The 72,089-nt window shown below is 35.3% G+C and overlaps 1 long non-coding RNA gene across 1 annotated transcript; it reads left to right on the forward strand.

The window, feature by feature from the left end:
• The first annotated feature begins 19,631 nt into the window (after positions 1-19,631).
• LOC145673810 (uncharacterized) lies at positions 19,632-54,410 on the forward strand. Its single transcript, XR_014128820.1, has 3 exons — positions 19,632-19,730; positions 47,828-47,871; positions 54,173-54,410. It is a non-coding gene; the product is annotated as an uncharacterized LOC145673810 (long non-coding RNA).
• Positions 54,411-72,089: the final 17,679 nt, after the last annotated feature.

Genomic DNA, 72,089 nt, shown 5'->3' on the forward strand with positions numbered 1-72,089 from the left:
ATTTCGTTCTGTCATGCCATTAGTAAAACAAGGAGCTAAAACAGTAGGAAAGGAATTATTAAAATCTGGAGCAAACGTTATTACTGATGTCATCATCGACAATCAACCTATTAACGAATCCTTTCATCAACGAATGGGTGAAGCGAGATCCGTCTTGCAAGACAAAGCAAAAAATAAACTGAAATCTATGCTAGGATCTGGATATCAACGAAGGAAAAGAAGAATTACACATCATTCCATCTTTAACCCTTCACCATTACACATCATCAAGCGCAAGAAGAAGAAGAAGGGCAAGAGGAAACGTACACAGAAAACAAAGAAAAATCAGTCTTATAAGAAGAGGAAGTTATCACACGATATCTTTGATTAAATCATTACCATTATGGCTTTCTTACATCATCAATCCTGCGAGTGTGTAAAAAGTGAACTAGATATTTTTTCTACAAAACCAACGCAAACCAGTATATTGGATAATCATGTTGTTACATACAAACCAATCAGTTCACTAGCTGATAATGCTCCTATAGAGTTTGTCATCCCAGGAACAAGTGATGAATACATAGATCTACCACATACTCTTCTTTACATCGAAGCTCAAATCGTTAAGCCTGATGGATCAGCATTTGGTGAAAGTGATAAAGCTGTGGCTCCTATTAATGACTTTTTAAATTCTATGTTCAGTGAAGTGGAAGTGTATTTAAATAACAAACTGATTTCATTTCCATCTCATAATCATCCATATCGATCATACATTGAAAAACTGTTAAATTATGATGATTCTGCTAAAAATACTCATCTTCAATGTGCATTCTGGTTTCAAGATACTGCTGGACATATGGATGCAACATCTAGTGGTAATAAAGGATTTCAACAACGTTATGAATTAACAAAAAAAAGTGCAAAATTCGACATGCTTGGACATCTTCATTGTGATATTTTTAATCAAGATAAATTTTTAATCCAAGGAGTAGAATTACGTCTCAAGTTAATTCCTGCAAAGCCAAACTTTTGTCTCATCGCTAGTGATGCGTCTGTTGAGGCTAAAGTGAACATTTTAGACGTTGCTTTACATATTAAAAAGATTAATGTTAGTCCTACTATAAAACTAGCACATAACAAGCTTCTACAATCAACAACAGCCAAATATCCTCTCACAAGAGTGCAAATGAAGTCATTCGTCATTCCAAAGGATCTTCAATCAAAAACAATTGATAATTTATTTATGGGAGTATTACCAACTCGAGTGATTGTGGCGTTTACACAAAATGATGCCTATACAGGAACAATAACTTCAAATCCATTTCATTTCAAACATTTTGACATCAATTTCTTCTCTCTATACATTGATGGAAAACCTGTACCTTCAAAACCATTACAACCAATTTTCGAAAACAACCTCTATGTTTCCTCATATCATACCTTATTCTGTGGATCAGGCATTCACTTTTCCAATCATGGCAACAATATTCCTCGCCTTGACTTTCCTCAAGGATACACTATCTTTGTTTTCGACATTACTCAAGATGGAGAAGCCAGCGCTGTGCAGCATTGGAATCTTATACGTCATGGCTGTGTTCGTCTGGAAGTTCATTTTACGAAGCCTCTACCAGCACCTATCTCCTGCATTGTGTATGGAGAATTCCAATCTCTCTTAGAAGTGGATCATCAGAGGAACATCATCATGGATTTTTAAAGGTACGTTATTTAAATATCATATCATATATGTACATGTCTGCATTTTTATACATGATGTCCTCTACACTAGATTTATTGAATGCTTTGCAAACAAATTCTTTATTTCACAATCATTTCGTTGGCGTATATGCAGCCAATGAATTACCAGCACATGTTCCACTACCTGCAGCTATCATCATAAATACAGATCCCTCGAACAAACTTGGCACACACTGGATTTCCGTATATATTCATACTGATGGCCGTGCCCACTACTTCGATACATTTGGATTTCCTCCATATGTAATGCAACATATTCAATTTCTACGTAGAAATTCCACTTCTTATACATTTAATAATAAACAAATTCAAAGTGTGAAATCATCCCTATGTGGACATTATTCATATCTTTTCCTATGCTTCAAAGCTAAAGGAAAGTCCTTAAATGAATTTCATTACACTTTCTCATCAGCTCCAGAAAAAAATGATCGTCGTTTGCTGTATTTACTTCTACAGGTAATCATGTCTTCATTCTTCTTCTTCGTTTGTTTTGATTACTTTCTTTTCATATTATTGCAGATAGCCATTTCTTCTTCTTCTTCTTCTTTATTATAATGTGTTTGTATGTATTATTATATGTTCATGATTATAGATAAAATAAATTTTAAGTTTGTTTTTCAATTTTTTTCATTTCAGAGAGTAAAAGATCGTCATCGTGTGTATGGACATCATCTTCAATGTAAAGATTGACTTCTATCTACGTTTCATCATCAACATCAACAGCAGTAGTATCATCAGTGAACAGTATATGGCAGTTATGAAGTTATCAACACGTGAACAATGGAAACAAAATCTAACGTTCTTTTTAAAATGTACCATACTTACCGTCGTTTTAATTGTGTAAATAGTTTCATCAACAATAAACACTTTGTATTATTTTTTCTCTTTGAAAACAAATGTTTTATTTCTTATTTTCTCCGTTTCCTAATAAATAAATATGTTTTATGATCAGTTATGTAATTAAATACACATATCATAAAACATATTTTTAAGTCATTGAATTAAAGAATTTAAAAAAAAGATTCTAAAACTGATTTTTAATTCAATGATGTAATCATATAGCTACATAATAATAATAATGAATTCAAATACTTAATCAGTTATTCTTTCGTAAATTAAATCAAGTATGTGAATTCAATATTATTATTATTATGATAGGACTTTTGTTTTTTAAAATTTTAATATTAATTATTTTAGTTCCTTTTTTAAAAATTAAAAAAAAAGTCCTATCATACTTAAGACAATGTTGTATAATAATAATAATTTCAAATACTAATTTTTATTTTAACATTCATTTCAAGAATTTGAATTCATTATGATTATTATTATTATTATTATACGTATCACTTATAATATACGAGGAAAAAAATATGTTAGGATTTTTTTCTTATAAAAAACTTTAAAATCCTATCATATTGAGGTGTATGAAACGAACACAAAACACACACACAAATAAAACATTTCACTTTTCACTATATATATTTTTATTACATTTGATATTATGTTGTTTAGCATACATGAAAAAACAAATTAATTTCTCCTTCTTTATGAAGAGTCGTTCACTTCATTGATACCCTCCGAAGGCTGAGTTTCGGTTTCCCCCCACCATGGCTGTGTCGATACACTATCAAATAAATCAGCCATTATTGAGTCTATAAGTTTTTGTTTGCAAAATACTTTCATTTCCAATTTTAATCGTTCACCATCAATGTTCACATCACTGTTCTTATCAAGAGAGACACTTGGAAAACTAATGTTCATACCATTAATAATACTCTGTTCATCTACACAGGTATGGATTCCGGCAAGTCCTCTGCATGTAAGACACTGCAATTGTACATGATTACGAATAGTATCTGTACACAAGTCAAAATATTCACGTAGCACAACACTACAAACTTTACTGTTTTTCACAGCATGTTCAATACACGGTAATATTTCCAAGAAATAAAGCCAATCACTTGAAGATAAGTACACAGTGTTTCGAGGAGCATGAAGTGTTCCTTTCTTCTCTAACATCACTAATTTTTCACCCATTAGTTTTCGTACCACCAGTTCGTTTTTTCGACCAAGAGATTTTATAAATGTAATTTCCACTTGAGAATTTAAATAGTCCGTAACAAATGGGGTTAAATGTACAAGTTTCTCCCACTCTGCCAAATTTAACTCCACTCCAAACACAAGTCCTTTGCCAACACGAATCACTGGTTCAAATGTATCACTATCCAGTCCGATACAAATTAATTTGGTTTTCATTGAATTAAGTCCATATTCAACATTTAACAAGTACTCTTTCTTGGTATCCATAGTTGACGCACAAGCACTCAAAGACATGTTACTCCAGTCGCTGGTCAGCACAGAATAACGACACTATGCCTACAGATGACTGCGCATGCACGAAGAGGAGGGGCGAAGAGGAAAATTCATGTTTCATCTTGTTTGTACATGGTATCATACACTTACGATGAGTAAACCAGTTCAGTAAATTCAAGATCGTGCATGTTACGTCCAGATACATTAATCTTCATTCCTTTATATATTAAACAGACATTCCCACTTTGTAAATACGTTAATAATGCACCATTATCTGCTTCCAATTTTTCAGTACAACGTCCAGGTAAAATCACTTTTTCACCTCCTTCAAATGTCACACAGGCCTTCCTACCATATACCGTTGTAATTATCTCACAGTTTACAATACGAAATGGTACTCCAATCTCCAAATCTCGCATTTTTGTAAAGGGTACCATTGATGGCTTATTAAGCTTATCTAATAAACTCATTGACGATGACATCTTTAAATTTTTGACGTTTCTTCCTTTGCAACAGCTGCTAACAGAATGATCTACACAAGCACATACGTTCCGCTTACGCTCTTCGCAGGAGGGGTGAGGGGTTTGGGGATTCAAATTATTAACCAATAAACGACAAGAACACGAAAATTCATGTTTTATCTTGTTTTCTACATCTGGTAGGCGGCCAAGACTATGAGCATAGCAACAGCAAAACAACATTTTTCCACGGGCTTCTGTGATAACCGTAAAAGGATATGTACATAGCAACTAAAGAGGAGTAGGGGGTAACGGGGGTTCAAATAAACCAAAATTTTTCCACGCGCTTCTGTACTACACATAAAAGGCTATGAACATAGCAACCAAAGGCTTGTCGAAACTTGACTCCGACATATTCGGCTTTCCAGGAGGAGCAGGGGTGGCGGGGGGTCAAATAACTAAACAATATAAGATGAGGAGACGAAAAAAGACATGTTTTATCTTGTTTTTTACATCTGGTAGGCGTCCAAGAGTATACTTCCTTATTCTAGCATAGCAACAACGTCCTGGGAACGTTCCCGTGGGAAAATTTTTGAAAATTTTCCCACGCCCGACCCAAGTGTATTATTCACTACTCACAACAGCTCTCTGCGTCCAAACAAATACAAGAGGTGAGCAGAAAGCGAAACCTCAATGCATTGTAAACTATAATGTAGGGAAGTCTTCAGTGAATCTATGTAATCGAATGATTTCGTACAGTACTGCTCTGCGGCGCTGTAGCAAGCAACATAGAATAAGCATTATTGAAATAGTGAGAAGAATAAGATCAGTCATATTTCTTTCTAATAACGTATTATACTTGTAATAAAAGTATAATATAAACTACACTACACATGAAAACTATATTGTACATTGTATCCTGCTAAATTGTGCCACTGGAACAGAAGAACAAAATGAAATGAAAACGTAGAATAACAATGAACGAAATTAGAATGTTATTTGTGCATACTAGAGTATACGCAACTAGAGTATACACAACTTAAAACAAAATGAAACATCAGAAGTAGCACTGAAATCATAACAAACCACTAAACGGGTATTAAAATCAACAAAATACAAAAAATAAATAAAAAAACAGAAATAAAAAATAATAATTTGAAGCGAAACCACACAGAATCCAAAATTACGCTTGACAGCCAACGTTTAAAATAATAAAATAACAGTAGCAAGAACAGTTCGTCTCCAAAGACATAGAGTTAATCCATTTATACTGACTGGAAATGCATACCTACCAGCGAGTAACACTTTTTATTGCATACGTAGAGAACACGATTTCTTCCCTAGACGAAAGATTTTAGCTCTTCAGGACATCATGTCATATCTCCAGTATTTGACGTGCCATTTCATAACGTTTCACTTGCATTCTTATTCCACAGATTAGATTGATTCGTTCTTACGATGAAGTATTGCGGGGAGAATGGAAATTATAGAGACAAAAAAGTAAGTGAGTACCAAGATAAACCCGCAAGTGATCTCCCCAATCTTGACAAATGCTAAGAAAGCGCTTTCTCAATTGTAAAAGTATTTCTTAAGATACTCAATTTCCCGTCTCTAGAGCTTTGGCACCGAAATGAATAAAATAGTGTGTAAGAAATACAAGCTAACATAAACTAAAATAATTTACTTTACTCTGTATTCGTAGATACTTGGCTTTAGACATTATTAAGGATCAAGTCATTCACCATTTTATTTTAGAACACGAAGTGCATAAGACTCGTGTGAAATCTAGTAAAACAATACGAATACTTTCTTCATAACAGTAACATTTTGTTTACAGTTGTATTTCTAGAACTCCATTAGAACTAAACATTATAAACATTTCGTAAATTTTGTTGGTTCGTATTGTATAAATAAATAGATTAAGAGTGAAAAAGAAAGACTATGCTGTACAGTCTTGTAAAAAAAAAGAACACCTGGCCACCCTTAATCTTTGGAAAGCCCTGCACTCTTGTCAGCAGCCAGAATTAAATCAAACAAGCCTCTATATTTTTTTAACAATCAAGATCTTTATATAGCCTTTTCAAACAAGATTCATGGCCAAAATGTTTTGAACAAGACTTTGCATTGTATTAAAGTAGGTAAAACTTGTTAACTTCAACACTAAAGTAAAATCATAGAGCTTTTAAGTGTAATTATATTCTTACTTTGTAAAACAATGTTCGAAAAAAGTACAAAATTACTTTTTGTGAAATATATCGATGTGTCTTGGAAAGTTATCTTATCATAATGGACGTAATCAGTAGAATCATTTCAGATTTTATTGGATGAGGATAAGAGTTTCCAAGAAACATATTTTTATGCTTTTCATTATCATGTTATTGCAGTATTGGTTAAGACGTGTACGTACCTGAATCTCAAAGCAAAATTGATCTCCTGAAGACCCAAGTGATACCATTGGCAAAAAAATCAAAATATAGGTCTACGAAACATTTTCTTGTTGGGAAGAAAATTATTAGCCAGATGAAAGTACAATGAAACCTGTCTATGTTGGCCACCATCGGTTCCATTGAAAAGTGGACAACTTAGACAGATGGCCAGCTTACAAAAAATAAGTGTGATTGATGTATTTTTAGAATTGCCTTATTTGATTGTAAAATTTTGATAAGCAATGGTAGGACAGCTACTTTTAAAGAGTAAACATAACAATGTACGTAGTTAACTACCACTTGTTAATGAGCTACAATTGTTTCCCTTGGGGCAAAAGATGGTTTGCGAAAATCTTAAGGGAATTCTTATTTCAAAACCTCCGCTACCTTTCGACAAGAAGTCAGGTGTCAATAGTTGACAATTGAGATGGTTAGCATTAACGTTAAGAATTTTTCAGAATTACTAAAGCTCCGCGCTGATGAAAGGAGCCAATATAGGTTTCACCAAAACGGACAGGGTAAATAAGTACGTACGACCATTTCCTGAGTTCCTGTACGTGCTTTTTCTTATTCACATGTTCCTTCACCACCCCTTTATCGGGGTAATGTTCTGGCTATTGGCCTCCAAGAATAAATCGTGGGAATCCATACTTTTTTTGGCTTCAGTCACAAATATAGATAATCTGCCTCTCATATGGAAATACGAAAATGTTAAGAAAAATAACAAAAGGTATTTTGCGTGATCAAGATATGCAGGTAAATTGATCATCATCATAAGGTAAATATTGCTTCAATGTGGCCAACTTCCAAGATAAAATGGTGGTCAACTTACAGAGGGAAAATGCAGGTTCAAGACGAACCAGGCCAAGATGACCAGATGGTCAACTTACAGAGGTGGCCAAGTTGGCAGGTTTTATTGTATATTTTTAAAGTGCGTTACGATGAAATAGTTTGCTGAAATTCAACTTAGTATACATTATACACTTTTCGATTCCAACACCTCTTTTAAATAATGGGTACACCAATGAATACACACATTTTGAGCAGTTTTTGTTAAGGTTGGTGATAGAGATTAGACCACAGCAATAATACGAAATTGTGCTTTGAAGGAAAGGGTATATTTTGCTTATGCTTAACACTGAGAAGACATAGTTTACTGCAGAGTTAATATAAAATTAAACTGTTTCAGAAAGCACTTGTGGAAGAGAGCAAAATATACTGCACATATATGCTCCCTATAAATCCAACTCTGATTACTAAACTCTCCTCCATCTAGCTCTCACTCAGTTCTTTGTTTTATCCTTTCACCGTTACATATTGCAAAGTACACTGGCATAAGTGGCTGAGAATCAAGTTATTTTTCAGAAAGTTCACATTATTTTGGGAAACATATATTGTTTTAATTATTTTGTTTAATTTTCCGTCTTGGACATTTGCTATTAACAAACCAACCCTTCTTCTATCTCTTATGGTTTCCAATTCTGAAACATCACAATGCTACTATCAAATGACTTCGCATTATAACGCAGGAATTAGTGACAATGATTTCTTGTGACAGGTGAAAGTACTAGAATTTAAGAAAACTTCGCGGGAAATTAAACTTAAATAGGTTTCGTTTCTTAATATTCTCGTCTTTAGTTTTTTCTTAAATAATTATCCACAAAGATAGCCCATAATGTGCGCAATATATGAAACTCATTGAGTTTGAATCAAACATGACACGGGGCTAAATCTTTACAAGCTTAATAAGTGTGTGGAATATTAGAGTATCAATGCATTTGGTTTAGGTCTTTAGATGTTTTCACGTATTAAATTTCGAAAACTATCTTTAGTCAAGTCTTACTAAATGAATTCTTCAATTGTTATTTTAAACAACAGAGGACATAATGAAGCAATGAAAAAGTAACACTAAATGGCCGATAACCAGGATAAGTCAAGAAGTAGCTTGCATATAGAGAAACGATATTTCAATGGATGAAACTAAAAGATTCCTGTCGCCACGGAATGCAGACTAATGAGGCCAACAACCTCATCCTGTAAAAAAAAAAAAAAAAAAAAAAAACTTGTTCAGAAACGTTCACAGAAGCCTCGGAGCAGGACTGATAACTTGGCATGACCTCAGCAAAAGAAAACGGACATGCGATTTTGAACATGGAATATTAGATGTCTGTATGTCTGTACACGACAGGCGCGTTCAAATCAGTAAGAAATGAGTTAGAGAAATGCAAGATGGACCTAGTATGGGTTCAGGAAGTTAGGTGGGAAGGAAATAGAACTGTGAAATCCGGAAATGTTTCGTTCTTTTACGGGGAAAAAAATAAAAATTACCAACTAGGAATAAGGCTTTTGGTTCACAAAACGAATAATTTCAGCAACTAGCATATATTACCCGTTTTGCTGGGTGGAAATGAATATTTAAGTGCACAACTCCATATCTAATGTGTTTATTACCCATGGAATATGCTCTTTTCGTTTGTGATGGCGTCGATTTAAACAGCTCCGGAAGATCATTGTCATCTCGGAGACCCTGAAAACCATGGATTCGACACTAATATTGGTCATTTTCGATCATATATATATATATATATATATACCCCTCCCTCATGTTGCAACCCATGGCATTGAAAGTGTCACCATTCATCTCAGCGACCACCAAAAAATGTGGATCAGCACTAATATCGGTCATTCTCGATCATCTTTAAATATCTCTTCCTCTCCTTCTCCAATTTGCGGCGTTGAATTTGAATTTAAACGGGTTCGAAAGTATCACTGTTCATTTAAGCGATCCAGAAAACTATAAATTCGATACTGATAGTGGAAATTTTCGATCATTTTTATATATCACTTTCTCTCCCTCCTCCAAGTGGCGGGGATGATTTTGGATTTAAACCGGATCGGAAATGTCACTGTTCATCTCAATGATCCCGAAAACTTTGGATTAGACACCAATATTGGTCATTTTCGATTATTATTATATATACCGTGCTGCGGCACACGGCATCAGGATTGTCACTGTTAATCTCAGTTACTCCTAAAACTATGGATTCAACACTAATATTAGTCATTCTCGATCATTTGTAAATGTTATCCTCGTTCCCTACGCCGTACCTTCCCCTCCCAACCCAAATATCAGGGCTGGATTTGGATTGAAACTTCATTAGAAGTGTCACTGTTTCTTTTATCGACCCCGAAAACTATGAATTCAACACTAGTATCGGTGATTTTTGATCATTTTAATTTGTCTCCCCCTCCCCCAACCCTACGGTATATATAGCTCCCCTTCCTTTGTGCTGCGGCACACGGCATCAGAATTGTCACTGTTAATCTGAGCTGCTCCTAAAACTATGGATTCGACACTAATATTTGTCATTTTCGATCATTTTGAAATGTTTATCCTCCTCCCCTACGTTGTACCTCCCTCTCCTCTCCCCGACTATTAGGGCTGGATTTGAATTGAAACGGCATTAGAAGTGTCACTGTTTCTTTCATCGACCGCGAAAACTATAAATTCAACACCAATATCGGCCATTTTTGATCATTTTAAATTTCTCTACCCCTCCGCCCCTTTGTTGCATCGTAAAAGTGAATAGCTTACTGTAATTCCTGTCCCTGTACTCATGCATGTTGAAAATTTGATTGAGATCGGTCGGATGGTTCAAAAGTGATGAAATCACAAAGCAGTCATTTTATTTTTTTTAGTTTTACATATATATCTCCTCCTTCCACTCCCCTAGGTTGGCTCGTCAAAGTGAAACGATAAAAAACAAACAACTCATATATGTTGAAAATTTGATCGAGATTGGTTGGGTGGTTCAAAAGTTATTAGGTTTTATTAGTTTGTATTTATACGCCCCCTCCCCAACCCTAGGATCTACCGTTAAAGTGAAATTACAAAAATGTTTCCAGATCCGAACGTCATGTATCTTGAAAATTTGATTGAGATCGGTTGGATAGTTCAAGAGTAATTAAGTTATATTTATTTTAATACCCCTCCCCTTCAACCATCAGTTCTACCAACAAAGTGAACAGCCTAAAAACAGCCCAGCCTCGAACCTAACACATGTTACAAATTTGATCGAGATCGGTCGGACGGTTTAGGAGATTTCGAGTCACAAACCTAGTGATTTTCAATTTTATATAGATTAAGCGGGTTGAATTTGTTAATTTTAGACTTTCTTTTATTACTCTTAAGGGTTAGTAGTGTGATATTATTGTTTTAAATATACATGCCCCAACTGAAGATAAAGATGACGAAAGAAAGACAGTTTTTACGAAGAAGTGGAACGGATATTTGACCAACTCCCGCGATACCATATGAAAATTCTATTAGGGGATTTCAATGCGAAGATAGGACAAGAGGATATTTTCAAATCGATTATAGGGAATGGAAGTCTGCGTAAGGAAAGGAATTACAACGGTGTTAGACTCGTGAACGTTGCAACATCCAAAAACCTTATCATGAAGAATACAAAATTTCCACATGACGACGTTCATAAATATACTTGGACCTCACCAGAGGGGAAAACACATAATCAAATCGATCACGTTTTAGTAGATAGAATAAGACAATCTAGCATAATTGATGTTCGGTCGCTTAGAGGAGCTGATTGTGACACTGATCACTACCTGGTAGCAGAGATAATAAGAGAGAGATTATCGTTGAATAAAGGAAACATTCAATGTCCGAAAACGGAAAGATTTAATTTAAAGAAATTAGAAGAGAGCCAGGTAAGAAAAGAATACCAAATTGAAGTTTCGAATATATTCTCGGTTTTAGAAGATTCGGAGTACACTAGTGTCGAGGATACTTAGATTGAGATTAGATATAGCATTAAAATTTCAGCAAAAGAAAAATTAGGACACGCGGAAATAAGTAGGAACAAACCATGGTTCGACCAAGAAAGCATCCAACTAGCGGAGAAGAGAAAACAGACAAAAATTGCGTTGGCAACAAAATCCTAATGAAATAACTACACACAATTTTGTAGACACCAGGCGGGAAACTTTCGAAACTTTTAGAACAAAGAAACGCGATATTTTGAAAACTAAAATTAAGGAACTTGAAGATAATAGTAAAAATAAAAACACCCGGGACAAGTATAAGATGATTAACGAATTTAAGAAATGATATCAACCTTGTGCCTATATATTAACGAAAGCTAACGGAACAGTTCACACTGTCACAGATAGCATCTTAAATAGATAGAAATATTTATTTCACAAATTTTTTAACACGCAGCCAAAAACTAATGTGCGTGGAGAAAGGGAAATACACAACGCAGAACCGTATATCCCTGAACCTATCCGAATAGAAGTAGAAATCGCTATAAAGAAATTAAAGAAACACAAATCTCCGGGTTTAGACGAAATTCCGGTTTAGTTAATTTTAGCTGGAGGCGAAAAACTGTGGAACAAGATATACAAACTCATTCTCCTTAAGAGCTCCTCCGTGGCTAAACGGTTAGCGTACGCGCCTTTGGCGTGGGAGTCCCGGGTTCGATTCCCGGCGGGAGCTCATGTGGTTCGGATTCCCCGTTAATCAGTAGGTCCACGTCTCATATAGCCTCGCTGCTGAAAGGGACGCTAAACTAAAATCAAATCAAAAAATCATTCTCCTTAACAAGGAAGAATTACTACAAGAGTCGAAAGAATTAATCATTGTTCCAATTCACAAGAAGGGTGACAAAACTGACTCTAATAATTGTCGAGGCATTTCTCTTCTGTCAACGTTATATAAAATCCTCTCAAACACTCTATTAGCAAGATTGACCCCCCCCCCATATGCAGATGAAATTATTGGAGACTATCAGTGCGGATTTAGACGAAATCGATCAACTATCGACCACATATTTACCATTCGACAAATACTCGAAAAGAAGTGCGAATACAATACCCCAGTACATCAACTATTTATTAATTTTAGAAAGGCTTACGACTCGGTTAGGAGAGAATCATTGTACAACTTTTGGAATACCGAAAAAGCTAATTAGATTAATTAAGATATGTTTAAATGAATCCCAAAGTAAAGTGCTCGTAGGAAATTTTTTGTCCACGAGATTTCACGTCGAGAATGGCTTGAAACAACGAGATGCGTTGTCGCCATTATTATTCAACTTTGTTCTGGAATACGCTATATGTTAAACCAAAGATAGCAATCAGGGCCTAGACCTGAATGGGGTTAACCAGGTTATGGCATAGGTTGATGATGCAAATTTAATAAGGAATGATAGAACAATAGAAAGGAATACAGAGGTCTCATTAAACGCTTGCATGGACATGGGTTTAAAAGTAAATGACGAGAAAACTAAATACATGTAAGTTCGTCACGATCGTAAAACGGCAAATTCTGGATGCGTTAAAATGTCGAATAATATTTTTGATAAAGTGGATACTTTCAAATATATAAGATTAATATTAACAGACGAAAAGCATATTCACAAAGAAATTAAATGTCGACTAAAAGCATGGAATTCGTGTTATTATTCAGTTCAAAATCTCTTGTCGTCGCGAATTCTGTCGATGAATTTGATGCTTAAACTATATAAAACGATAATCGTGCGTGTTGTTCAGTTTGGTTTCGAAACATGGTCGCTTACTCGGAAGGAAGAACATAGATTGAAAATATTTGAGAAAAAGATCCTGACACGAATATTCGGACCCAAGAGAAAAGGGAATGAGGAATCGTGGAAACTTCATAACGGGGAACTACATAATTTATACGGTTTCCCTAACGTTGTTAGGACCATCAAATTTAGGAGGCTCAGGTGGGCAGGTCATGTAGCCAGGATGGAATAAATTACTTAGGCTTTCGAAATATTAACTGGAAGACCAACCAAAAATCGACCATTAGGAAGACCTAGTCGCAGATGGAAGGACAATATTAAAAAGGATCTCGCATAAACAGGAATACAAAGTAAAAACTGGATCCAATTGGCTAAGGATAGAAGTCAGTGGAAAGCTCTTCTGAACGCGGCGTTGAACCTCTAGGTTCCATAGGCCAAAGCGTTAGTTCGGTAGTTAGAAACTAAAAATTTGTTTCAGCAACAAAAGGCTTCATGCAAAGATTAAAAGACCAGGTACAAATACAACACACTACATGAAACACTTCCTGGTAAGCATTGCAATACAAGATAACAAATGCAAAAGATGTGAAATACGTTAAGAAACACTACAAGGTATCACAAGTGGATGCTTAATAATAACACAAACCGAATGCAGAGAAGGGCACGATAAGGAGGCAAATATCATAGATCAAGAAATAGCAATGAGAGAGAAAATGATAACAGAAGAAATATCGTATTATAAATACCAACCGGAAGCCATATTAGAAAAAAAGGGTCACAAATAATACTATCTGATAAATAAGTGCATCACAAGGAACCAAACATCACAGTAATACGCAAAGAGAAAGGAGAGATATGTCCAATAGACATCACAATATCAAACAAAAGAAATCTGCAGAAAGCACAGAGAAAAAATATTTAAAAAAATAGAAACAGCTGAACGAAAACATAAATGAATAATGGAAGATCAAAAATGTGAGAATAACGTCACTGCTAATATCATAGTGGTTTGTAAGACGTCGGAAATGCACTTGAGACAAATCAAATTAAGTAAAAAAATAAATTAAAGAAAGAAAGAAAGTACAGAAGAGTGCAATCCTAAGAAACTTCATGGAAAGCCCAGAGTAACGGAAAAAACAGAGGAAAATCAATATGCTTGAAAGATCCGTATATATCTGTATCGCCTGCTGAGATAAGGAGTGGAGAGAATGCGTAATAATAATAATAATAATAATAATAATAATAATAATAATAATAATAATAATAATAATAATAATAATAATAATAATAATAATAATAATAATAATAAATCAGTTCATCGTCCCTTAGGGTACTCCAGAACATTACAATAACCAATTATAGAAAATAACGAATAATAATGAAATGAAATGACATTTTTCAATTTAACGTCCCACGTTTGTCCTTTAGAGTGACGTTGATTATGTTAACCTCTACGGTCCCCCAGTGCTCATTTGAGTACATTCATTTTAACATTACGTAAATATATGTCGTTTCATTTCAATTGCACCCATACACGTTTTGCTACTCAAGCACTCATTCGAGAATACATTTAGTGCATTCTGGGTCCATCAGATGACAGCATTGAGCATACAGTGTAAGATTCAGAAGTATGGCTGCAGCAGGAGAGGAAAGGATTAAAGGCCCTGACAAAAAACGTGAGTATATTGTTTTATTTAACTTCGGCGTGGTGTAAAAAAATATTTTCTTGTAGACTAATAGCAACTTGTTGATACAAAAACATTACTTGTGGTTGGAACGTGCTGTAAATATCAAAACTTTGTAAAAATTATAATGTACTCGGATGAGTATTTTGGGACTTATGTATGCATATTACTCACCTGTACTCATTTGAGTACTTTTCATGTTGCTAGATATTTTTTATCTTTAGAAAACTATTTTAAGTTTTGCTTTGTTTTAGTCGCATATAGAAATAAATATGTATTAGATGCTGGATTGAGAAGACGTGCAAAAAGCAGTTGAGATATAAATAATGTAATCAAATAGACTTGTAGTGTAATAGTCTCTTTAGAAATATAATAGTATTATATCCATTTATGCTACGGGTGAAGGTCGTAGTTGCCACCGACCATAACATCGATTGTATTATTTCTCTATTTATGCTTTTAACTTGTTTTCCGATGAAGTAGTGCTAGTAAAGTTTTAACTGGTGGAATATCATGAGATTACGTCTAATATAATTTCTAAATATTTCACAATTAAATGCGCATTCTTTGCTTTAATTTTAAAAAAACGTTTTCCCTGCTTATGACTAAAAAAATGAAATGAAATCTTTAAGTTTTACGTCCCACCGTTATGCCCGTTAGGGTAAAGGAGACGGTGATAATGAGAGATAAGTGAATGGTGGAGTGAAGGAAGTGGGAGAACCCCGAGAAAAACCACGAGCACGGTGTTTGTCCACCACAAAGTCCACACGGCGCGAGCTGGGATCGAGCCAGGGACCCCAAGCACCGGAGGTGATCGCTCTACCACTGAGCCACCGCGCCCCCATGCTTATGACTAAATTCAAGTAACTTTCTTTATGGATTCATATTCAGCATTTGTACTTAAATCCTAGGAAATTATTCTTAATTTATTCCAGGACCTTATAGAAGAAAGGTACTGCATGATCCTGATCACATTCTACAAATTTTGGATGATAGTGACATTTCAATATCAGACGATAATGAGGCCAGGGATAGCGACTTTACATTGAGTGAATCCAGTACCAGTATTGTATCAGATGATGATGCTCAACAGACTAACGTAGAATTGGATTCCGTTCCTTGTGGTTCAAATGAAGTACCAAAAAGAGCCATGATATGGAAACACAGCAGGTATGAATTAGATCAATGTGTATGTTAAAATACTGTAGTAATACAGTAATTAGATGTAGGTTATAAGGAGTCAGGTTTTGGACTGTAAAATATCATAAATATTTTTCTTTCTTTTCTTTAGTTTTCCATCAATCAATGATGACTTGGAATATGAATTACCAGGCAGTTCTTTTAATTCAGTTGAGGAGCCTATAAAATACTTCAATCAGTATTATCGTGATGAATTCTGAAAAAAATGTGGCCACACAAAGTAATTTATATTCAGTTCAACAAAGAGGAGGCCGCTCAGTTAAAACTACAGCAAGTGAGATGAAAGTTTTAGCTGGTATTCATATAACGATGGGTTGTATTAGATATCCTAGAGTGAGAATGTACTGGAGAAATGGTCTAAATATTAGTCAAATAACTTCTAAAATGAGCAGGAACAGATTCCATGAACTAAGAAACCACCTCCATTTTGTAGATAACTTATCTCATGATCCCGAATCACCAGACAAAATTTGGAAAGTGAAGCCAATAGTTGATGAGATACAACATGGTTGTAGCCTGCTGACACACACAAAGTCTGTTGCTATCGACGAACAAATTATACCTTTTTCAGGACAGAAAATAACTCCAGGTTTGAAGCAGTATGTTCCTTCTAAGCCCAACCCTTGGGGATTAAAAAATTTTGCTCTTGCAGCGTGTGATGGTTTGGTTTTAAATTTTTTGATATATCAAGGTAAAAATACATTTCCTGAAGAGTTAGTGAAAGTGTATGGAGTAGGTGGAGCTGTTGTAAAAACATTGGTTGAACCAATGAATTCTGTAAAATTTGTTTACACTGACAGGTTCTTTACTAGTGTATCCATTGCTGAAAAAATGTTGGGGCAAAATGTATATTGTACTGGTACAGTAATGCCAAATAGGACAGGAGGAACACTTAAAAAAACTGAAGGCTGATAATGTAATGTGAAGAGGCGAAAGTGATGCAGTATGTAGAAGTGATGGTAAAATAGTTATAGTTAAATGGAAGGACAATAAGAGTGTTCTCTTGTTATCTACTGCTTTTGGTAGATTACCACAAGATCAAGTCCTAAGATACAGCAAAGAACGTAAGTGCCATATTTATGTTCCTAGGCCTTCTGTACTAAAACTTTATAATGAGAATATGGGGGGTGTAGATTTGCAAGATAGATTAATTTCCTACTACAGAATATCCACTAAAACTAAGAAATGGACTGTAAGGGTATATACTCATTTCTTGGATTTTGCTGTTGTGAATAGTTGGATTTTGTATAAAAGAGATTGTAAGCTTGCAGGTACACCAAAAAAAAAAGATGTTCTTGATTTGTTAGAGTTTAGATCAGACATTGCTAATTCTCTATTAGCGTCTGACCCAGAAAGCCTGACACCTAGTCCCAAAGTTGGCAGGCCAAGTAACAGTAAGAGTAAGGTGTTTCCTGTGAAAAAAAAATGTTATGCCTATGCCTCAATATCATGTAAGGTATGATTCAGTAAATCACTGGCCAGAGCATGCTCCTGGTAAATCACAATATCGATGTAGGTTTGAAAAATGCAAAGGAAGAACAAGAATTAGATGCATAAAGTGAAAAGTTTTTCTTTGTTTGCAAAATAGAAATTGTTTTCTTGCTTCCCACAGCAAGTAAATCTATTCACCGGGTTTGCAAGGTTATATGTTACGCAAACATATCAGTGCATGTTAGATAATATTACAGATGGCAAATGTAAAGTTATTTTCGAGATTTGAATGTATGATTTTTCTAATGAAACATTGAAAGTACATGATCATGCTAGCAGCTTATCTTGTAAGGTACTGAAGGTAAAAATATACAAATAATTAATTTTTCTTGATTTCTTATTTTGTTAAGATACATCACAAAATTATAGCCTACTTTGTTGTAAACACTACAACAATATTTTGCCATTAACTTTTGGTTTTTCATTTAACAATTGCAAAAAGTTATGCAGTGCATTCAGGTATTATGGTATGCAGTGAATTCAACTAAATTCCCATAAGTAATTATACTCATACTGAATGTATCATGAATTATGTTAAAATAAACAATTTTGCTTCAAAAGAAAAACAAAATATTTATTTATAGCTAGCTTCGTTCCTAGAAAAAAAAAACATCCTTTATTTCTGTATTTAGGATAAATATATGTAGTACGCCCCAAGAGTACTCAAATGAGCACATGCCCTCCCTGTGCCCCTATGACATTTTTTTAATAAGAAATTGTTTTAAATACACTGAAATACATATAACTAACTAGAAAATATTCAGAAATAATTTTTTCGTGCAGTAAAAAAAATCGGGTCTGTAGAGGTTAAGGGCTTGATGACGGAAGAGTTGGTAGAATGAGAAAGTGGGAGAAAACTGAATTCACCTGAGAAAATCCAGAACATGATGTTGTGCAACTCATACTTACTTGGGCGGGAATTATACCAAGGATCTAATGCAATAGAGATAAACTTTCTACTACTGAGCCGCTTTGCTCCCCATGCATAATATTGAATATCTAACGTATTTTAAATAGTATCGTTTACATGTTTTAAACTCTTTTAAACATTCATTTTTTATTTCTCTCATTCCTTTACCCTCTATAACAATGTAACCATACGTTCACAGAATCATTTCATGCTTGAGATTACTAGCCCGGTGAAGTAGTTTTTATATTACAAGGTTATTTACTTACAAACCACATAGAACCACTTAAATTGCATTTTATTTTTTTTTTCCAAATCCCTTCACAATGTAGTTGTTTCAGACTGAAAAGATGCTGGAAAATAATAATCGTAGTCATCTTCTAACATCAAAAGTTTCCGTGAGCTTTTTAATAGTACTCACACTGCGAGGCATAAAGAGAAAATAAAACGTGATGAAACAAAATATCAACGCAAAGCTTAAATGCAAGAGAAAGGTGTAAGAAGAAAAATAAAGCAGTGGCGTCGGCTAGGATCATTTTGTTGTGTCGAGGCCAATATTAGCGGCATTGCAACAAAATGTTATTTTTTTTTTTCACTTTGTTAGACATTCGTTTACAAACTTGATCAGGTAGACTGATAGATGTCAATAATGTTGTTAGTCAGTCGATACGTTTCTTGTTTTCAATATGCAGGACTTACAGTAGAAGGAAATTATTAACTTTTTTAAAGCTTTCTGAACCAAAGATGGCGCTATGCGTCGATGCAAAATTAAGAGCAAGGCGTTATGTTGACACTTAGTCATGTCTGGGAGTAGTAGGCGTTTCCTGTTGATGGTTGCGACGCATTTCTCATTACTTGGCGTAAGGAGAAACTATTCGTCCTAAGGAGTGAAGAGCAGCCCACATTATTGTTAGTTATTAAGTAGTGATTCCCTGTGATTTGAGCTCTGAGTCGTAAGTTTTTGCATTTAATGTACAGTAGATATATTGGCAGTATTTATACATTTTTAGTTTTGTATAATTAATTTTGATTTAGCCATAAGTTGAACTTAATCTAAAGGTAATGATGAAACTTTTAAATACAATTAGTAACGATATGTTGTCCGTTTCAATTGTATGTTTCATCCACTTAATTCACAAACGATTGATGAAGTAACAAAGCACTACGTGTTAAAATTTGCTTATTTAAACAACTCAGACTTAATTATAAAATATAACTAAAACTATGTGTGTCCGAGTTATTTCAAAAAGTGCAAATTTCATGGCAGTGTTCCCTTGATATGTCAGAAAATATGCAACCAATTATATAATGACTATTTTAGAATTACAGTTCGAAATCAAAATTATTCGTTTTCTATTTATCCCTTGTAACATAAAATGGCGGTCATATTTATGTCGTGTAAGTCGCCGTAAGCCTCTACGGAAAGGAAAATATCTCCGACTGGGATTATGTATAAGGATGTAAGATAATATGGTACAAAAGTAAATTTAAATATTAACACTACAATCAGGGGTGTAGCCAGCAGGTTTATATAGGAGGGGCCCACCGTTTTTGAAGGGGGACCAGCTACAATGTACAAAACAAAAAAAAGTCTTGCAACTAGTGCTTTTGGGGCCTGAAAAACCGAAAAAATTTTGGTTTTCTTCCGGACAACTAAAAATACTGTTTTCCTTAGCTTATTATTATTATTATTATTATTATTATTATTATTATTATTATTATTATTATTATTATTATTATTATTATTATTGCTTTTTCTCCATAAATTATATTCCAGGTAGTTTTTATTATGTTTCACCCAGAACTACTGCCCCCGACCAAACACTATACCTTTGTGCATAACTAATTCAATTTAAGCCCTTGTACACAGAACCTATCTACATAGATAACCAAGAAAGTTCTCACCCACCACTTCCAACATCGATATGTCACCTGGGACTAAGACGTACCTGGAAGGTCAAATATAGTCCCCATCAGCATCGACGACTTTCTGTCAACGTTCTGAAGGCCATGGATTCCATCGCGGTAGAATTTTATGGGAATGAAGCGAAGAATGTAAGGTATCAAGTGCATTTTGCACCCCTACTGGGGAATTGAACTGTCGTCCTCTAAGGTGATTGTCCAAGGAATGGAACAAGTGATAATAAGACGGTGCAATGTCCGAGAAGTATGGCGGATGCAATAGTGTTCCCATCCAAGGCGTAAAATTTTGTCCCGGGTGATCCGTTGCAATGTGGGGCTTAGCGTTGTCCTGTAACAGGCGGACCCTTTACGACTCAGAAGTGCTGGCTCCAGAGTTTTGAGTTTTTCTTGAACATTGTTTAACTGTTCACAGTGCACAGTTTCATTGATGCTCTGACCAGCTGATAGCAGTTCCCGATGCACGATGCCACAAGCAGTCCACCAAACACACAGGAGGACCTTCTTCTGGTGCAGTGCTGGTTTCGGCTGTTTTGGAACCGGTTCGTGGGGTGCTAACCAATGATGACGGCGCCGTGAGCTCCGTGCAAGACCCACTTCTCATCACATGTCAACACCCTGTCCAGAAATGGCTCCTTTCTCATACGAGACAGCAAAGAAACACATGTGTCAAATCGCATTGCCTTCTGGCTCGGTCATGTGGAACCAATCGACCTAACTTGTAGTGTTTACCCAGTTGTTGCAGGTGCTGCCGAATGGTTTCTAGACTCACACTGAATTGTAGTCCCAGTTCCTCTCATGTCTGGCCACTGTTCCCCTCAATATGCTGCCTGAAGATCTTCATTTTGTACATGTGTTGGTCTTCCGGCACGTGGTGCGACTTCCAGTGTTTCGTCACCGTCCATAAACTTGTTAAACCACGGCTGCACTGTCCGCGTAGTCATGACACCCTCTCCAAAGGCCTGGCATATCTTCCTCCCCGTTACAGCGGTTTTTGACCCCAGTTGGAACTCGTACAGCATAGACGCCCTTATGACGCTCTGTGGAGGCCCCACGTTCACTCTTCCTTACGCAAGTTCACGGCGTAACTGAACTGCCAGAACCAGGTGGTATGTTGGATATACTCACACCAACAACTCAGATTCTCCATTCGCATTCAACTCACGGTGTGAGGGCCAATGGAACACAGACCTCCACAAAAAGAGACAGAACATTCTTGGTGACCTTTTTACATAAGACTAAATTTTTAAAATTGCACTAAATTTCTTTAAGATTTCCTGACAAAAATCTATATATTAATTGCGGTGTCTGTGAACAAAAAACTTCAGATCCAAATTGAAAGTGACTATGTTTTTGTTTCTTAATCTCTTGAACCACCCACCGATCTAAATCAAATTTTCAACATAAATGACATTCGGGCCTCGGATAATTATCATGCCGTGTTAAAACATCCTAGTTTTTTTTTTTTAGTTTTGTTTTACACCTGTCTCACCGTTTCAGACTAATAGGAATGGACATGCATTTTTCAATAACACTTATGTTGACATTTTGATCCACCGCTATTTTGGACAGGTTTATCATCAAGAGTCGAGACTTCTTCTACCCTTCATTTCACATCAGCTTTCATACGATACTCAACTTGAACCCCCTTCTCATTTCAACATTTTGAGTGGGACCCCGTCTGGGAACCTGCGAGGGAACCTGGAACATTATTTTACACTTTGAATCATTGTAAGTTTGAAATAATAACATATCCGTGTTTTTGTTTTCACAGCTATCCTACCGTTTCAGATTCATACAAGTAGCCATAGACTTTGCAATGAAGATTGTGTTGATATTTTGACTCTGTTATTTTACACAGGCTTATCGTAGAATCAAGTCTTGATTTATCTTCTTTCATTCAATACTTTCATACGATATGGAAGTTGACTCCCCTTTCCATTTTAAAATGTTGAGTTAGACCCCGTCTGGGACCCTGCGGGGGATCCTGCGACCATTTATTTTACTTTGATACGTTGCACTTTTGAAATGATGAAAGACGTTTTTCTGTTTTCATACCTATCTCACCGTTTCTGATTTTTCGGGATAGCACTGGGCTATAAGGACACGCTTAAAGATTTTAATAAAAATAAGAAAAGTGCTGCCTTCAAGCGGAATGCATGAGACCTCCCCAATTTTGGTAACCGGTTTTGATCTTACCTTGACCAAGCTTTCAGGATATACATACATCAGCCCCACATTGTGGGTTCAGGTTCAAGTACATCCCGGGTTAGATCCGAGGACGTCTTACATTTGAGTAATTATCGAGAAATTCTTAATTAAATATATTATTAACGTGTTATTTAAACTACTTTGCTAGCCATAAATATTTTAAATTTTGTATCATACTCAATCATTCAGACAACAATAGTGTCCTCCGCTTGCGCAGGGTGTGCGGGCTTGCTAGTATTTATTTATTATTCATGACTAAAAACAATTATTTTATTAACAGTTATATCTCACTCCCTATTTTACACCAAGTACCATTAAAAAGAGCGAATGAAATCCAAATAAAAACGTTAATTTTCACCAAATTTTCCATCTGATAAAAAATGTTGTTTTTAAACACTAGTTACTAGTGTTATAAATAGAAAAAAAAACGTTCGTATTTTTTCAGAAATGTACGTTTTTTAAAAAAAAAACATTGCCCCTCGTTTTTTTTTCTAAATTTCGTTTTTTTTTTCAAATAGTCATTTGTAACGCATCTTACGTCTATTTAAGTATGAAATATTTTTAGGTAGGTATAATTACCGTAAAATGCAACATAAATTAAACGCTAGATACCGATACGTTACAAATATTTTACAATTTACATGAATACCGTACCTACTAACAATTCGGGTTTCAGCAGTTTTCATCAATATCAACTAAGAAATAAAAGTAGAAATGAAATTTTGTTTTTCCGTGAAAGCAGGTCTTTAATAAGTACGAAAACATTGTCACGAACAGCATAAAATTCAAATAACTTGTCTAACGGTAAAAACTAATACTAATTTGCCTAATAGTATTTTTCTAAATATCATATATAAGTAATTTGTCGACTAGATATATATGATATGCAGAGCCGGCTCTACCATATATGCAACACGTGCATTTGCATGGAGCGGCAAGTTTGGAGGGTCCGGCAAAATCTGTCATAAGTATATTATTTAAATGAATTTTTTATTTTTTTGTTGGAAACAGACTTCATGATGATGGTAGTTACATTTACTAAGCTGACCTATTTGAATACTACATTCATAAATTATGTTTAAGCCGCATTGGTTTAAGGTCACATGGACAATGCTAAAGCAAATGGTCAAATAAATACGAGCACAAATTGCTTGATTGTTGTCAAATGCAAGAATTCAATTCTCGAACAGTAGCAAATATCTGTTCCATTTAGTTAGTTATCACAGTTTTGATATAACAACTAGTCTTGTTTTTGTTAGAAACAAGTTCCTTATCACTGAAGATAGAAACCAGTTTATTTAAAAAAAAATGTTAACAGATGTAGAAGAAAAATCAAGAAATAAAGATAAAAGAGCTAGTTGCACTGGAATTGCAAACTGATACATTGAGATTGAAGCTCGATATTGAATTATATTAAAAGGATTACCATCTTTCCTCTGCAGATATGTTTGCTTTATCTTTCACTATCATAATAGATTAATATTTAAAGGAAAAAAAAACAGACACAAATTATTGTATTTTTAGAAAGTACTTAAGCCTTTCTGAGTGCGACTGCATTTACCCTCCCCTTCGTTGTTCATGGAGTAGCATACTTAAAATCATGACTTCTAAGATTTGTTCTTTCTGGAGAAAGGGGGAGGCGGCAAATTATGCCGTTGCACGGGGCGACAAATTGCCTGATGTCGGCCCTGATGATATGTATATACAAGACATGAATATAGGACGACACAATTTGAAGTAATGCATGGTATTTCAAAATTAATATTAGGGTTTTGAAAGTTTGTAGTATCTATTACAATTAATTTATAATTATAAATATTATATGAAATAAAGCAACTCAAACAGTTTTGTAAGCACGCTTGCAGATGCATTGTTTCTTCTGTCTGCCGTTAGAAAGAGCAAGTAGCCAAGATGGAGACTAGAGAGCAGAAAGCTTTTTTGTGTTTTAATAAAGACTGAATCTGCAGTTACAGTGCAACCGTCTGTGTGAAGAATATTAAGGAGACGTTTGCAGTTGCTACAGATCTAAAGCCTACAGACTACGGTTTACGTGCCAATTTCGCAAGTGAAATATTGCTGCATAACAATGAAGATTTTCTGGATCGTGTCGTCTTCAGTGATAAATCGACATTTCACCTAAGAGCTAATGTGAACACTCATAATGTTGGCATCTGGCCGTCAGTAAATCCTCAGGAGATATTACAGTTGAAACGAGACTCCCCTAAATTGAATGTGTTTTGTGCCATATCGTGGCCTTTCTCGCCTATCGACTAGATGTGTGCCGTATGACGAATGAAACTCACATCGAACACTTGTAACAAAGACTGTTTGAGGTGCTCTTTTACTTGATGTATTGTTTATAATTGTACGTAAAATGTAATAAGTACTACGAAGACTTAAAACCCCGATATTCATTTTGAAACACCTTGCATTTCTCACCAACAGTGTTGGAACTAAGATGTAAAAAGGAGAGAAAATCTTCCTATAAAGTTATTGTTTACAACAACGATATTATTATTAGTCGAGACTATAACTACAACAACACGGGTTAGTAGTCAAAAAAATGTAATCAAATGTACACTCGTAACCCTTTCGGACCCAGGTGGCCGAAGTAGCACACACGGGTGTGTCACTTTTTTAATCTGTTCCTGTGTGGACACTAATTAAGATATCGGGATATTTATTTTTGCCAAATGTGGTTGGACCATACTTTATCATATTAATTTATTTTTCTTGTGGTGTCGAATTCCCTTCTCAAATTTCACCCCAGTCAAAAATTCGAGAATTTTCGAATTTCCTTTACTACTTTTTTCCCTGTAGCTTCCTTCGTTGTAGAGAGACCTCCTTAAGACTTGTCAGGTAGATACCTCGGATGAATACCTAACTGTTGACATCAATTAGACGGGCCTGCGCGCAGTGTTACTAATCAGGGAAATTAAAATTTCCCTAAATTTGGGCAAAAAATTCGAAATTTTTGTTTATAAATCCGTACATATACGTCCGAGTGCAAGTCAGCTTACGCCAATCGAACATTTGTTCTTACTGAACAAACGCGGGTACAGATCATTACAATGGGGTAATTAGGGGACGCCCGAAAAATTGTATTTAAGTTCTAACCCTAGATTTTTCTAGTTTTTTCCTACTTTTCTGTTTACCGTAATATATTGTTGGTAATTAGAAGCTTTGTTCATTAAATATCGCCATAATACTTGTAGGATACATTAGTGGTGTACCAATGTTTAATTTAAAATAGTTTGCGTTTGTCTGGTAGCAATGTTGCCAGCTACAGAAAATTTTAATTCCAGATTTAACGGGAAATTTCGGCAAAATTATCTGTTTTGTCTATTATTTCCCTCTTGTTGGTTACATTAGAACAAACGTACAAGTGTCTAAAAGCCTAATCCTTATCCTACACAGCGCACTATGAAAATTATCACTAGAATAATTAGGGGAAGTACAGTTGACGTTTATAATAAACCATGTTCTGTAAATGGTAAGAAAATGGTGAATTTCTGAGGTAGAATGAGGTATTTTTTTATTTTATGCTTACTTTGTTAGATATCGCCATGATACTTGTAGGATATATTCTTAGGGTACTAAGGTTTATTTTGAGATAATTTTTGTCTGTCTGATGGCAGTGTTTCCAGCTAAAACAATTAATTCTCGATTTTAGTTGAAAAATTCGGAAAATTTCCCTTCCCCCTTTATTATTACCCTCTTGTTGGTTACATTGAAATAAAAGTACCACTATCTGAAAGCTTCCTCTTTGCCCTACAGAACGCACCATAAAAAGTTTCAATAGGATAATTAGAGAAGCAGTAGCCTCGTTATATCTGTTGATTTTTGCTTCTGAGGCGTAAAAAGTGTCAAAATTTCATATGTATGATGACAGAGATTTTTTTCTTTACTTCTTTGAATTGAAGCCAGAGACTTCAGGATTTCATTGTACCTTGTCAACATACCAAAGAATTTTTTAGGTGACTTGAACCCATATGGCAGCAGTGCTGCTAGATACAAAAAATTTTGAAATACGGTTAGGGATTTTTTTTGTAAATATTCACCCCTACATTTCCCTCAACAATTTCCCACCCGTTGGCAGCACTGAAATACAACCTACACCAAAAAATAGCCACATCCATTTTCTAAAAAACAAGGTCTTAACCATATCAATCGAATAAATGGTTTTTGAGCAATAAGTCACTAACTGAAAATGTAGGAAAACACCCAAAATGACTTGGGTCCGAAAGAAATAATTACACAATTTTGCTCTTATAGGTACAAAGAAACAAACGATTTATAAATTACGACTGCTTCGACTCAAGTTCTATTGATTATTTCAATAATCTGCAACATAAATCAATAAATAATAGTTGCCAGAAAAAAAACAGACTTTTGAAAAAAACATGAAAAAGAACGATGTTTTTATTGAAAAAAAACTTCACAGAAAAAAAACGTTTTTTTTTACAACACTATACTACTAGTTACAGCATATAGAAAATATAATGTACTTACTAATTAGTTTAGTAGCGTTTTTTTTTATGGTCCATACTATTTTACCGTAAATTATTAATGACATATAAACTTTAAAACTGTTCGTTTGGGGGGTAGGAAATCATTTGGGGGGCCTGACCCCGAGTTCCCCCCTTCCCGTGGCTACACCCCTGACTACAATTAAGGCAAGAAGCTTTAAGCAGCTTGATGTGTCTGTACACAAAAACCAGCATTTAGATAAATTCTCTTTTTTTAGATTGTAATGGCAAAATCGACCTTTTATATGCATTTCTTCTCTCAAGAACTATCCCTAAGATAGTGTAAAGAAAGTGCATTCAGTAAGACACGCGATTCGAAGGTGACACAAGCAGTAACGCCGAATAGAATGCGTCAGTAAATGTGGTACTATATCGTTCAATCATGCCTGGAAGTATGTGTTTCTATAACTACAACACATGGCGTTGAGGCATGTGGCACTACATCATTTAATCATGCCAGAAAGTACATGATTGCGAAATATTTGCGTATAATATTGTTTTTTCCTTTTTATAAATGTGAAATCCACCATTGTTCTTGACCATGAGAGACTATCTGAAACGTAAATATTGGTTATTTGATCACGTTTCTAGGTTTGGAGCGTTCTGTTGAATAATTTTACGATGTATTTCGTAACTATTTTAAATAATTTCCTCCTGTATATGCAATACCACTGCATTACGGATTTTAGACATTTAGTTATTTTCTTCTTTCATTTAATTATTCTACATTATATATGTAATCATCTCCTCCATAGGCGGAGCTATGAGCAGGCATGGAGGACATTGCCCCCAAATTTTGACAAAACATAAAAATGTCAACTAAAAGGTCGCTATCTGCCAAGACTGTCAAAATTTGCGAGACTGTACGCTTGTTTTGACAGAAATTTCGGTTCTGAGAAACATAACACACCGAAAATGAATTTTCGTCTAGGAAGTATTCCACAGGTCCCAAACGAACCAAAAGGAAACAATTCCTAACTTCGACCATGATCTCTTCATTGAATCTATCGCTTTGCTGAATTTTTCGTGTGTTTGAACACTGTTTTCTTTTTGTTACTTTAAAATGAAACAGTTTATAGTAGTTTCTAGTATACTTTGTTTAAAATCTAAAATTTAAAAAATCTGAATTTCGAGTTCCATAATTTTCTCCATTATACAGTGTCACAAAAAGATCGGTACGGTGGAATATCTCGAGAAATACACGTTGTATCATGAAATGCAAAAAACACGTGGGAAATATATTTTTAAATTCTATTTCAGGGTGCAACATTAAATTCACCCGGGTGCCCCCTAAGGGTGGAAGAGGGGCAACTTGAAAAGTTTAAATGAAACCCCCCCGTTTTTAGTGTAGATTCAGATGTTATATACAGAAATACGTAACTTTTACTGGAAACATTTTTGTGTATTCTTGACAGATAGCACTGTAATCGCGAAAAATCTGTTTTAGTGAGTAACGCAGCAGGAAGATCGGGACAGGAAAATATCTCGAGAAATGCACGTCCGAGCACGAAAAAACAAAACACGTGTCAAATATTTGTTCGATTTCTATTTAACTGTATGCAAATCAATGCTCCTTAGCGCCCCTAAGGGGGCAGAAGGGGGCAAGTTGAAAAGTTTAAATGGGATTCCCCAGTTGTTAGTGCAGATTCAGAAGCTGCATACAAAAATATGTAACTTTTATTTGCAACATATTTGTTTGCTCGATAGATGGCACTGTAATCACAAAATCTCTGTTTTATCGAGCAACGCAACAGAAATGTCGGGACAGTGTAATATCTCGAGAAATACGCACCTGGGCATGAAATTAAACACAAATATATGGGTCTAATATGTTTGATGCCTAAAGTGTGTGTCTGAAAATGAATGAACTTGGTCAACCCCTAGAGAGGATGGGTGGAGGGGGCACTTGAAAATGTGACGTGTCGCCACGTTTGGCCTAATCCTCGTTTCGCCTAACAAATTATACCACACGTTTATTACAGATACATGATAAGATTTGTGTCCGCCATTTTAGGCGAAAAAGGATCCTCGTTTGGCATATTCCTCGTTACGCCTAAAATGGAGGACAATAAGAAAAAATCATGGAAATTCAACTAGAGGGAAATTATATAAGAGAAAATTCCCTAGTATATAAAGAATTTAAAAATGCAAAATATATAGATTAATATTATATTAACTATTTTTGAGGAGTTAGGATTACCAAAACTTCTTTATGTATTCACTAGGACCATGGATATATACGAATATATATAAGTAGGTGAATAGCAAAACTCGTTAAGTTCACATTTTAAAATTTGTGACAAATCGAGAAAAACTGTTTAAACACGTCATAATTGTAAAATAACATTAGAAACTAGAGAACATTAAAAAATTAAGAATAATGTGAGTGTTGGTCTGTCGAAAGCTGTATAATCACACTAATCTGTGAATTGCGTTATTGAAGAAAATAGTTTGGATTTAACAGGTTTTGCCTATGTAAATGGAAATAACAGGTTTTGGATCTGGACGAGCGGCCATTTTTGTTGAGGCTCAAGATACAAAACCTATCAAAAAGAAAGGGAGTCAGAGTCAGAAATCAGTATTATGCCTACTAAAATATTGGGGGGGATGTATTATCAACTATACATTGCACAAGATTGGCACAAATGAATATGGATACATAAATGCTACATTAATTTTGTTCTAAATTGAAAACAATGGATTCAAATGTGCAAAAAATTGAATTATGTAACCTCCTCTCCAGCATCATCTACTAAATGAAAATCCATATCGTCGTCGTCCTCTGGTGCATCACCATTTTCTCGGTTTTCTATTCCTCAAAAACCTCTTTGTAAAACGTGAGCTTTGAGCTGCTTTCAATCGTCAAACCCTTCGTAACTACAAGCGGAGTTAATTATACCTATCCGTATACATTTCTAAACTGAATGATTATATTTTGGAAGAGTTTGTAACCTTTTATGGATTAACATAGGGTGAATATTAATTTGCCAATTATCCTAATATATGAATTTGAAATATAGCAAAACAAAATGTGCAAATGTTGAGTTTGAGCAACACAGTGGCAGAAAGAGAATCAGAAACGGTAAATAAGCGGCAAAATGTTTTAACATGTTGTACGAGAAGCATGTTATAATTTTCAATGATAATTGACACGAGACATTTTAAGAAAGAGGTTCTGCTGAAGCTGAAGAGACCGTTTAGAAAAGAACCTAATCCAACAATGTTCTGTTCAAAGTAAAGAGTTGCCTTGAAAAACAAAACAAACGACTTTTAACCATAGATAGTCCACTCACCTTGTCTTTTGGGCTACATTTCGTTTCCAGTTTTTCATGTATCTTGTACGTTTTCTAGACAATTTTGGTGTTGTCTGATAACAAAATTATGATCATCGCTGCTTAGAGTATCGTTTTCTTTCGACTTTGCGTGAATTTGTCTAGTAATTATTAAAGAAAAGCAAATAAGCACAGAAAAGTTTCACGAACAGTTAGGTTAAGACGTATAGTGTTTCCATTTTCAGTCTAGGGTGCACGGTGGCTCAGTAGTAGAGCGTTCACCTCCGGTGCTTGGGGTACGTGGTTCTATCCCTGCTCGCTCCATTTGGACTTCGTGGTAGAAAAAACACCCTGCTCGTGGGTTTCCTCGGAGTTCTCCCGTTTCCTCCCACTTTCTTCATTCCAGCATTTCATTCATTTCTCATCATGACCGTCTCCTTTAGTCTAACCGGCATAAGCGTGGGACGTAAAACTAAAGATTACATTTTCTTTTTTTTCAATTTTCAGTCCAAAAAAAAATTATGAAAGCCCACACTTCAAATTCTGCCAAATAAAATTTCGAATGATTTACGAAGAGCTGCAATAAATATTCAGGTTACTAAACTAATCCTATACAGTACGAAACCTCAAATTGTTTGAAATATGGAATTAACCGGGTTTGATTCTGTTTTCCTCATTAGGTTATTTGCAGGTTTGGGATTTAACATTTTATGAAACTGAATATGGAAGAGGGATTTAACTGTTTTTGCATCTGTATTTCTGTTCTTCACATAGTAGGAAATATTTTATTTTTCGAAAAATTTCCCTCCAGTTTTATCTCCACGATTTTTTTATAGTCCACCATTTTAGGCAAAACGAGGATTAGGCCAAACGAGTATTCTTATTTCGCCTAAAATGGCGGACATAAAGCTGATCTTTTATATGTCATAAAAGTGTCAGATAATTGGTGGGGCGAAACGAGGATTAGGCCAAACGATGCAAGATCAAAATGTGACATGGGAACCTCCAATTCTTACTGTACACAATGCTGTACACAAAATCGACGTAACTTTTATCGGAAAAGTTGTTTTGTGTTCTTAGCAGATGAGAATGTAATATCAAAAAGCTGCTTTTATCGAGTAACGCAGGAAATGTACTTTCGAGCAAGAGATATAAATACTGTATACCTGCCGAACGTTTATTTGAATTGTTTTATTGCAATTGCCGTTACTGCAAGCTGTAATCATGTAATTATGAGCGTTGACAAATAGGGAATTATGGGGCATTTACTCCCTCTGGAGTTTAAATTGCCCCTGATTTTGTTAAATTATCCCTACATGTGAGGACTCATTGTGCGTAATTACATCTTTAATGAAAGTTTCGCCCCCCTGACCCAGTCTTCTGAAACATCGTGCTTCCCTCTCCTCGGAAAAAGCCTGCGGCGCCCATAACTGTAATCGCAACAACTAAATATTTCTTTCAAAGTGCACAGAATTGTTGGAGTTTAAAACGCACGCAATATTTCAAATTGAACGTTGTGCCTTCAAGAATGATCACAACATTAGGCTAAAATAGTTCTCCACGAAACAGAGGCAATAAAATGAAAGCAAACAAGCATAAAACTACCCTAATTGCCAAAAGAGTTGTTTTTATATCGAAGCAACGTTGGTCATCGATGTGTATGTCAAATAAGTCATCGAAATAGAGCTGGTAATTGTGTTTGTAGTTGGTGTTTAGTTCCTTACGGAGTAGCCTCGGCATACCTGCTTCGAGTTATTTTTGCACGGAAGACACTGCACAAAAGTTTCCATCAGTGCAAAATAAGTGATTTACTCTGTAGTCGCCTGTTACGACTTAGAGACAGTAGCGAGTGAGAATCGAAATCCTGCCAGAGACTTCCTTATCACGAAGTCTTATTGTGAATCTAATTCGATTTGTTCATTGTGAGTGAATGTCTTGTAAATTAAGAGCACTTCAATGGCGAAGATAAAGTCAAATTGTGGTGATCTCGAAGTGGTGGACAGATAGTAACTACTTGACGACATGGCCACTCTTTCTGAGCACGACAGAATAATTATTTTGATGATTAGCAGATGGGGTGTTCGCCAAAGATCGTATGCTGAAGTTAGGGCGCTTCATAACCAAACATTTTGCGGTCCAAACGATCCCATTTCAAAGTCGACTCTCGAGCGCACCGTGCGGCGCTTCGAAGAAAAGGGGAAGTGCAAAGGATCGTCGAATTCCTGGGCGACCAAAGTCACCGACTACGGCCGAAAAACAGCTTGACGTTGCATTATCCTTCGTTGAAAATCCTCACCTGAGCACCCGCAAAGGTGCTAAACAACATGATATCTAGGGATGCGCACGAGACGAGTCGAGAAAGGATTTCACTGACAAAATTCGAGTCGAGACACGGCTGTTCCAATAGAGAAATATACATTTTTCGAGTCGAGACATCACTTTTACATCACATTTTCGAGACGAGACAGCCACAAATCTTGTCTCGTGCGCATCCTTAATGATATCAGTCGCATGGCTGTCCACAGAACTTTGAAGGCAGTTAAATTCCACCCGTACAAAATGCATCTCATACATGAGTTAATTGAAAATGACTTCGACCGTCGTATAGAATTTTGTGAACAGATGATGAGGCGCATTGATGACCATGCTAACTTTCTCACTAGATTTTTTTTTTTTTTAGACGAAGCAACTTTCGAATTAACCGGTCACGTTAACAGACATAACTGTAGATTTTGGGCTGACAGCGATCCTCATTGGTCGGTTGAAGCACATACCCAATACCCTCGAAAGTCAAAGTACAAACCGAGGTGTTCATTGTCGAGGCATATTAATTGTTTATACTTGCTATGTGCGTAAGTCACTTACCTCCGCTTCTATCCCGCGTATTAATGATAATAAGTGGATAAAATGTTCGGTAATACATAATATGCCTAGGGGAAGTGATACATAAGGGTATCCTTGACAGCAGCCATCTTAAAATCCGCCATTTTGAATTAAAGTGAAGTTTGAAAAATGAAAACCATAGTATGTGACACCTCATTTTAACAACATTTTTTTTCAAAAAGCCAATGGTATGCTTACTTTTGTTCTATAGTTAACCAGTATGAATTTAAGACTGCTTCGAATGTGCACCAAACGTCCATTATTCAATCTTTCAAATTGACAACATTCCTCTATTTCACCGCATGTTTTAAGATTCCAACTGGCACTTTGCAATTGTTGCCATGGCTCATGTTCTCTAAATTTATTACATTTTTTTTTTAAAGCTGCGATTTATCAGTTCGTGAATAGTGTTGTAATAAGCACCCAGCAATCTTTGTAAATTTTGGAGACTTGCAGTGTAATTATTTATTTTAACCCAGAGTACATGAGGAACCTATGGACCTATGTGATGTAAAGAAATACAAATGAAATTATAACAAATTGGTGTTATACGATCACAAAATTATCATGAAATGTAGCCTACTTATTACGCAAACGACAAACAGTATTTTTTTTTTTTTAAATACGACTTTAAAGGAACAGCAGCAATGATAGAAAATATCAAAGAGACATAATATGACTGTTCCCAACACACTGTTTGTACAATGAAGAAAATATGAAAACAGGTAACTTGTTTATAGAGAGGTGTAACTTAATTGAGTTCCCGATCAATACTGATTATAAATCTTACAAACATGAACCATCGACAACAATCGGTAAAAAACGAATGACTTTTTTGTCTGACTAGCTAAAATATTGCCATAGAAAATAAATAAATAAATAAATAAATACATATACAATAAACAAATAAATATAAAACAAAACAAAAGACTATTGATTTACACAAAAATCATATGTTGTTTTCTTTTCTTTTCTTTTTTTTTTGAAGTGAATTTTCATTTGATTTTTTTCGTCCCATCTACTATCCCTTACAAGCTACGTCTTCGGTATTACTTGAATGCAAAGTTGGAGGTGTTCTGTTGTGCGATTATTCATGTCAGTAAACGAGTTTTTGAAGGGTAGGTGTAGGCTATAAATAATTATATTGCCTAGAAAATTAATAATTACATGCCAAGTCTTAAAAATTCAGAAAGATTGCTGGATGCTTATCCCAACACTATTCATGAACTGACAAATCGCAACTCTTAAATAAATGTAATAAATTTAGACAACATGAGCCACGGCAACAATTGCAAAGTGCCAGTTGGAACCTTAATACATGCGGTGAAAATTAGGAGTGTTGCTAATTTGAAAAATCGAATAATGGACGTTTGGTGCACATTAGAAGAGTCCTAAATTCATACTGGTTAACTATAGAACAAAAATAAGCATACCATTGGCTTTTAAGAAAAAAATATTATTAAAATGAGGTGTTACATACTATGGTTTTCATTTTTTAAAACTTCATTTTAATTCAAAATGGCGTATTTCAAGATGGCTACCGTTAAGGATATCCTTACAGTATCACTTGCCCCTAGGCATAATATGTAGGTTTATTACCGAAACCTTTATCCACATATTATCATTAATACGCGGGTTAGAAGCGAATGTAAGGGACGTACGCACATAGTAAGTACAAACAATTTATGCCTTTAACTTTTCCCCAAATGGGCATATCTTAAAACTAACTTCACCAATGTCTCTCTCATTAAATTCTAACCCGAAATTATGTATCATATTACCCTATTCCCATTTAAAAAACGTGACCTTGATTCAAAATGGCGGATTTTAAGGTGGCTGCGGTCACGGTCATACCTACCACACAACTTTCCCCTAGGCCTTATACGTATGTACATGGTTGTTCTTTCATTAACACTTCGTTTACAAAGGGTAGTAAGGGACTTCTGCAGTAATCTCTATTCGCCACATCCCAACCTTTAAAAATTAAAAAAAAAAAAAAATAGAAAACATGCACCATGGCAAAAATTTCTGTCATCACAAGTAATAAATACATGTCCTCTATCAGCAAAAAGAAAATCATTGAAATCGGGGATGGACAATCGGGTGATGTCGCTTGTTAGCTGTGAATTGCGGTAAAGGTTGAAAACTAATTTCTCCAGTAATTATCCAAGCAGAATTCCATGATTACTTCCTTTATTATCTCGTACCGTAAATACTCGACACTACCTGGCAACGCCTCACTATTCAAGCAGCGTTTAGCATAGCACCGAGAACACCTAGTGATCTACCTTAATATTTCGGAATGTTGTTTTCTGTCAGGTCTTGTTTTCTTCGAGAGTGCAGCTGAACTTGACGTCGAAGGAATTGGAGCAAGGATGTTACAAAATAGAGGATCTGCCCATACGTATCTTCATCGTATGAACTCAGTGAAGCCAAAAAAAAAAAAAAAAACGAGCATCGTTTAAACCGGCACATCTGATTTTCTACTCTCGCTTCCGCCATGATTGTTGGCTCGAAAAATTGCAATCTTAGTGGCGCGTAGTCGGCAGAGTAGGTGTGGAGAAGCTGTGACGTATGATTTCACGATTTTGTTGTATGGGCAGATCCTCTATTTTATAACATCCTTGAATTGGGGAGTATGAATGGAAGTGATATATCTCTTGATCTTTAGGCGAGCAATAATCTTGTAATGGCGAAGCAGGTGGTAGTGTTGATACTTCCTTTTGGTTTCATTCGCTTTCATGTTTACTCAAGTTGCTGTCGACGGCCGGAAGTTTGGTGTAATGTTCAGCTTGCGTGGTAGTTGCTTCTTGAGCTGAATGTTTGGCCACAGTTGATGTAGTGACTGTTTCTTGATGTGAGATTGTAGCTTCAAATAAAGATGGAGCCTGTTGGTTTTGATATGAGGACACTGACTCTCTTAGCACAAAAGGACACGGTGTAGGTGATTCCTCATTTTCTGCGTTACGTTGAGTCAGATTCGATGCTGGGTTTCCGTTGACATTAGAACTAGCGGATTCACGTTCGTCAGTCTGATGATCTTCGGAACCATAGAATTGAAAATCTTCATCTGTGAAGATAGTGGGATCAAACGGCCAAATTCCGGTCACTTGCAACGCAGTTGGCAACACTCGCAACGTTTCAATAAGCCCTACACAACAGTCGCGGGAAAGCTTCAAGCTCGATGCGTCGACTCTTGTGTCTCTTATTTTCTAAATCATACTCTTGACTGTAGGCATTCTTCAGAGGACTGAAAAACACGACGCCCAGAGGCTGTAGCCGGTGAGATGTGTGTAGTGGAATAGAAACCAGAATAATATGATTTTCTTTACAAATATTCTATGCCTCAAGAGAAGTATGTGTAAAGTGGTTGTCCAGTATAAGCAGACAGGGATGATATACTATTGGACGGGCATGACTCACGAAATGTTTCAGCCAAGCAACGAAACATTCCGGAGAAGACCACCCATTTGAAGTAGATGAGAACAAAGTACCTGGCGGTCCCCCTTGTTTCAATGCATGGCTTATACGTACGCATGGATAAATAACCATGGGCGGAATATAACCACAAGCAGCATTCATACAACAAATAACCGCAATGTTCTTGCCTCTTTCCATAGTTGTAACCATACCAATCCCCTTCTGGCCCTTCGTAGCAGTGACACAACCGGGATCTTGCACAATTGTCATACCCGTCTCATCTACATTGTATATACGATCAGAGGAAAACTGATACTTTGACATAGTGTTGCGAAGATTAGTAAAAAAAAAAAAAAAAAAAAACTGACAATTCATTTCTATTAAAACCTCGAATTCTTGCCAAACTGATAGCTTCTGATTTCCTAACAGACACACTAGGATTTCATTTGAGGAACATATGAAGCCAAAAGCGTGCTGCCATTTTAGATTTTAACGAAAAATTTTGTTTTATCTTGTCTTTTTCGGCATATTCAAACGCTGCTCGTTTTAGTGCATTAGGAGCCAAACCATGAAACATGCTGGCCACTGTCTTCAGGTGATCCGCTATTTCTTTTTCTTGCGCCGGCGTAAAAACAGCACTTGTTCCCAATGTAGGAGAACCCATGTTCTTGCTTGAAGCCCTATCATGAAGAGTTGTATATGGAATGTTGAACTGCTTGACTGCTCAACTCATGGACTTCCCTTCTCGTATGGGTTGCATAGTTTTCTGAAGGTCATCTGGACTTCACTTCGTCTTATCTGTTTTTGTTTTATAGTTTCCAACCATCTGCAACGTCAAAAGAAGAAAAAAGGTTCTAAATGTAGAGTAACAATAAGAAGAACACAAAAAGTTAATGGTACAATCACACAAAGTTAGTTTTACAAATTATTGCATATTCATTTGAAATAGAATATGTAAGTAATACATGATGTAAGCCTACACCTTTTATAAATCTTTCCATTTTGCGTTGAAAGGCTTATCTCTGCATAGCTTCCATCTTGCGTAAAATTTCAATTTGCTCCCATGTGTTCCATAGATTCATGCTTTAACAAATTTCACAACCAGTAGAAGCTACATCCTAGCGATTATTATATAAACGTAAATAGTTTGATGAGTCCGTTATTTACTAATATTAAGATTCTTTGAACGGTAGACCTCACAATAATCCTGCAAAACTTTCATAGGCACAAGCATCCTCCCAAATAAAAGTGTGAAGCGATTGTTGTTTGGGCAGGCTCTATCTTAGGAAAAAGTGTAACAAGAATGGAAATGTGTTCGGGCAAATATTTTTCATACTCCAAAATGAAAATGTGATGGGATTTTTTCTTTGGGTTGGCCCATAGCATAGTAACTGCCATAATGATAACGTAAGATAGCAATAACTGTGCAGATTGTCAATATGGTAGCGACACAAAGCAACTCAAATTCTTAAAGCTGCTTAACAAAACCACAAGTTGGAAACTTTTATTTTTAGTAATGTCGTTAAAAAGTTCAAAAAAAATAAATAAAAAGTGTGCAAGTCTGATTCCGAGTATCTATGACATGAGATTTCATAGGTCTAAAACTAACAAAATATGATTTTTATTTCCTCCCATTTAACTTCCTGAAAATGGTATATTCACACTTTGACAACTTTCTTGTGAGTTGATCCCGAAAAGCTACAATCATACCAAATTTAATCTTTGTAGTCCTACAGGAAATGCCCAGTAATTTTGGGGAGTAGAAAGTGTGCCATATACATAACATAGGGAAGATTTTTCGATTGTCCTTGTAACCTCAGTAAAGCCGCAAGTTTTTATTTTATTTTTGGTAATTTGCTTAGGTAGCTGCAACAAAAACGTTCAAGCATACCAAATTTCAAACTTTTATTCCAATTTCAAGCAACTAAGGAGATTATACGTCCAGAAAAGGCCTACTTAAATAACATAGATAATTTCTTCATCCGCTCTTTAGACACCCAAACATTAAAAATATTCACTTTTGACACTTTTCTTGTGTGCTTGTCCCAAAAAGCTACAATCATGCCAAATTTCAATTTTCCACGTCAACCGGAAGTACCCGTTATTTTATGTCAGTGAGTTCATGTAGTTTAGGATATACAATGTATAATATAACCAGAGGTCTCATTCTGTAGCGGTGTGCAACAACGCAACGGAACATGTACTTTTTAGCTTGCGATAATCAACATAATCAATACAATTGATTGTTCCAGCCTTTGCGTTGCGGTCCACAAGCTTTTGCGAAGATTGGTAGGTAAGGAAACATGTGGAATTTAACTTCAGTCCACTTACGCTCTCTGTTTTATTTGTAAGGAAATACACTATAGTTTCCCGCTGCCATCTGCAATCCTCTAAAGCCACTGAAGGCTAAATACTTATGCACAGTGACGGCTCTTGTGGGAAGACAAGTGGGTTAAAGTTAATTTTATTGATACAAACGAAGATAACATAGCTTCATACAATAATTAGTGCATTAGATAAACTTTCTTCATTTGATGGTCAGAGATAAAATATAAAATTTCAATAATTCTCAATATAAATTACCGCTATAAAGGGTGGCCCAAAAGTAGGTATACAATACCGTAATGATCAGCTCCTTACTTATCATTTCTTATTGTTATCCATCAGGTATTATTTGTTCTTAATATGTTTTTACTTACATGTTAAGCTCGGAAGAGCCGAATGAAATGAAGCCGTAAACTAGAATGTTATACTTGATCAATGCGGGGGTATATAGCTAGTTTTGGACCACCCTGTATATCATGAGTCATGACTATATGAATAATTTCAATTTGGAAGTGGAGTAAAGGTGTAATTTATGAATTAGAAATAAAATTTGATCACCCATATTGTAATGTAATCTTAGAATAGAAATAATGCTTGCGGAAACAAAGACCTCAGGTTTGATTTTACGGAAGGAAAAAATGTGCTGTTATGTTTCTTGCAGTATTCTTAAATGAAAGCAAATGTAGTTTTACGTTCTGCGATAATGGCTTTTAGAATAAAGAGACGGATGATGAACGAAAGTGAATGATCATGCAATAATCGGTGAAAATGAGAATGTACGTCGAAACTTGCACGGCTTGGGATCGAATGAGAAAACCCTTTCACCTCGGATCAACACTACATCTAACCCATTGTGCTACTAGGCTGCTTATGAATGATGGGTGCCCTAAAAAGCTGTAATCGAAAATATATATACTTCGTTTCGTGAAAGATGCTGAATGTTTTCTTTCGACTGATCGTTCGCCAGATATCCGAAACTATTAGTCCTACCGCTCACTGGTGACAAAACAGTTAGGCAACTATCTCGTCGCTGTCGCCTACAGTCAGCAACTTCACGGAGACAAGGCAGTTTTGATGCCACACTCTCGCTCACTGGCGATGGCAACAGGAAAGTTGCTGTGCATCTGATATCACCATTTGGCGGGATTAGACACAGTACAATGGATTTTGAAGAGTGATAATGCTGAATTTAAGAAGGAAAATGAAAGAAAAGAAATACTGTGTGCATCCTACATACTGTGAAAGATTGCTGAAAAGAAAATTTACACGCTATATAATGATTAATCAATTATCCCTCGAAGATCGTTCCAGTTTGTTATAACAGCGAAACGAACTTCCTCTCACAATGTCTTCTTCACATTTATATCGGAATATTCTTGCAAATGTTTTTATATAACGCTCGACGTTTTTCTATTTCCTAAATTTCTCATTATCATAATCGCTAATTAAAAACATAATAGCTTCATTGCAAACACTTCTTTGCATGCGGTACACACGCAACGAACTGCTATGCGAGAAAACGTGAAGAAAACGTTTTTTATTATCTCCCTGCTTGGAGGCACCTCGGCAACTTTTCTGTCGACGTCGCTGCAGTGAGCGGACTTCCAAAAGACTCAATGCATTTAGCCAGGGCAACAAGTTAGTTGCGCGACAGAAAGTTGCCAGTGAGTATTAGGGCCTAGAAGTAGAGCCTTGTCTTTTTTATTTAAAAAAAAAAAATATTGCACTATAGGCTATAAATAAGACAATATTTGGAAAAGATAGACAATAGATGGGGCTTGATTTTTTTTCCGTTTGCATGATATTCGAAACTAGTATATGTAGTATTTTGAAATTTTTTCATATATGTTTCGCATAAGCTCTATGAAATGCCAAAGTTTTGCGAAAAGTAATTCCGATGGGAAATGGTGATTTTTTTCTAAATCTCCAAATCATTTGAGTGTAGATGATTGAAAGATCCTAATAAGGTTTTCATCACATTATAGACTAAAAATAAAGCATGTATTTCTGAAATTAGAGATCTAAAAGGGCTGCAGATGACCAACTTACAGAAAAGAAGTGGTTGGTGTAATTTTAGAATAGGATTTCTAGTTTTACTTGATTGTAAAATTTTAATAAGCAATGGTGCTACAGCTACTTTTAAATAATGTGGTGCATTTCAAGCAAAATCAGCACATGAATGTAGCTGCACCATCTTCGATTTTGCTCGTATCCCGATATGTTATGAGGTATCAAGAGAGGTGTTGAAATACAAAGTGGCAGATGCTGATGCTTCATCGTTTCCAAGATAAAGGGCACTGAACACGTGAAAAATGATCCAAACATGCATAAACTAAAATATTTGTGGTTGCAGTTTGGTGAAAGTGAGGAACACGAAACTTTGTCACTGTACGCATGGTAATACAGGGATACACACAAAAAAGTAAGAAACCAATACCACCAATGTTGCCATCATAACGGCGGGTCAAAGATAAAGGTCATTAACGCAAAAGTGACCCAAGTTTGGTCATCTTTTTGGAGTAGAAGGAAAAAGAACCAATAACCTTTATTTTGTGACGGATAAACTTGGACCTTCCTCAGAACATCGGTGTATATTTCAGCTGGTGGTATATTGGTGGTTTTATTGTATCGTATTAGATTGAATATGGTGAGTGGTGTGTAAGTCAAACATTATTGTAACGGCAACAGCTGATGAAGATAAGAGTGTCTGCAGACATGGCAACTGTGTGTGAACACCACAAGAAGACGTATCTTGCAAAGTACCACCATTTCATGGACGGACGTGCTGCGATTCCACACATGTTCATAAGGAGGTATTAGGAAAGAACCTGAAGGAAACCACTGTTGAGTTTGCGAAGAAACGTTGTACCCAAGAAATAAAACTAATTCCTGGTAAATCAAAATGCACCACATGCCATAAAAGGTTATCCATAGATGGCATGCCAAGGGACTTGGTAACAAGACATGTCAAACATGCTCAACATTTACCGGACAATGCGACATGTAGCAATGATGACATGTGTGGGTGCAGATGAGCTGTGTGACCTGTTGTCCCAATTGTATTCAGTTACAGGTCCAACAGAACACTGCTTGATACTGGTAGGACTACCACATTTCTGCAATAGAACACAAAACAACAGTTGCAATGATGTTGACTTACACACCACTCAATATATTCAATCTGGCACGATACAATAAAACAAACATAACAGATGCAATGTTCTGGAATGAATTCTGCTGCCAGGCAGGGTTCCCAAACTGACACTGATATTTGCCACCACTGCGTATTGATCACTAACATGCTTTCATTTTACACGAGATTGTACGAATTAATTTTACATGTCAACCACCTATTGATGTGACAATGTTATTTTAAGATGAACATATGAGTTGGAATCATAGACGTCTATATTACATGTACTATTCGAATATGTTCGTCAGTATCTGAACATAGCCATATTACACGTTTCATAACTCGGACAATATTGTGAACCACCAAATCATATTTCTTGTGCAAAGAGAGATAAACGGTAGGTTATTTGTTCAAATGCTGATCAATTTCCCAGCAGGCCCTTTTGCAATATGGTCGCCCAAATATGGCCAATATTGGCAACATTGAGTTACAATAACATTCATATTCAGGAAGGTTCACCATACCACTAGCTGAAATATACACCGATGTTTTGAGAAAGGCCCAAGTTTGTCAGTCACAAAATAAAGGTTTGTGGTTCTTTCTCGTTCTTCTCCAAAAAGATGACCAAACTTTGGTCACTTTTGCGTTAATGACCTCTATCTCTGACCCGCCATTGTGATGGCAACATTGATAATATTTGTTCCTTACTTTTCTGTGTGTTCTCCTGTATTACTATGCACATTGTGAAAAGTATCAAGTTCCTCACCTTAACCAAACTATATCTACAAATATGTTAGTGACTTATATGCATGTTTGGAGCATTTCTCACGCGTTCAGTGCCCTCTATCCTTGAAACGGTGAACCATAAGCATCTGCTACTTTGTGTTTCAACACCTCTCTTGATACCTCATAACATACCAAAACACGAGCAAATTCGAAGATGGTGAAATTACAATTTTTTTTTTCAAAATTGACTGATTTCATTTGGAATGCATCATATACAGTAATCATTACAATATACAGCACTGGAAAAAAATACTACATTATGCTAAATATATGCACAGCCAGAAACAATATTAAGTGTAGGTTGGATTTATAATTTTCTTTATCTCTAACCTATACTTAATATTGTTTAGGGTTGTACATACCTTTCTCTTCCTGAAAGCTAGTCTGGTATACTGAATTGTCCAGATTGAAAACACAATAGCACAAACAATGATAAAATAAAAGCATATGTACGCAGTTTATTGGAATTGATCTTGTAGCACACTGAGTTATTCAAATTGAAAACAAGAAAAGGAAAATTATAAATAGAACAATTTATATGTAGTTTATATGACATTTTTCAGTTGATACTGTTCTTTTATATTCCAAAATACGGTTCTTTTGGTACATGTACACATTATATTTTTTGTTGGCTTGTGAATGAGCTACAAGTGTTTCCCTCAGAACAAAAGATGTTTTGAGAAAATGTTAAGAGAATTCACATCTCAAAACCTCCGCTACCTTTCGACAAGCCGTCCTCATTGATGAAAGGAGCCGATATAGTTAATGGTTTTACCAAAACAGACAGAGAAAGCAAATACGTACAACCGTTTCCTGAATTATTGTACTTGCTTTTTTACGCGCGTTTTCATTCACCACCTCTTTATCAGAGTAGTGTTCTGGCCAATTGATCTCCAAGAACAAATCGTGGGAGTTCATACTTCTTTGTCTCAGTCACAAATGCAGAACGTCTCTCTCTCTTATGGTAATGCGAATGAGTTAAGAAAAATAATAAAAGGATATTTTGCATGACCAAGATGGGCAGGTGAACTTATCATCATGGGGCAAACATTGCTTCGAAGAGGCCAACTTCCAACACACATATATGGCCAACTTCCAAGACAGATAGGTGGCCAACTTACAGAGTAATAAGTAACGAATGTCTTATGGGAAAATGCAGGTTCAAGACGAACCAGACCAAGATGAGCAGGTGGCCAATTTGACAGGTTTTACTGCACTTGGGCCTAGCTAGGATTTAATCATTTTGATTCCAATGCAACACATATCACAGGGGCAAAATTGGGTTATATACACTGTATTGATGAACTACACCGACAAACTTTTGAGGTACATCCTTACTGCAAAATAAGAAAACTAGTTTGCATGGACTACGCTATGAGGTACATACTTGCAGTTTCAGAGCTAGGACTGTCCAAGACTGTGGGGAAAAATTCCAATACGCATTATTTCGAACATGAGAAACCGTGGACTTCACGGTCTATAAGCGTGCACAGGAAATTACACCTAGGCTGTTAGAAATGCATATTTAAATAATCTACAATTGGTACATAAGGGACTCCTCCCAGACAATAAGGCATCCTGCTTGCTTCATATAAATGGTATTCAAAATAGCAGGATTGCATGCTTATGTCAGTTGAATATGTTATTACCTTCATCTTTTCCATCTTCCAATCTTCAACCTCCTGTATTCTTTGATATTCTGATCTTGATCATCCTACATGCCCATTTTCATCTTCTGCTAAGAAAAGCTTCTCATGTAACGAACAATGCTCCAGCCCGATCCAAAATTCTTGTTTTGCCTCCTCAACAAGCCCAACTTGTCGGGCATAGGTGCAGACTATATTAAAGATTGCTCTTTCTTTTCCTACCACAAGCTTAATTATCATAATTCTGTTGCACTCTCTTTATGTGCACCAATTTGCTCTTTATATTGTTATCGAAAACAATACTAAGGCCTTTATTTCTATTTTTTTTCCGATGCATAGAATTCTGTATTCATTTCCTATTTCTTTTGACCTTAAACCATTTCGTTTAGTCTCCTGGATGAATGCTATGCTTTCTCTTGTTCTTGCTGGTGTTTTTGATAACTCCTAGATTCTACATGTCAAGTTCATGACGTTTCATGATGCTATTCTGATCTTCTTCTGTTTCTGAAATCGCTTCCTTAGCCCCTTCCATCCATTGTTAATGGATAGGTTTTTCTCATTTCTCACCGGCTTAACGTGATCGGTTCGCTCGTTGCTTGTGCAGTACGTCCTTCTGTTTACCCCATTCGCATTTCTTTCTCGACCAATATTTGATTTGGCAATTGTTTTACAACCAGCTGCCTACCTGTCGTTAACCCTGAGCCTAGGGGACTAGGATTTTCTATCGGAATTTCTCCCTAATTTGAAACTACTACTACTACTACTACTAAAATTTTCCAAATTTCTGTTAAAATTAAAAATCTATTACTGTTCTGCTGCTAAATGTACTGACAGCCTACGAAAAGTTAGAAAATAAATTCTAAAGTTTGACTCAAGTCAAGTTTGACTAAACGATACTAGGTCAAATTCACACAACTCTCAATTACGTATCTTGCAATCATTTTTTTTTCAGTAAATCGTGCGAGGGGGCATATAAATTCATATTTTCATTATTAGTACATTCAAGGATTCGCTAAAATTCTCCATAATCCAGAAGATTCATTTTGCAGAATTGGATATTTCACTTTCTGGAATTCGAAAAAAAAATTAAGAAAAAATCCGTAATTTAGAAAATTCTATTTTTTTTCCGAAATGTTTTTTTTTTTTAATTCTGGATTCTTTCTGATTTCCGGGATAATTCCGACATCGGAATTTTTCCGATATCATGATTTTCTTTTCAAAATCCGTATTTTTCCGAATTCCGGAATGTTTCCGATTTTACTTTCCGCATTCCATTTCTAGTATATTCCAACTTCAAGCAATGACAATGATTGTAAAGTCCTAAAGAAACTGTATACTACGTGGTGTCAACTTTGTTCACTTTCACATATGTTTATTAGACTCCTGGTTTGCTATCCAGAGAGAAATTATGAAGAAAAGTGGGAAAACATGAACCCTATGATTAAATGTTAATTTCTGCTTAACTGAATATTTCTTAAAGTTAAGACATATTTCAATCGATGGAGCACTTCTAGTTGAACCGAATAACCCGTAGGTGGGTAAATTATCATGCGTAGTTTTCCGGAAAATCAAAATAGAAAACGAATCTTGTGGAGGGAAAAAAGTATATCAGTCGTTGTCAATACAATAACAGTTTTTTATTTGCTGGAATAAATTATTTCTGTATTGTACACGTTTGTAAGAAATATATACTAGCAGATAGTTCCTTTTTGTCTTGCAATCGGTGGTACAGATACTTTTGTACCCACAGAGTGCTTATAATGAATTGTAAACAGTGGCGTACCTAGAAGGTAAAAACTGGGGCAGCGTGAATCCAGACTATGATAGGTAAAAATGAGTTTATTGTATACTTTCAAAAATATATAAATAATATCTTAAATTAATTTTGTTACTCAAGAAACTGGGGGGATAGGTTCCGTAGGTGGCGGGCTAAATCCACCTCTGATTGTAAATGAATGAACAAATCAAAGACAATTTGGATCATTGGTTGTTTGATTTCAGTACTATCAACATTCTATTGAATATTAGGTGGTGCCCAATACTCTGTTTCGAGGGATTTTTATGGACCTGCATTTTATCATCCGAACTCAATTTTGGGGTACACAACAGGAACTTAGAGCTCCATTGTTGATTGTAATAAATATAAACTTTGAGCTCTATTTCTGAGTTGCAAAAATATGAACTTTGAATTACATTTTCACCAACCCAAATATGAACCTTAAACCATAAGCTCTGAAGCTTAAATTTCAAATTTGACAACTACGCTAAAGCATAAAGAACCATAGCAAATCCAGCCACATACTTAAATGCTAAGAAACAATACAACTCTAAGAATATCATGGTTCATGTGAACCATATACGGGATGTGTATACATTGAGAACTTCATGAAAATGACTAAGAGATCTCCAGAAATCAAATTCAAGTCTAACAGAAATAGTTAAGTATATTCCACAGCGATAATGCAACGTATTTGTATTACATTAAAACTTATATTGTGTAACTTGCGGCCTTACTGCAGGTTTCAAATGCAATTTGAATCGTACTTTTCTGTGGAATAGCTCATCTGTATTCAACTGAAACATATCTAAAATAATCTTGAAACTGCTCACGGCCGAACTTTATCTATTTAAAATAAAAATGAAAATTTTAAATCTGAATATGTTAAATAGCATACTGATTACTTAACTACAACTTAGAAGAAAATTCAAAGACTCGTTAGTCTAAAGTAACAAATTAGTTAGAAGTCAGATAGACAATTGTGTTAGCATATGTTAAGCAATATTAAACGCAGCACACTGTTATATATTTTTTTATTGAAATCCGTATTAAATTTAGGTGTCGTTGAATTTGTTCAAAGTTTCTGAAACTTCTCTATGTCTATAGCTAATATTCCTACTTACAATATGTTTTTTTTGTTGTTACAGGTGAATATGGCTGACAATAAGAAGACGAGCAACAATGAACAACGGTAAATACTCAAAAAATTCTCTACAATCATTATATATATATATATATATATATATATATATATATATATATATATATATATATATACAGCCACTTATATAAATACTTGAAACCCTGACTGTTATAATTCCATTACTTGGTCCAGGTCATTTGCAGTTGTGAGAAAGCCTAGACAGATGCAACCCAACTTACACGTAACTTTTCTCTGCTCTGACAGCAGTTTGTAGCACTGTGACAAGTCTTTATGCAAGTAAAATTGTTAGTAGATGACGCACGAAAGATTTCTCGATTCTGAGATGAATCTCTCTGGTTCAGAGCTTGTTGTCCAATGAACATCATATGTTAATCTCAATATTGCTGTGTATGTAATATATTATTTCATTATTTACTGTGTAATCAAAGAAATACAAACACTGATCACACATGAATCAGAAAATGCTTGAAAGTAGACAAAAATATCAAATCTAGAACAACTGCTGGAAATAACTTTTTAAATGATTGCCTCCATTGAGAGACCTTCTCCAATTCTCCTTATTCCAACATATTCTTTCTTTCTAGGGAAGAGAAGATCTTGCTTGTCACAATGAGTATGCATTGAAATTGAAATTGAAACAGAAACACTTGGAAAAGTTTCAGTCTGGCCGGGATTCGAACCCGGGTCTACCGAATAGAAGTTCAATGTAATAAGTAGTAACCTACCGGCCCACTTAACCTTTCACTCAAACTAATACCTAGATAAATTTGTTTCATGGAAAATTATAAAGAACATACTAATAATTGAGTAAGTGTCTTAATGGCTTACTCGAAATTTCCTTGTTTAGCTCAAAAACAAGTTATATAGACGTTCCTCACTGAGTAAAGTATCACGAACCGTTCTTCAAGATGAGGCTACGTCTTCGGTTGCAGGGATGGTCCCGATTTACATTACATTTCGTCTTTACCACAACTTCTAGTTTCCAAAGAAGAAAATGCAACATAAATTATTTTCACGTCCTTTCAATTCTATCAACATGTGTAAAAATAGAGAGTTCTATGTTTATGTTCCATAACTACTAGTTTATTTTCTTATATTCATATGAGAAATTTGTGACAAATTGAGCCGATGGCACTAGCCGAGACATCTCGGGCGTTCAGCTTCTGATCATGAGGCGCAATAAAATAGAGGTTCGAATTCCTCTGAAGAACAAGGTCATAATTTTAACTGTCCTCAGTATTTATGTGTTGGTGTGCCTGTAGTGTTTGGAATACGTCCAAATAACATGAGGTGGCAGTGGCGAACAATACTACGGTTGGGGCGATTTGTTTTTTAAAAAACAGGTGAAAGCAGGAAACTCTCATTGCAGCTACCTGAGATCAAATCCCTTCGTGACAATTATTATTTTTTCTGAATGGAAAAATAATGTTTATATAATTTGTTGATGCGAAGCACTGTATTTCTTGTTGAGTTGAGTTGATTTTGAGTTTAACCTCCTTTTCAGCATCAAGGCTATATGAGACGTGGAACTGCGGTTTAACGTGAATCCGAACCACACGAGCTCCCGCTTGGGCTGTATTTTTTTTCAATTTGTTTCTCAATTAATATCGATCCTTTTCTTTTACTTTTACAAACTAACCCACTATCTATTTACCATATGTAGAAAGTGAACCCCTCCCCATAAGGAAGAATGTCAAAAAAATGATAGAATAAGTTCTGTTAATTTTCAATAAAGAATTTCAGCTCCGTAAGTTTAGCGGCTTCTGAGATACAGAGACAAGTGTCATAAACGAAACAATTGAACACAATTTATCTAGAAAAATTTAAAATAAATTGTGGAAATATATCTAGTGCAAACAGCATTGCTGCCATAAGATGTCCTGTAAATTTAAACTGGATTTTCTTCAAACACTCTCCTGAATTTCCCAGTGCTTGTTTTGTGTAACCTTTAATTGCAAGTTTTTCTTCAGTGGAAAGCTGAGCAAATTGATCTTTTTGTAAGTTATTTACAGTAATCATGGCATAGAATTCATTCTGAATTTGTAGGGTATTTACAGAATTAGAGCACACCCAATGCAAGTAAATCTAATAAATAAAAACCAAAAGCGTTGATTTAAAAAAAGGTTGTACAAAAGCCAAAACAACTCATTCAAAAGGGGTATACGAATCGTGAATGTCATATATTCACCACCACACATAAATGCGTAAAAGAAAAACTGCATTCCAAATCATCCGTCTTGGTTGTAAGCAATGCACAATTAACATAATATACTTCCACATGGGACGAATCAATGCTTTTCAATGCTATACGTTCTGGAAAGCAATCTTTGAAACACGCCAGATGTAGGATCAGAATGTAACAGAAGCCCAAATAAAAGAACGTTAAAACAAACAGCATTGCCAGTTCTACACCCAGAAATGTTTGCTGTGAGGGTCCAATACGTCTAAGTAATGTCAAACCTGTCTTATTCTGCACACGAAACGATAAGTAATTCTTAATTACTGTTACCTATATTTTTAGAAAAAAATGATAGTGCGATTGTTTTTATCAGAAAAGAAAGAGTATATGATGAGGCGTGAAATATAATATTTAGCCTACGCCAACCATTTCTCTGTTAAGCAGATGCAGGTCGTTAAGAAAGTCTACAAATTTTAGTCGAGTTTCGAAAGTTTTCGAAGGTCCTGGTCCGGTGAAGCATCCTAATTGTGTAACTTTGAGCATTGTTATTTAATCACAAATTCAATGTGGTATTTCGCATCATACACTTTTATGTGAAAAGTTATCAAAAGTATGATACGTTTGTGTTATTTAAAAAGCGTATATACTAAAACACTATCCACAGAGGAAGGGGATCCTATACAATTAACTTATTAATACTTGGTTCACAAATTGCTGTACAAGAAGCCTTCATATGAATATAAGCTAAGAATTAACTTGTAAATGCGTGTTTACTTTCACTTGTTTTCTGCTCTACTACACATCATCTTTCTTTTGTCATTTTCATTCCCTTTTCTAAATTGTCATCATATTGGTTTGCTTCATCAAAGCTCCGTAATTTAAAAATATAAATGCATAAAAATAAATTCTATTTGATAATTGGTTGTAAAATAAAATCCAGAAAGCTTAAAAGCGCGAACAAAACATTCTCTTTCATTGGAAACCGCTGCGCGTTGCAGAAGCACTGCAACGACCAGAGCCTTTCACTTCTGAGATAGGGGAAAGGAGACTTAACATTAGCTCCAATAGCCGCGCTGCAGAAATCTGTTCGTGTTATTCTCGCTCCAAGGCAATATAAATAAGACAATCTGTGACGGATTGTTTTGCGCTTTTTAAAACGGATTAACAGATTTGACGGTTATAGAAGTAAAAACACGTTACTTAAAGTATATACACACGAAACTATATATACAAAAAAGCAGCAAAGTTTTTGTCCTGTTCTTTACTACTACTGCTAATATTTTTTTTTCTTGAAATACTATCGTCGTTGCGCAACGCTTCAACACTAACATTATATGCCAGAGACTACTAATACAGAATTTCATTACAGTTATAGCATACTTTAAGTAGGAAATGGAAAATATACATGTTCATTACAACGAACTAATAGTACACATGGATTAAAATGTTTTTTGCATCTAATTACTATAAAGGTACTTATAGTTATTGAATGCTTTAAATATAATGATCTTTATTTCCTGAACTTGACTCGAACCTTATTTCACTACTACTACGTGCGCCTGTACTTCCTGACTTACTCTCACCTACCTTTCCTTGGTCTGTCAAATTTCCATCATCTCGTACAATTGACTCAAACTCCTTTGAGAATGACTGAACAACAGGACTTGATGGAACATTATTTACTGGCTCTAACTGAAAATCAATTTTAGGACTTGAAGATTGAGCTTCCTCGTCTTGTTTCGTTGTCTTTGATTGTTTATTGATTGGAGTGCCGATATTAAACGAACTATCAATACCGATTTGAACACCCCTAACTGCTTTCTGAGCACGTGTATGTATAACCTCCACATGCATTTATTTTAAGGTGTATAAAACAATATTTATATTTGGCGTGGGAGGGATGGGTGGATTAAGCATTCATTAATCTCAACCTCATCTTCAATCCCAACATAACCAAATCGTCAAAAGGGTGGATGGTGCGGGTTATATGGCTACATGAGATCGTTACCAAGGCGTAAGCCTTCCAGCATCTCAACCAAATGGACTTACTCCGCGTTAGTGTCTGAGTTCCGGGAATGCTCTAGAGAGACAACACGGGATAGTCCCCTTCCGTTCACCTTCCAGGATGAACGGGAAACCAGAAAAACTTAAACAAGTCATAAGCGAGAGGTAAAGGACTCGAAATGACAAGTCAGAATTAATAATAGTTCTGCTCCTATATTTCGTATCAGCAACTGTATTTTAAAGTGTAGAGTGTGTGTCTAGTTGCGGATGAGTCAATCCTGCCAGATCTCGATAACGACATTACTGGACATTATACCAATGATAACTAAGCCAGAGAAGGAACACATACCTGATGGATCCTGGTTGTCCTCCAACGTCTGAATCATGATCTGGGCCTGCAGTGGTGACCTCCTGAAGAAGTTGGCAATAGACGCCGTCCTCGCCGGAGAACAATGATATTTCTTCTACAGATACCTTCTATGCAATCATTTGCAAACCTCAAGTATCTCAAGACTCTTGGAGTATACGTAGCTAGTCACGACTCCGCCGGCTCGTAAAACTCCTTGAAGAACTTTTATTTATCACTTTTGATGCTTCGTTTTACTTTCCTCTTTCGGACACTTACCCTTGGCTTTCGCACCGTTTTTCCCACTATCTCCCTCTCAAGACCGCCAACTCCCTGGTTTTGTTCTGCTTCCCCCTTCTGGGATTTAGCCTCATCATCCCTACGTCAAAGGTTTGTTGTTCTCTGCTCCAGGAAACTTGTCAGTTTCCTCATAGTTGATCAGCGACGAGAATTTCCAGAATGTCTGCATCGGCGATACTAGCAGTTTTGATGTACCCGAAATTGTGTTGGTGTTAACAAATTACTTACAAAGTTTTATTACATTAATTTCCTTAATTCTTTCCGGTTAGTAACTATTTCGTATTATTTTTCTCCTTTACAAAAGTTACAATAATACGCCGCTTCGTATCTTCCTGAATACCAGAGTTATATAATCATTACATCAATCTTAACGCAAAACTCGTAACTTGTGTAATGTTTTTATTACTTAACATTTCTTTACGTCATACTGCTACAATGACCTAATGGATAATGTTTAATTTTCAAGCAAACATAGAGATGATTAATAAAATAGAAAATTGAATAAAATAAATATTGAGAATATATGCTCTGGGGTACAATATATATATATATATATATATATATATATATATATATGGTATGTTTTCTTTTTTACATTAATTCTACCTTTATTATTTGATTACAATTCAAGAGCTCACAGAATTATTTATACTAGAAAAAGGAACTTAACACAAACATGTAGACAAATTGAACAATGCAAGACAATTTAATAATATATGTGTAGAAACATAGACTATGAGAATAATGTCCTTTCACTTTCTTATTCGCCTGTTCTGCATGCCTAACGTTTCGCTTTGCTTGCCTCAGAAAGCTCATATATATATATGAGACGAGACATGTCCGGAAAGTAAATATCGGTTTGAAAAAGCAAATACTAGAAAAGTTTTGTTCAAGCGAAATTTATTTTTGCATGATAGAGCACACTTATATTACCGCACTGTTTATTACAACACTATTTATTTTATACTGTTTATTGGGAAAATAGATACTAATATTATTTAAAATGTAGTTAACAACGAGCCAAGACAACATGAAAAGTGATCAATTACTGTTGAGTTCATTTTTCTAGTTGACTGAACCTAGATTTTTGGATAATTCATATTCTGGCCAAACTGTAATTCTTATGAATGGCAACAATTAATAGTCTTCCAATTTATATTTTTGAGTTTAGAATAACATTATCTATTATTATGGTAAGTTATTTTTCATTATCTCTTTTCACATAAGAAAAACGGGGAAAAGAAAAATCCTTAACTTTTATATCATTTTTATTAGTCTTTCCCCTGAATGCATTTAAATAAACGCGTTGGAACGATAGATAAACGCGTTTAGAGCCCTGAATGTCGTCTCATAAGATATGCCTTGCATTAAGATAAAGCATTACATATATCGGATTCTGGACTATAATTATTCTAATTATTTTGTTTTAACATGAATGCCATGTTTGGTAAATTTACTTATATATTTTACTACAAATAAATTTATTTACTTCTTTCTAGCTCTGCAAATACTCGCCGTCATTTGGAAGAGACCTCTAATGATTTGAATGAAAGGATAGCAAGATTGCAATTTGAGACGCGTGAGCTGATGATGGATGTGAATCTGCTCAAAATGAAAGTTTCCAGAGGATTAAATAATGGTGTGGAAGTCGCAGAAAAATACGGAAAAGACATTAAAAAGGATATAACTCACAAATAAACATCAAGTGATATGTTAATGTATCACAACTATGGCTGTAACCAGATCTTCCTTATGTAAAATTGGACTTCGAATTTATAAGTTGTGTTCCAAAATATAACAGAGATCTGATGAAGTTTATAGTTTTATTTTTAAACCTACTCAAAAGTAATAATAAAAGAAGAAGGGTATTTTAAACTATTGAATTTCGTGGTTGATAACGTAAGTAATATTTATTTGAAGGTATTGTGTTACGTAATTTGTAGAATATGTGTCCATTATATGGTGGGTCCTGGAATACAGCATTTCGAGCTTGAACTTAATATCAAGTAATTTTTACTTAACGACAGTGATTATATAAAGGTAACTGAGTAAGTTCTGTCCCTTTTTCACCCACACCTTCGAACATTGATATGACATCTAAGACGTGCCTGGAAGATAAAAAATAATCTTTATCAGCATCAACGATCTTCTGCCAATGTTGTGGAAGGCCATAGGTACCATAGCGGTAGAACATGGTGGTCCGTGAAAAAAATATATATATCAAATGCATTTTGAACCTCTACTAGGGATTTGAATAGGGAATGGCGTCCTCTAAAGTGATTGTCCAAGGAATGGAACAGATTATAATCAGACGGCGCGATGTCCAGGGAGTATGGTGGATGCAATATTGTTTCCCATCCAGAGAGTATAATGGTGACCCGGATCATACTAGTCTCACGGAGCTTATCGTTGTCCTGTAACTGAAGGACCACTTTTCTATTCAGAAGTGCTGACTCCAGAGTTTTGAGTTTTTGTTTACATGGCTCAACTGCTGACAGTACACAGTTGCATTGATGTTCTGACCAGCTGGTGGCAGTTCCCGATGCACGATGTCTCGAGTAGTTCACCGAATACACAGGAGAACCTTGTTCTGGTACAGTGCTGGTTTCGACTGTTTTGGAACCGGTTCATGGGATGTTAACAAATGATGACGGACCAACTTCTCATCACATGTCAACAATGTGTCCAGAAATGGCTTCTTCCTCAGACAATACAGCAAAGAAACACACGTGTCTGCTCGTGTTGCCATCTGGCCCGGAGTTAAATCATGTGGGACCCATCGGCCCAACTTGCAGTGTTTCTCAAGTTTATGGGTGTGCTGCGAAATGGATTCTCCACTCATTCTGAATTGTAGTCTCAGTCCCTCTCATGTCTGGCCACTGTTCGTCTGAATTTCTGCCTGAAGATCTTCATTTTGTGCGATACACGCTCTCATGACGCTCTGTGGAGGTCCCATGTTCACTCTGTCCTTACGCAAGTTCACGGTATAACTGAGCTACCACAACCAGCTAGTATGTTGGATATACCCACCCCAAGCAGTGACCTTCGTCTTTTCTGCAGAGCTGAGAATGAGTTCTATAAAGCATTGCGTGGAGAGAGTTTTGCCTGATAATTTGTTCTTAGCACTAAAGTACCATACTTCATATATACATATTTCTGGGCATTGCCAGTATCTATAGCCTTAAGCCCGTTACGTATGGAGGATGACGTCCCTCGGCGAGCACGCTATCATAAACAGTGGGAAGAAAGAAAGGAATGGGTAAAGAAGTAAGTGGCCTGGGACCTGTATCCTAGATATCATTCCAGCATTTGCCTGTTGTGAATGTAATAGAAACAGTAAGACGATTTCCGACCGAACACGGGAACCCCTTCATCAAAGGGAAGAGGGCTAGCAACTATGCTGCGCGGAGACTCATCGCTCAAGTTGCAAATTTCACTTTCCGATTTTCAGATTTCACTAGAACTTGGCATAGTTTATATTCTTTACCTGGCGGAACGAAGTAAAACATGTGCGAGAATTGGCTCCATTTTTCACATTTATATTTTTGGCGGGATATAACTACTTATTCAAAGGCACTTACAATAATTTACCTAGTATCTGAAGCGGCAGACGGACAATTCGATATTAAATAGTTATAGCAACGAATATTGAAGCTTTAATTTTCCTTGTTAAGTTCCAATTGGTTTCCAGTGACAACAACTCAGTTACCTAATATGTAATTTTAACGTACATATGCTCATTTTACTCTTCATAATTGGAAGTTTTAAAATTTCCATGTTGCCCACCAACCAATGGTTGAGAATTTTGTCTTTACTTATACCTAGTATTTACATTTCTGTGAAAGTTCAAATTCTTTGTTTAGAGGAATTGTCCCTGTTAGTGTATGTGATTGAATTAGCATATCTGAGTGACTCAAATATGAAAGTTTAGAGGAATGATAGTATAAGTTTACATTTGTTCGTCGTAAAATTAGTGTTAATATGTAATTTGCATGTTGAACTCTTTTCCCTACCTTGGAGATAAATTCGGAAATATTTTTTTTATTATTTTTTTCAGCTATTACTATTTTTAAGCTCATATTTTAATTTCTGCATAACTTTAAGTTTCCATGTTTGCAAGAAGTTTCCTCTAGGTTTTGAATCGTTTCCAGCATTGACGTAACATGTAAGTTTTCACATTTGACCGTAAGTTTTCTCCGTGAAGGGAGAAATTTTGAGTTTTCGGATTACCTCCTGCGCACAAAATCTATACCAAAATCCTCTTCTACCACGAAATCTAAATTTGTGCCAAATTTGAAACGTATGTGTGTACTGGAAGTACTAGTATTTCAACCATCGTCTAAACAATGTTACAATGGATGTGTTTTGTCATTATCCTCCTACGTGTCCTCAGTGTAGGGAAGTTTTGAGTTGTAGGATCCTTTACCCTTTTTCTCCTACAAGTTCTACACTTGTACAAAATTTCAAGTTTTCATGTTTACAAGAAATGCCTATAGGATTTGAATTGTTCTCGTATCTTGAATAATGGCATGTAATATTCAGCATCTCGTTTATATTCATCCTTAGATATAGAAAGTATTTGTTTCTAGATTTTTTTCCCTCTCATAGTATCACAAAGTTTAGGTTTGTGTCAAATTTTAAGTTCCCATGTCTATAGGAAGTGTCCTAAATGTTTTCAATCAAGTAACGTAATGTAATTGTTCATCTACCCCATAATTCCCCCCACCTTTCCTGTTTTCGTATTGTTTCCCTTTTTTGTACAATATGGACCTATGTTCCTTTTTTGTCAAATTTTAAGTTTAGATGTCTATGGAAAGTACTATATAGGTTTTGAATCAAGTGGCGTAACTATGTATAAAACTTGGAACTTGCTCCCTAATTGTCTCGTTGGAGAGGTGAATTTCCAATTTTCAGATATTTTTATTTATCTACGTGACAAATTCTACACTTATGACGAACTTCAAATACACATGTATACAGCAAATGGTCTTAAGTTTTTTTTTTTATTTAAATTACATAAATATATGTAATTTTGCCTTTGAGTCTATTCTTCTCCTTGGAAGGGAAAAATTCCAATTCACGGAATTTTTCTTTACTTCTACCACAAATCCTAAATTTATGCCAAATTTAAAGTTTCCATGTCTACAAGAATTAACCTATAGATCTTGACATGGAAACTTTTCCCTTTTCCCTTTACTTGTATCACGAATTCTACATTTGCGCAAACTACAAGTTTTCATGTCTACAGAAATTACCCACATTGCCCCTCAAATTTTCTCCTCAGAGTGATATATTTCCAGTTTTTATTATTATTATTCTTTTCATCTTCCCTTATGTTGCAGCCATGCATTGATACCAAATTTCCTTGCATACAGGAAACACCCTATACGTTTTCAGTCCATTCAAGTAGTTGTGCTCTCTGCTCCTATTTTTTCCCTTAGAAAGGAGATTTTTTCTGTTTCTGAACTTTCCCCTTTATTTGTACTGCAAACCATACACATGTGCCAATTTTCAAGTTTATATGTATACTGGAAGCACTGAATAGGTATTGAGTCCAATAAATTAGTTTTGGTCTTGTCCCGCAATATCCCCCTTGGAAGGGAAATATTTCTAGTTTTTGAATTGTTTCATTTATTTGTAACCCAAACCTTACAATTGTGGCAAATTTCAAGTTTCTATGTGAACAATAAATACCTCATAGGATTTCAGACCAATCATTTAATTTTGGCATTGTCCCTATCTCTCCCCTTGCAGGGAGAAATTTCCAGTTTTTGAATGTTTACTTTACGTATATCACAAACCTTAAATTTGAGCTAACTCTCAAGGGAAGATCAAATACCCTATAGATTCTAAATCCAGTGACTTAATTTGAGAATGCCCTAATTTTTCTTTCTTTCTTCCTTCTTTGTTTTTTATTATTTCATTTATTTGTGCAATGAATCCTACGTGTATGCCAAATTTTAAGTCTCTATGCGCACACGAAGTATATCATACGTGTGTTTTGCGTTTAGTGACTTAATTTTAACCTTCCCCCTAATACCCCTCTTGAAGAAAGAAATTTCAAATATTTGCATTTTTTCCCCTTTACTTAAGTCACAAGCCCTACATTTGTGCCAATTCAATCCTAAGCGGTTAACGTACGCGCCTTTGGCGTGGGAGGCCCGGGTTCGATTTCCGGCGGGAACTCATGTGGTTCGGATTCCAGTATGTCCACGTCTCATATAGCCTCGCTGCTGAACGGGACGTTAAACACAAAATCAACTCAATCAACCCAATTCAATCCTGTGATGTAATTTTGGTCTTGCCCATAATTTCCCAAATTAGAGGCTGAAATTTCCAGTTTTCGAATTTTTTCTTTTGCTTTTATCAGAATCCTACATTTGTGGCAAATTTCACATTTCCATATCTACGAGAAGTGCCCTATGTTTTGGTGAATGGAAGCCAAAGAACCTTTATCTCATAGACGATTGGAGATAACACATTGAAAGTTTCCAAAAAGCATGAGTTGCTAAAGGTTAGTGATGGAGCCAATTTTCGACAAAAATGTTCGAATGTTCAGAAAATAATTAAGTAGCTTCGTGTAAGGTACACAGTGTTTGCTCCAGCCAGAGATATTAATGAATTGGACTAGTGAACTAATTATTCAAGATTTGTGGAACAAGATATTAGAGATATTAATATAAGGAAGAGAACAAAAAGATAGAAAATATACTGTAGCGTAGGATGTAAGGACAACCTAACATGTAACGATGTTACTCTGTTTTGCACACAATTATTATTCTGTGTTTAGTAGTTCCTGCTTGGCACTAAAGTATCGTACTTAATACGTATAATAATATATACATACTGTATTCTAGGACATTTGTAGTAATTTTATTGAACTTTTCGGATTTTTCATGCATTGTTCTATCTAGACATTATTGTTCATTTGAAAACGCAGAATAATTATTTACTTAAGTACCAGTAACATCATTTAATGAAGTTTCAGTTAATGTTGCAATTGTCATTATTTTACTCCATCTATCATTATTGTTATAACGTAGGTGTGTGCATGGCCCTAGAACAAAGAACATAAATTTTATTCTAATTTCGCGTGTAATTAATGTTATGCATCAGGTGAAGAGAGACTGTGAAATGGAATAAAATGCAGATTTTTTTAATGGCTAGATATGATCCGTAATTGGCTACATCTATGTTCCGACCTCAGACTAGTACAGGTGCTATACTGTTTCGTCCCTCTCAATCTTACTTACTTGCCCTTCTGTTTTCCTTTAATTTTATTTGGTAACTATTTTTTGAGTTGAAAAAATAAAGTTATTGCAAAGAGGAGACGAATTCTAAGGTAGCATAGTGTCCCGGATTGTTAAAACTGTATTTCATATTAACTACTTTTACTTCCTTTTTTTTACAAATTCAGAGGAGCCGTTTATGAAAAGTATGTGTTTCATTACCAAAAAATGAAATTTTATTAGGCTTATTGAATATCAAATTTTTACATGACCTTTGCCATAAAATTATTGACAATAAAAAAACTGTTTTATCATTTTAAAATCTTGATTAGCAGGAGACCTGACATTCTGTTTTATGTGAGCTTTTATTGTGATGGAATAGATATTGCTGTTAATAAAAAAAGTAAACTTTCAAAATGAATATTTTCGCCATCCTGTCCCTTTTGAATCCAGAGTTTGAAACTATTTTTATGAGCAGCCTAGCGAATAATCAATGCGAATCTGCCTTACATTCCCTTCCAAAAAGCCCTTTCGATATCTCTTTCAATATCTATATAAGGGCCCCCTTCTCACTTTTACATCCTTCATTTGCAGGACAGTACCAGTTTGTCTCTCTGTTTTTAGTTTTTCTTTTCTTTTTTTGACCTAAAACTATTTTGGAATTGGAAACTGTCCTGTTATTCTTAAATTAACATTTTAGATACAGGACCACAACTGGTAAACATGCCGTACAAATGAAGGATGTACCTAAATGAAAAAAAAAATCTTTTTTTTTTCTTTTCAATAAACTGCACTATATCACTACAATATCGCGTTTATCTATACGAGAAAAGTGAAGATTGATACGGTTAAATGAGACTGCACGATGTTGTGTATATATAATTTTAAAGCAGAAAACATGTGATGGTTATTAATATCTCGTATGATCCAAGCGAAATAGAATGAAATCTTTCAGTTTAACGTCCCACGATAACTATCTTTAGGCTATGGGAGACAAATGACTCAAGTAAATGAATGATTGTGAAACAATTGGTGGAACCACAATGTGGGAGCAAACTGGAGTATCCCAAGAAAACCCATGGATATCATGATGTCCACCACAAACTTACTTGTCCGGGTATTGAACCAGAGACCCGACGCACCAGAGTTAAGCACTGAGCCGCCATGCCCTCACTCTCATATAATTAAAGTGATGCTACCTGCTCCTTGCACATTGGATACTGGTGTTAGCCCATGTTTTTGTTCGGTATTTGTCTTTTGCGCTTTTATGATAGTTTTGTAGTTGTAAATTTGACAAAACTGGTAGATAAAATTGAGTTAAATTCCACATTGTGAAACTAAACTTCTGAATACTGCAAATCCAATACCAAAGTAGAGATTAGTACTTTCCTTGGCAATAGAGAGATAGTGAGATGGAACCTGTACTTGGGACGCTACGCTTTCTGTTACGGATTTCCTCTATAGGAATCAATATTGACACCGGAAGTTGCATTACGTTGTCTCAGCTGTAGCATGCTCACCTCTCCGACGACGGGTCCCAGGTTCGATGCCTTGCTAGGAGACTTTCTGCTGAACAACATCATGTCATTCGGTTTTCTTCAATGTCTCCCATTTCTTCTTTCCAAATTTTCATCTAATCAACTATTTCATAATTATTCCGCATCAACCATCTGTCTACCTCAACCTTAAGTGTATAATGTGGCATGTTTAAGGACGTAACTAGAAATTTTGATTTTTATATTATTAATATTATTTCAGAATTTGTATTAGATATGCAACTCCTCCTTCAGTAGAAGAAACAATTTAGAGAGAGTCTATTTCTTGAGATCCATAAACCATAAAAAATAATTTATGGTTTTCTATTGTCGATTTTGTATTCTAGGAATATATATTGAAAAAATGAAATAATGGTAAATATGTTCCACTTATGATTTTAATAAAATATTACGTCGGAGATAAAATATAATGTTCAAACATTCAATCCATATCGAAGTACCGCCTCTCAACATCCTTTCGTCGTTTTACTCACTATGGGAAATAGTGTTTAAACCGGAAATCGTAAGTTTACATCATTTCCAGTTTGAATACAAGGGTAAATGTTGAGATGTATCTTATTCCTGACATAGTGAATCCACATAATAAAAATATTTCTCGCTATTTCTTTCGGGTTTTACTCCATAGATATCATGCTGAAACTAGAAGTTATACAAGGATTCTGCCACTTTGGTTTTTAGCAGAGAAATAACGAGAGAAGCGTGACATATTCTTGGGGTGCTGAATGTATTTGAGAATAATGATCAATTCAAAGAACTACCTACAAACTAAAATGCGCTCAATGGAAGGCATTTGAAATGCCTCTTCTTCGCATGGGGAGAATAGGTTTATACAGTATGTTTCAAAACAACACTGACAACGTTTGAGAGGTGATTCCTGACACCAAGATAAGACTAAAAGTATAGACCAATCTGGGTGCACAAATGCTTCTATTCGGAGTTGTAGGCTGCCGAAAACATGAGAAACTAAACTATGGGACCTACCATAGTCGGGTCAAGACTTACCTTAGGAACTAGTATGTGCCGTATCCAAGTATCCAAGTTTCACAATCCCGCGGTAGTTCCGTAACAGTTTTTTATAGAGGGAATTTGGCTATGGGTATGTAATTTGAAACACTCACCAATTTACCTCTATACAAATTGAGACCGAGGTATCGCAGGATTGTGAAACTTGGATATTTGAATAGAACACATACTAGTTCCTAAGCGAAGTCTTGACCCGACTACGGTAGGCCCCATAGTTCTGGAGCTATGAACCTTTAAAGTTCATTTTTAATGTTTCGGCAGCCTATAACTTCGTAAGGAAGCGTTTGTGCACCCAGGTTGGCTTATACCTTTTGTCTTATCTTGGTGTTAGGAATCGCCTTCCAAACATTGTCGGTGTTGTTTCGAAACACTCTGTAGAAAAGATTTGAGTTCCTTTTCTCAAGGAACGCATTTTAGTGAAAGTGTAATGATAAAAATGGTTCCTGCCTTTTTCCTCGATTTTTCCTTCGCCGAATGCTTTTAGCTAGAAAATAATTCCATATATTTGCAGTTGGCCATATTTCGTGAAACATGAAGTCAAGTTTTGCCAAATCCTGTTTACACAAAAACTTGTAAAATGAGAATTTACATTCAGAAAGGTTCTTTTGTTTTTCATCCAACAATAAGTCAATTTTCTTATACTCGCTTTGTGTGACAATGTAAATTTTCATGGAAAGCCATACTTGCTATTGTCGAGGACAGCACTCCACTTGAACGTTAATACAGTCAGGGGCGCATAGGTACTACAACCGGGGCTTGGAAGCATTGTAGTATATGGGACCTCGGATTCTCCACAAATAATTCATAAGAATTATTTGCACTTTGTTATTTATCAACGGCTTTGAAGCTGCAACTTGTGGTCAAACACAAATTCCAGCTTCCAACGTCCCTTTTATTATAATTTCTGAATTTGAAAGCAGTGCAACTTTGAAAACAATGTAAATGATTGCGAACAATGTGGAACACAAACATAACAGTACAACAAAGATTTGTCTACAAAAGTAACATCTTTTGAAACTTTTGCTTTTTGATGCAAAATGATCTATAGCGTTATCATTTTGAAGTTTTACTAAAATGTCCCTCTCAACTGAAATAAGCTTAAATGTTTCCAGGTGTTGTTGGTAAAAAGTACTTCTTAATGTACTTTTTTATATCAATTTCAACCTGGAGAAGCCTCTTTAGCAATAAACCTGAGTAAAAGACGAAGTAAGTATATGTTTGTAAGCAAGAAAGATCCCAGGAAAGGCATTTGCGTACAAATTAAATTTCTTGAGGACTAAAAAGCAGCAATTAGGACAGTTTTTGCAATATGGTTTGGTTTTAGTATGAGTGGGACTTTGTTCCCTATCAGTCCCTGTTGGCTCTGAATTACTACAGTTAAATCTATGACTGACACAGTTTTCTCTCTCAGATAATTCGTCTGACTTTGGGTACTCATTAATAGGACTTTTAACCAAAGAGTTTCACTTTACTGAAATGTTTACTAGAGACTGTTGGCTAACTTCCTTCGCAATAATTACAATATTTTCCAGCGCTGCTTCTGGAAGTTCTTTAACAAGCTCGAATTTTTTGGGATCTAAATACAATATATCAACCCATAACGTACTGTGCTCATTGAAGCGGCTTTTTATGCTAGTTGTTACTGTGTCCATAATAACATTGTGCACCTCATTTTCATACTTTTTTAAAGCGGATTACTAACGACCTCATCTTCACCTTTGCTCTGGAACAGCTTCTTACGTCTTCGTGAACGAATCTCTGGAAAATTAGTAAAAACCACTACATCAGTTTCCATAGCGTCGAATGAATTATATGCCTGTTCAACAAACACTGTAGCAGCATTTACAATGGATTTAAAATCCAACCGACATTCATCAAGTTTGGAAATTACTGTATTCAGCATTTTGTAAGCCTGTATCGTATCAACGCCAATTCGTTGTAAGTACTGCGACAGAGGTGTTGTTTCTTGGAAGATGCGAAGAAATTATTGAGGAGCAAGTATTGTTTTGTACTTTAACAATCCTTCTGCGAGCTGTTCTGCTTTATGTGTAGCTTTAGGTCTACTATTCTGGGTAGATGCTATTTCCTTCAATGTGCAGATTAACTGGGCATACAATGCATTTCTGGAATCCTAGAAATAGTCAAATATCTTTCGCAGTGTAGCACCTTTAGCTCACCATCTTGTTTCCCCAATTATGATCGGTCGTCTTGTTTCTCCATGCATTCATTCGCAAATATGACTCCCTAATAAACAAGGCACACGCGCTTAAAGCACCAAACAAAGAAACTGCATCAATAGAGCCTTTAGCAGCATCACAAGTGGCAAGCTTTACGACATGCAAATAACACCAAACATGAATCTGCTGAAACCACACACAATTCAGTTTGCTCGTAACCATAATATATTCTTCCTGCATGTTGCTAGCTCCGTCTGTCGCCTTCCCAACACATTTTTAAACGTCGATATTCATATTTTTCAAAACGTCTAGAAATACATCACTTAAATATTGTCCAGTGCCGGACTGGCATTTCACAACGGCAACCATTCTCTCTTTAATTCCTTGATCTCCAACGTAGCGCAAAACAATCGAACATTGACCAGACACAAAAATATCCTGTGTTGTATCTAACTGCACAGAAAACATTCGTGAACGGTTACTTCACCTGCAATGGCGTCTTTAATTAGCTTGTTACATACATCCAAAATGAGGTATTCACTTGTTTCCGACAACATTATTATTGTGCCGCCTTCCTGTTTGCTGCCGCTTTATAACTCTTTCCGTTTCCAGGAATTACTTTGTCTAAATACGTTTACAAGAATGGGTCGAATTTACTCAACAGAACAGTTATTTCCAAGTGGCTTCCGTGATCAACTTCTTCATTTTCTAAAGTATAAACTGCCTCATTGTCTTTGTCTCTGTAACTCAAACTTCTTTACGTGTTTTTACAGAACTGTTTCAAATAAGTGAGGCATATTCAAGTTTAGATCTTACGTTAGAAAGTTAATGTGCCTTCAAAGAGTTATCATTCGTAAATGCTTTGGTTGTTCTATATGCATCCTTGGTGATAGTTACCACATTATGAGAAAAGAAGTTTTTTTTTTTTTTTTTTTTTTTTTTTACAAATATCACGCATTGATCTTTAACTGTATCTAGTTTTTCTAAACTTATTCCATTTATCGACTAAGTAAAGCCATTTGTTTATTCAGGTCTACCGTATGCCATCCTTTTACACTTACTAATTTCTACTTCAAGTCTATTGTTAGTACATCATTTTAGTACATTGGTCACTTCTTGTTGCAAGTGCAGACAATCAACTATAGATATCTAATTTACGAATATGTTTAAATGATCTGACTTTGTGAGTTATAAAGGATCACTAATAAATAATCAAAACAAAAGATTCCCGAGATTAGATCCCTGAGGGACTCCGGAATTTACACGAAAGCGTTTGGTTTTATATTGTATGTACATAAAAAAAAATATTTACGTTCACTTAAGATTTTTAAAAGGTATTATAGTGCAACTAAAATTGAAAGTGGCAAGTTTTTGAATTAGTGTATCGTGATCCGCAGTATCAAATGCTTTATTAAATCAGTATATATTACATCTATGTGTCCATCGTTATCCAAGGAGGAAGTTATGAAATCTGTAATGATAGCCAAGTTAGTCGTTGTGGATCTATTCTGATAGACGCCTTGTTGATAGATTGAAATTGTTGGTTTAAAAGGATGCATGACCTGATCATACAACTACATTTTCAAATACATTTTGTAATTGTTGGTAATATTGCCCTGGACAATAGTTTTTTTTTTTTTTTAATTTTTGTTGCCATTTTTCGAGACAAGACAAATTATTGACTCTTACCATATGTCCGGAAAAACATTATCTTTATTGAAAGGTTAAATCAGATATATAGCGGATGTTTAAAAATATTACTACATCCCTTTACAATATAAGATGGTACATTATCATATCCAATTGCCTTATTCGGTTTCAGTTCTTTTATTGTATTCTCAATATCTCTGGTACTAATCTCCATGGGAATAAGTTCTGATATTTCCCATGTAGACATTTATTGTCATGAGAGTTAATGCTATTTTGACTTAAGGAGGAGGATGTATTGTAAATGGAAAGTGTTGAGGAAACACTTCCGCAATTTCATAATTCTTAGCCAGACTCTATCCGTCATATGCCATAGATCATATCATTGTTTTACCCCGGCAAACCCTGTATAGGCCATCTGGATGCCACGTAGCCTAACAAGGTACATTCGCGAAGTGTCCCCTCGGGATTCGTGTAAAATTGGTTCAAATGCAAAGTTCTCTGCGGCCCAATGTGTATTGTACTAATTATAGCAGCCCATACGGGTAATTTGCATATTTATGCGCTTTCATATATCCGGAATTTAGTCAACCACTACTATAAAGCTCGGTCACAAAATTGCTTTAATTTCTTTAGATATAATTGGACATGAATGTGGGTATATGAAAAACAAATAGGATCAAGTACTGCTTCTATGACACGTGTTACCCATCCCGGCTGCCATCTTGGATCCGCATATTGGATTCAACTTTTGTTTTTTCAAAAAGGAATAGGTGCATGTGATACATCAAATTCATATAAAATTTTCTCGGAAATTCATTGGTGTAGTTAATTTTAACGTAGCTTGCACCGTTTGCAAGGTATTGCATGTTAAATGTCAGGCATTCAACGAATGTTGAAAAAAATAGATAATTGTGCAGTTCCCCGTATGTAAATGTAATCTTTTAAACGATAAATTGTTGATGAAATATTCCCTGAACATAAATACATACAAACACACACACATAAATACGGAAATGGTAGGTCTTCACCCAAATCTGGTCGTATCTTCATTTACATTGAGCATTTTGACCGTAATAGAATACTTCCTTTTTATGGTATAACATGAAAGTAATAACAATCACTCACAGAAATGTAATAAGATTATAACACCAATGTTGTAAAGAGTTTGTTTATACCTACAGTCAGTGGCGTATTTACTATTTTGTTTCCGGGGCTTTGCAACTTTATTTCTGGAAATGTGAAAATTCTGCAAGATATTTCATTTACTTTAGGATAGTAAATAAAATTTGGGGGCGGCTTGAGCCCGGTAGCCGCTCTTAAATACGCCACTGCCTACAGTTTTCTTGCAGTTAGAAATTGTTTTGATTTGTCAACATCGTTACGTTAATTGATATTAGTGTAAAATGTCTTTTCGCGAAGTGCCTGGAGGGATTTAATATACAATATCTTCCAAACGGTACCGTCTACTGGAAAACTAACTACACAAGTGGATTTCTGGGAAAATTCTACATGAATTTGATATATCACTTGCACCTATTCCTATTTGAAAAACGAAAAGTTAAATCCAATATGGCGGATCCAAGATGGTGGCCGGGGTGAGTAACATGTGTCAGAGAAGCCGTACTTTATGCAATTTGATTTGCATATACCCACATTCATGTCTATTTACATCTAACAAAACTAAAAGCAATTTGTGTCCGAGCGTTATAGTAGTGTATGAATTCCGGATATATGAAGGACTATAAATATGCAAGTTACCCGCATGGGCCGCTAAAATTAGTACAATACACATTAAACCGCTGAAAACTTTGGATTTAAATCAATTTTACACGAATCCCGAGGGGACACTTCGCGAATGTACCTTGTAAGTCCAAATTGAAAGTTTGAACAGAGAAATGTGAAGTTCAACCACTTATGATGAACAATTCATATTTCTATTATGTCGGAAAGCAAAACAATAACTATGCACTTTATGATTTTATAGTTAAGTGTTTACAAAAATAAATAAATAAAACAAAAAGTATCCGTGTGTAGAAGTGAATGAAGGTAGTCCATTTTCCTTTTTTTTTTTAAGAAACGTTACTTGGCATTCAAGAGGTCCATATATCGTAGACGTTATCAGTTGAGTAAATTTGATGAAAAACATTTGCTCTCCCTTTTATTAATCACTTCACTCTTCCATATTTTTATCATTTCTTTAGACCAGTGTTTCATCATTTGCTTTAGACAACTGGTCCTTGAGGTTTCTTCTTTTGGTCCTCTTAGTCTTACATCCAAAAGAAAATAAAAAAGTAAAATTCAAGTAAATTGCATATGACTCACTGTAGTCGAGAATCTGAAACAGGTGTAAACTATACTAATAATGTATTACATTACTTAATAGGATGAAGATTATACAAATTCTAATAACTTATATAAATGTATACATTATAAAATGTTCTTGGCAAGGTTCAGTTATTTAAAACAAAATTATAACGTATTTTCTTCTATTAATATCGAAATAAAAATTTTAATTACTGTTATTTCAAAATTAGATATACTGTGATTATACTAGTATTTATTCAAACTATACAAATCAATGATAAAATTATGTTCGAGATAATTATATTAGGGTATACCATAGAACTTTTTTAAAAATTAAAGTGGTTTCCATTTTATAAAAAGGACAGTTGAGAAACGGTGCTTTGGACAATAACGCTCAATTCTGGGGCACTAATTAATTATTTTATTTTTAATAGAATTTGTTCAAATTAATTTTGGTGGAGCTGAAATTTTGATAACCTCGCAAAAACCCTTTATGCCAAGACAGAGTGTATCAGAGGATGTCACGTGAGAGTATTTCAGAGGATGCCAAGTCAGGGGAAGCATCATATTTTGTACACGTGACATGTGACATCATTTCCATAGTTGGTAACTACCCTATGATACGTTCTATTACCGTTCGACTTTACTCTTGGAAAAAGCTATCGTGTGTTATAAACCAGAATATATGCTGACAGCTTTTCTCGTAACAATTATTTATTAAATGTCTAAATATTTTAGATTAGCTTTTGATTTTTGTATAGGGCTATTTGCTCAAATAGTGATATTTTTATTTGACTAAAGATCAGGGCTTTTAACACGGAAACAGAAAAGGAAAGACGAAAAGGAAGAAAAATAAGAGAGCTGAGTGAGAAAAGTCTCGTGATTGGTTACTTTTCATTCTCGGTCATCTTGATTCATGACGTAGTTTCTCATTAGTTGCGCAAAGCGAAGAGAATACTGGAATGAATAACGCTCTTGATAAGTCTTGACTTTCTTCTGCAGTGTTGCCATTTTAGTTTATAGTTTTCTAGCTTTTGGACATGCAAATTTATTAGAATGAAAATAGAGAGAGGAAAACAATTTCTACAGTCATCAGGTTCAGTTTTAGCTCTATTCTACATTCATCATTGTCATTTTTTTTTTTTTAGCAATTTGTTTTTAGAAGTAGTTGAATTTCTTGTCTTAACAAAAAGTCTTTAAAAAATATGAATTAAAATAAAGAAAGTTCGCTTATTCGTCTATCGTTATGCTTTCAGAAATACTTCTTCGAAACCACAATGTTTCGGATTTTAATTCTTGTCATTTAGGGTATCATTTTTTTTGGGGGGGGGGACGTTTTTGTCAAATGCGACTCAGGCGATTTCGTTCATATTTTATAAGTAAATATTTCATATTGGGGATGTGTTTATTGACAGTTCTGTGAATTACAACTTATACGACTTTGTAATTCTACATACAAATATTTATTAATAACCCTAACATATGGCCTAAGTCGTTTTCTTATGAAAACCTCTTAAAAGGATAGTTTACTTTTGGGGTGAGTTTTCTATTAGGCGAAATTTTCTGAAAACACCTTACAACTTTGTTCTTCTTTCACTAGAAAATATTTTATTGATAACTACAGGACGATATAATTTAAAGAATTGAAGCGCGAAAATTTACTATTCTGGTCCGTACGTTTTATTGTATTTATAAAAATATCAAATCAAACAAGGAAGATCAGAGATTTCTATATAAATAATTTCAAAACCAAGAAAGAAAATAACAGATACAAAACTTCCTATAGGGTATATTGTGGAAATTAATCGAATCTAGGCACACCTTTTATGACTATTGCTACTACTGTTGATTTTATTAAATTAATTTGGTAGATGAATAAAGCCATATTGAAACATGGAAGGAATGCACAGAACAGAAGTAAATAATAAAATACAATATATCCTTAACCAATGAAGACTTGTAATTCTGGTGATTGCGCTTCAGATGGTAATCTTGTCTACTCTTTAAATGATTATTAATAACTGGGAATAAAGTCCAGAGATTCAACTACTTGCTAGTAAGTGAAGCTAGACATTGGGACAACACATCTATAAAAACTGAATTGACACAATAACTAACTAACTCTATGGTCTATGGAAACCGAAGGTTCAATGTCACGTTCACAAAAGCTATCAGCTGAAGTCTATCCTTTACCAACCGGATTCATTTTCTACTTTGTATTCCGACTTCTGCGAGATTCATCTTAATATTGTCCCCATCTGATCCTAGGTCTTACTAATGGTCGTTCTCCGATTGGTCTAACAGTTAAGACTTTGAAAGCGTTCCTACCTTCTTCCATTCTGGCTACATGACCTGCCCACCTGAGCCTCCCAGATTTGATGATGCTAACAATGTTTGGTAAACCGTATCAATTATGTAGTTCCTCGTTATGAAGTTTCCGCCATTCCCCTTCCTCGTCCCTCCTTGGTCCGATTATTCGTCTCAGAATATGTTATCAAATACTTTCAGTCTACGTTCTTCCCTCAAAGTAAGCAGCCATGTTTCGCAACAATACAGAACAACAGGCATGATTATCGTTTTATATATTTTAAGCTTCAAATTCCTCGACAGATTTCGCAACAAGAGATTTTGAGCTGAATAATAAAATTAATTCCCTGCTTTTAGTCGACATTTAATTTCTTCGTGAATATGGTTTTGGTCTCTTAATTGACACAATAGAGGTCATTTAAATTAAATTATAATACCTTGATTAGTGGCGGCGTCTAACCTAAGCCATATCAGTGATAATAATGATGTTCTTGTATACAAACTAAAATTGTACACATAAAATTAAAAGTGTACATATCTTTGCAAGAATAAAAGCACTAGGTAAGCCTTCCTCTCTAAGCTTCAAGTAATATAATAGCAGTCACCAATGTAATTTTCTACAAGAGCAGCCAATGAATTTAATTGAATTTATGTGGAACAGCAGAAGACAACATTCTCTCACAGTTGTTTCTTAAAAACAAGTGATAGACCACAGAGTTGTAATAGCAAATGTGTTGAGTTTCAATCTTTGGATTCAGTTGAAAAATAATTGCTAATGTGTACAGTGGGCCACATAAATTCTTGAGGTACAAAATCTGTGACTTAGAAAACCCAACTAACGCCCTCTCCAAGATTAATTACGCCTGGTAGAGCAGCTAGAACAGCAGCATGAAGTTGCCCTCAACTGTTAAAACACAAATCGTAAATAGTGTTTTTGTACAGGAGTGAAGCAAAACGCTGGCTGACGAAATGACAAAAAGGAGTGTTTACATACTTGTACTCACAGTACACAGCACAGTACCAGAAAAAAATATACACACACCAGAGGCGCCGATGAGAAGATAACAGCCGGGGGACTTAAATAATGTTATAATTAACTCAAATGAGGGATTATATAAACACGTTAACTTACTTCAAATGACTATACATATATGCGTATCAAATAATATA

The sequence above is a fragment of the Thermobia domestica genome, chromosome 17 (assembly GCF_964235325.1).
Source record: "Thermobia domestica chromosome 17, izTheDome1.hap1.1, whole genome shotgun sequence".
Classification (NCBI taxonomy): domain Eukaryota; kingdom Metazoa; phylum Arthropoda; class Insecta; order Zygentoma; family Lepismatidae; genus Thermobia; species Thermobia domestica.